This window comes from Rhipicephalus microplus, chromosome 7, assembly GCF_043290135.1.
Source record: "Rhipicephalus microplus isolate Deutch F79 chromosome 7, USDA_Rmic, whole genome shotgun sequence".
NCBI classification, from domain to species: domain Eukaryota; kingdom Metazoa; phylum Arthropoda; class Arachnida; order Ixodida; family Ixodidae; genus Rhipicephalus; species Rhipicephalus microplus.
This window is the reverse complement of record NC_134706.1, coordinates 116,906,161-116,978,249: the sequence shown is the minus strand read 5'-3', so window position 1 is coordinate 116,978,249 and position 72,089 is coordinate 116,906,161. Positions and strand designations below refer to the sequence as shown.

The window sequence follows — 72,089 nt, the reverse complement described above, 5'->3', positions numbered from 1 at the left end:
CCTGCCATAATTTTGTATAAATACGTTATACGATTCAACTTTCTTCTTGTTTGTAACAAAATAATTCAGCATATTGATGACAACTCCAGTTTGAAGCAACGCACAAACAGCCGAGAAAAAAATCACAGCATATACCGAGGTGAGTGATGACGAGTGGGGCGAAGCGTGCGGACGGACGGAATGGCGCACGGACAAATGTACACACGGACGGAAACACCCATGGACAGACGGAGGCACGGATGCCCAAAGGCATGGGCGGACTGACAAACGCTTCGTCCCACTCATCATCATTCACTCTGTGAATATGCTGTGACACCGTTTTTGTTGACATCTCAAGCAATGCAACTGGCTACCACAACGACACGGGGCATACGACCCACGGCGTATGTCCCTCATAGCTTCGCCCCTAATAAACACGTATGTTGATGAGCAGGCTGAAAAAATATTTCAAATGCAGCATTCGGCGATGCTTTGATACGGGCCATAAGAAAGGCGCCTTGCCTCGAAAAGAACACTGTTCTTTGTTTTTTCTGCCGATGTTGTGCAGCCACTTCTGCTAGCGCAAGCCACGCTTTTAACTTTGGGTATCATAAAAAGTGCCTAACCATTTTCACTGTGCTTTTCGCAGTCATAGGCGCCAAAGCACTGCATAGAACCCGCACAAAGTACAGAAAACAAAGCGTGCGCTACGTTTGTAACGCGGAGCGTCGGCGAAAAATGTCGCGAGCGCAAAAGAAAAACACAAGAAAGCGCAAAATCAACGCGCCTCTAAGGTCAATTGCGAAAGAGACCAATACGCGCAGAAAAAGTGTCAGAGACCGGGAGGACGCGCATGGGGGCGAGGAAGGAGAGAGGAGGTCGAGCGCGCGGCGGCGAGTACAGTGGATGGCAGTACTTTCTCGCATTCGCAGGATTCGCTCGCAGGATTTCAAGCTGGACGGTTGTGCCCTCGCGATCTCCAACGCCAGCGTAGCTCCCGCCGACTGGTTCACCCTCCGCGGTTTCCTGACGCCGTGCAGCTCTCGCATTGTGGCGCCCCGCCCTTGGACTGCTTCGACCGGATCCCCACTTTCCTATCTCCTTCTTTTTCAGTCGCTTGCCTGTCTATTTCTTCATCTATTTTCCTTCTATTCTTTTTATCCCTCCTTCCCCCCACCCCTATAAGGCACTGCGCCGTGTCGCCTGAAGGCAGACAGAATTAGGTGCCTTTTTCCTCTTCCTTCTAACCACTACCGCCAGTACTTTCTCAAGATCAAGGGGCTTTACCCAGCTTATTTCTTGTGCGCCGCCACCAAGGCTTCCCGCCAAGCGTCACCACCGTCGCAAACGTTTTCTAACCATGATGATGATGGTGGCAATAAATGCTCACGAGCACAACGCCACCTACCGCCTGGTAGTTGTAACTCGACATGCGGTTCCTGCGCCAGACTTGTGCTCTACGTAGTGCAAACAACTTTACAGGAGGTGTCAGCCAAGGATGTTTCAGCACCTCCACATCATGAATGCGAGATACTCTCAAGATATCGTAACAAGACTGAGCGCTAAATCAACGAAACTTTCCATATCTAAATGAAAAAAAAAAACACATGCGTCAGTGAGCCTTCACCCGCCCTTTTGGAGGTAATTTTTTTGAGTGTTTAATTTGTACATTCGACTGATTCGTTTTTGTCTTTCACTCTTATGTGCACGTGATGGTTTTTGTTCTTGTTTTTTCTTTCAGCTATATAATTCCCGGTGTAATAAATCTACACTCAGTTACTCGTCAGCACTTGCGTCGTGTGTTCATTCTTTCTCCATCCTGTTTTTTTTTTTTTTTTTGCACCGTTCCCCTCAGTATCTTGTACGAACTGACCCTTCAAAAAACTCTTCTACTCATATCATTTCGCAGTCACTCACAAATCAAAGCTTATTACAAGCGCGAAAAGAATTAACGAAAATTGGGGTGCAACGCGTGTCACCATGATCCCCAAAAAGTCTAACAATCAAGGCGTTTCTTTTCCGTCTAATAATTTTTGTTCTCGCAAGTTCAAATTTTTGGTCGTCTAATGACCAAGAAGGTAAAATCGCACAAATGGTGGTGTTATTTGTGAAATTTCTCGAGCTGTGTCATTATGTTGATGGTAGAAAATTGCCGTGTTTTCGAAAGTGCGACTACATTTTCTCGACCGACATAGCGAGGCGAGATAAGGGGCTCTATGCAGTGGATTTTGGTGCTCGCCGAGGCGCGTGTTATTACATCCGCCTAGTCAATGTACATCTGGACAAAAGTAAGATAAATTTGCTTATATATCTTATCCAGAACAACTGACAAAACGACTGACCTACCTCTTACCAAATTTATTTATTTTTTGCTCAGTTGAGACTTTTTCCATCTAGTATACACTGCAAAACTAAATTAAGTATGCACTTATTCGGGCCGGCAAGACCTATTGCCCTGATGCCACGTTTATTCCCTACGTGCTTCAAGTCGAGCGGCTTATACATACATATATTGAAGAGCTGTGATATTTACAGTATCTTCCTTATTCACGAGTAGAGGACGATCTTTGCCATGTGAACCAATTTTAGCAAATTGGTGCAACGGACACGCCGGATACCCCGGCTCTTTGAGACTATCACTTAGCAGCTGGAAATTATACTGTTCGTCCTATAGGCGTAAGTTTCTTTTCTATGCATTGAAAAGCATGACATGAAGGTTCTTCATTTAACAATATTGCAATGCGCCGACGTGACAATAAACATGTTGGTTTCAGGGGCGCAGGTAGATTTTTTTTTTTTGAGGGGGTGGGGCACCATCTTGGATCTAAGGTGGTCTAGCGCTATGATTGATTGATTGATATGCTGGGTTTAACGTCCCAAAACCGCCATATAATTATAAGAGACGCAGTAGTGGAGGGCTCCGGAAATTTTTACCACCTGGGGTTATTTAACGTGCACCCGAATCTGAGCACACGGGCCTCCAGCATTTCCGCCTCCATCGGAAATGGTTCAGTGCTATGTTAATCTCTTATGCTGTAGCATAAAGTTTTTTTATCGATGAAGGGTGGGGGGGGGGGGGGGCACTGGCCAGTACTTTATATTCCTGGCTACACCACTGTGTGGTTTCGCTGAACATGGACTACATTAGTTCTAATCTTGCTCGCAGTGAGACTTGCTAGCACGGACCGAGAAACTGCAAACTGTCTGAGTGGTTCACGTCGCAATTGAATTCTAATCCCATACTTTTTTTTCTTTCAACACGTTTAGAATGGGCCCAATACTTTTTACAGCGTGTAGCTTGTCAATTGAAATCAAATAAGCGTTTCAATACTTCAACACTGTAACACCTCCCTGAGGTTTAGTTACACGCAATTTTTTTCGTTTTGTGCTCCCGCGGCACCCACGAGCAGTGGGCGACGGGTCGGCCGATTTGCTCCACGAACTCAATCTTCCCATAGTGCTTTGCATGCCCGCGCGGGGTTCTGCGATTGCTTTAAAATGGACTATTAAGGCTGAACTAGTCTCTTGCAATGACCAGAAAACCTTTTCTGTTTGGCATGTCGCTAGTGGTGGTGCATGATGCTTCTTAACTAGCAGGCATATCGGGTGTAACATCTTCATGTATTGCGCATCAAAGCTATCACAACGAGAGATGTTGTAGGTGGTCATTCGGACAAAAAACAGATGATTTCACTGCAGCATGTTATAGAGCCAAATTCGCCAGCTAAAAGGAAAAAAATCGAGGAACACACAGAAGAAGAAAATAGGACACATGTTCATTAGAGAGGTCCTGAAGGAAGACGCATGCTCCTGACGCCGCGCCGTGTTTACGCCACAAAAAATAAACCATAGTATTTTGTGTGAAACTAACCAAATATGAAAGTACTGTGCTATAAGAATTTTAGCTCTGGCAAGATGTTGCTTTGTTCACGCAGTATTACACAAGGTACTATACAAGGTACACATGTCAACAATGTGGGTTAAGGGTTTTTTTTTTTTTCTTGTCTAGTGCAGTCTCAATATATCGATCAAGGAAGGGCTATGACTACATACAGGCGACATTAGAGTTCAATCAATAAAACGACCAAGCAAGCTTTTGTACAGGCTATTCCACAATAGCCCATATTCATACTATCAATCAGGTATTAGAGAAGTGTGTGGAATATAACCAACCTTTATACAGAGCCTTCATAGATTACGGCAGGACATTTCCCTCAGTTGAAACAACAGCAGTAATGCAGGCACTACGGAATCAGGCCATCAAAGAACTTTACATGAAAATACTGGCAGAAATCTGCAGTGGATACACAGCCACCATAGTTCTTCATAAAGAAAGCGGCAGAATCTCAATAAAGAAGGGTATAAGGCAGGGAGACAGGATCTCTCTAATGCTATTCACCGCGTGTTTACAGGAGGTCTTCAGGATCCTATACTGGGAATAGTTAGGGATAGGAGTTTATAGAGAGTATCTTAGTAACCTGTCATTCACTGATGACATGGCTTTAGGGTGATTCCACGAGAGATGGCAACGGGTCCAAAAGTTTATATTTTAGATTTCATTGAGTATTTTATATTTTTAGCACCTCTCACCAGGTAGCCCGAAAGTGAACTTCGTTTTATGATTAACGGCATAACTTACGAGAAAAAAAATATCAAACTTCACCAACACGGAGGCACCAATTTCGTCACCTGTCATTTTCGAAAATTGCAGATGCTATAAAAAGACAAATATTTTTGTTTCAAGGAAGATATTTTCTACCTGAAATGTATGTCTAATGAAAAATAAATTCTTACGGTTTCAAGTTTGCAGACCTTAAGAAAATAGCTTTTAAACATGTCTAATTTTGCGACAGTTTAAAATAAGTTACGTATTTCCCTTTTTTTTCTCCGAAAGTTATGCAAGCAGCGTTTTCAAACTTGACATGTTTTAAGAATATAGTGTGTTCATTAGGTACTTAAATTATTGCTGCCGTAGGGCCAATGTAAATTTTTATATATTGCCTCAAAGTTCTCATAGTGGCAAAGGTGTACTGCCTTGAAATTTGAATAATAAAAAAACATATCTTCGAATTCTCTTAAAATCTCTTGAATAGACAACCGAAGGCCGTCATGCAGTAATAAAGAAAAACATGTTGCATTATTTTGTTTTTAGCGACAATATTCGTGGTACAAATCAGAGTTTTTCGAGAATGCGCTGATAAGTTGAGAAATCTAAAAATCGGAACGGAAAAGCGGCCATGAGCTTCAAACGCGAGTAAACGTGACTGCATTTGGTGAAGAAAGGCTGTTTTAGCAGATAGGAGTGACTATTTTGAACACGATATTATACACTGTCTGAATTCACTCTTATACGTAGAGCACTGAGACTTCTAATATGTGGTGCCTCTCCATTACTGACACACAGGTGGAGCTGCTGTGACGGCCATGTGTTCGCAACACGTTGGGTAAGAGAATTGAATGTTGAATGAGTTCATAAACGATTCATAACAAATTTTTATCATTTGGGGCACGAAGACTGCCGCATTACACTGAAGAACACGCTTTAAGGCAAGTTGTCATCCGTCGTCTGCTCTACAGATGAATTGTAGTGCGCCGTTCTCGGAGGCAATGCTTTAGATCTTATGGTTCAAAGTAGCGACAAAGATTACGCCTCCCGTAATTTCATCGACAAAAACATTGTGAAATTCATTTCAACGTACTATACTTCAGTTTTGAATTCGCCCAGCGGATACTTGCGCATGCTGTTTTACGTCTGCTCTCATCAAAGGTGAGACACATAGGAACAGACGACAGATAGATCACTTTCGTGCTGCTGGTTTCACGCATAGTTGCATTGCCAGTCATTTGAGCCTCAAGGACCGTGGCGATGGCTGACCACTTCAGCCGGGATAGTTTTTTGTTCAGATTACCTCATGTTACATAAAAAGAAAATACTTTATCAAAGAAACTTCCGCAAGGTCGAAAACATCGGCCTGTGTGCCCTCCAGAAGCTTTTGCCGAAAGCTGCCCGCCATGCACATAACAACGACCACGTCTTCCAGAACTGCTTCAGACGCCTCAGAGATATGCTGTCTTCGTCTAATGGCTTCTCAGCTGAAACAGCTGATGAGTTTTTGCCGGAAGAAGAAAAAGGCAGAACTCAAGAGCGGTGCGTAAACACGCCTGAAGCATTGTCACATATGCGACTGGAGAAGCTGCATGCACAAAATAGCAAAGTTCATGCAGAGCCAAGACAACTTACCAGCAATTCTACAGTAACCGTGAAATGCCACCGTAACGTGTGTAACCACCACTTTCAACCATCAGATCTAAAATGCAGTGTGTGTGCCCAGTGGTTCAAGAACTTCAAGCAAGCCTATGAAGCGTGTTCTTCGTATCAAAAGCGCATGCGTTTGCTGACAATGTTGCCGAGTGATTTAGAGCGCCGAAAACTCCAAGCACTTATACCAAACTTGTGAGCTTACATGATATACAGATCCCCACGCCGCGCAAAACACGGGATATGGTTAGCACCAAATGCGGTAAAAAGGACAGGGCTGAAACCAATGGACGTCTAGACAGCTATGGCTTACTACTCCAAAGATGAGTATAGCTGCTCTCGGCAGAGTCCCAACAAAAAAGATGTAGTATCTGTTATCATTGACGGAAAAAAGGAGCTTGTTTAGAAAAGGTTTATGACCCGTTCGGTGCGAGAGGCTTACCGTCTCTTTAGATAAGCTAATCCGAACACGTCTATTGGGCTCTAAAAGTTTTATTCACTGAGGCCGAAGTGGGTTCTTCTTGCACCACACCAAGAAGTGTGCCTTTGTATATACTGTGCTAATGCCACGGAGTGTGTTTCTGCACTACAAGACGTCGCCGATGGTGCCTACACGGTGGACTTCTTGAAAGAACTATGTCTTTGCAGCTCCCCTACAAATGGTTGTTTTTCGGCCATTGTGATTATTGTGCTAAGGAGGACGCTCTGACAGCCACATGTTTGGGAATCCCTGAATATATTGAGGTAGCCTATGCAGTATGGGAAAATGGCGATCTAGTAAAAAAAAAACAGCCCAGGCAAGTGCTTTTCTGCGAGAGCTAAGTCTATGGTTCGTGAAGTGGATTACCCATGATTACATAAGATACATTCAAGAATCAGCAATACGCCAAGCGAAAGAGAACAAAGAAAAATAATCTTGCAGTTTTCACTTTGATTTCGCCGAAAATTGGACAGCAATTTTACCGAATGAGGTACAGTCGTTTCACTGGCACAAAAGACAGGTGTCTATATTCACGTGTGTCGTCACAAGGAAGCAATCAATTCGAAGTTTTGCCGTCATCAGTGATATGACACATGCCATGATGCTGCACATGCCTGTTTTGCTCCACAACTGTATGAAGGAATAACTTAAGCCTGACACGCATGTTACATATGTTTCTGATGGTGCATGAAGTCACTTCAAGAACAAGTACCAGCTATTCGAGTTATGTCAGAAAGACCATATATCAACAAAGTGGATTTTTTTCGGCCACAGGACATGGCAAGAACTCTTGTGACGGCGTTAGTGGCCTACTAAAGCATCAGGCTACGCTCTACAACCTCAGAGCGGCAAGCTCAGCTGTGATTATGCCAGCATCCCAAATGGTGGCGCAAATGAGTGCGAAGCTCAAGAATGTCAAGCTGCTGTGTGCAAATGCAGACGAGCTAGAAACATTCCGTCAGTTTAAGAAGAGCCAGTGGAAATCGTTGCCACGTGTTCCAGGCATACGTTCTTGGCATGTTTGGCTAAGCACATCTGAGGGCACTGATCGTGGTCGTGTTTTGTTAGCGTCACGTACTGCTAAATGTGATCTGCAAAAGATGCAGCCATTTTGAGCGCATCTCTTGTTTCACGCTGTCACCACCAAAATACCAGTGAGGGTACGTCAAGCGCATATGCTTTTTCTAGCGAGACCCAACACTTGCGTTGGAACATTTTCATGTTTGAGTTTATCTGCAAATATAGACAGATGTTTTGCAACTGAGTTACAGTGTCGAAGATTTCCTCCATTAGAGCTGTGTTATCAGGAGCAAAAATGCACCTTCATGGGTACGTATTCGTCACAGTGCTAAAACAGCCTTTCTTCACCAAATTCGGTCACGTTTACTCGCGTTTGAAGCTTATTGCCGCTTTTCCGTTCCGATTTCTAGATTTCTCAACTTATCAGCACATTCTCGAAAAGCTCTAATTTGTACCGCAATCATTGTCGCTAAAAACAAAATAATGCAACATGTTTTTCTATATTACTGTATGATGGCCTTCGGTTGTATATTTACGAGATTTTAAGAAAAATTGAAGATGGGGTTTTCTTATTATTTAAATTTCAGTGGAGTACACTTTTGTCAATATGAGAACTTTGAGGCAATATATAAAAATTTTCATTTGCCCTACGGCAGCTATAATTTATGTACCTGATGAGCACACTAAATCCTTAAAACACGTCAAGTTTAAAAGCGCTGCTAGCATTACTTTCGGAGAAAAAAATGGGGAATACGTAACTTATTTTAAACTGTCGCAAAACTAGACATTTTTAAAAGCTACTTTCTTACGGTCTGCAAACTTGAAACCGTATGAATTCATTCTTTAGTAGACATACATTTCAGGTAAAAAATATCTTTTTCGAAACAAAAATAATTGTCTTTTTATAGCATCTGCAATTTTCGAAAATGACAGGTGACGAAGTTGGTGCCTCCGTGTTGGTGAAGTTTGATATTTCTTTTTCTCGTAAGTTATGCCGTTAATAATAAAACGAAGTTGATTTTCGGGATACCTGGTGAGACGTGCACGAAATATAAAATACTCAATGAAATCTAAAATATCAACTTTTGGACCCCTGTCGATCTCTCGTGGAATCACCTTTTAATGAGTACCTCAAGGGACGAATGATTACAAAACTGGACACGGAAAGTAGAAAAGTGGGTCACAAAATTGATATGCACAGTTATGTGCAACAGTTTCGGCAGAAAACACCACTCTGCGATATGTGGAAAGACGCTGGAAGTTGTAAAGAAATATGTCTACTTAGGACAGGTAGTAACCGCAGAGCCAAACCAGGAGAGTGAAATTACTAGAAGAATAAGAATGGGGTGGATAACATTCGGCAAGCATTGTCAAATCATGAATGATAATCTGCCACTAACCCTCATGAGGAACGTATATAACAGCTGCATCTTGCCAGTACTTTCCTACAGAGCAGAATTCTGGATGCTTACAAAGAGGGTTTAACTTAAATTGAGGACGACGCAGCGAGTGATGGAAAGAAAAATGATAGGTGTAGCGGTAAGAGACAAGAAAGGAGCAGAGTGGATCAGGGAGCAAACCAGGGTTGAGGATATTGTAGCTAAAATTAAGAACAAGAAATGCACATGGACTGGGCACGTAGCACGTATACGCAGGACAACCGCTGTTCGTTAAGGGTAACTAACTGGATTACCAGAGATTGTAAACACACGAAGGGGAGACAGAAAGTTAGGTGGACCGGTGAGGTTTTAAAAAAATGCCAGGCCTGTGCGAAGGGCGCAGCACATTCACAGTGAAAGCTAGAAGAGAGACCTTTCAGAGCCTTTTCTCAACACTGATTTGGTAACTGCTGAAAGCACACTTGCATTAGGCCCACTATGAAATTAATAATAAAAACTTCAGGGTAACAGGCCGGCATTCTCTATGCTATTTTTCGTCATTTTTCTAAGAAGCATTGCATCCGCTAAACATTGCAAGGAATGTTGTGCCAATTCTTCATGCAGTCGCTGACGACAATGAGGAATTATGCTCGAAGTGGATATGCGCCACAGTTAATATATGAACGTAAACAAGCTTTTGTAATGGGTTCGTGCATTGGACGACCCCCTCGTTATGCTATTCGCATTGTGCGACGACAGCTTGTTCTTTCGCTGTTTTAAAACGCTTTATAAGTCGGAATAACATGATTGCTTTCCCGACATCAAGCCTGCCTAAGGCAAGTGTGGCATTAAATCCCAAGCACTGGTGTAGTTAACTTGTAGAATACTCGGCTGGCACCTAGTGCATGCGGGCTCGAGCCCCACTCTGCCATTGGTGCTAGGTTTTTTTTAAAGACGATATTAAAGACGATATTAAAGACGATAGTCTTTCTTAGGGACCTTCGACGCAAAAATTTTGGTCTGTCTGTCTGTCTGTCTATCTGTAAATTTTTCTGTTTGTTCACTCTTAACAGCACTGGGTACTTGAAACGGCCGACCCCATCCGCAGCGCCCACCAATGTTGCTCAAGGTTTAGCGTTCATACTTGTACAATTATCAATTAATAAGCAATTATTGCGTAAGTCTGGAGCACCGTGGCAACACGTATATATATTCTGCATGTGCATCTTTTGCTGGAAAATGCATACATAAGTAATTTTAAGGACCATAGCGCATATCACGCTGTGCTGACTATGCAACGCTTGCACGAAAAGGTGAGTGTTTCCAACGCTTTTCTAAGACGCGATGGTGGTGGCACCTACCCGTCGCCTTGCGTTTCTCACCTTATCACTTTTGAGACGGGCGCGCACACCCGTCTCAGAGCCAAGCGCTCCGTTTTGCAAGAAGACTGCCAGGTGGTGCTCATGTCTCACGTGTGACGTGACTTGACGCGCTCGTTCGCCTCCGCTGCACGCTCTAGGCACTCTAACGCAGCGCCTCCAAAATACCATTCACTAATTTTCTTGCGCAGAACATCAAATAATTAGTTCACTCTCTCCACGCGCAAGACTATCGTCTTTCGACGACATTTGCGGATTACATGCAGATACGGGGTCTTTTTTTTCTAATTTCGCGCGATGTAGTTACAGACACCAGCGGCGGCGGCGGCGGACAACAACGGCGCTGCGCGAGACCCGAGTTGTGATCGTATAACAGCTGTCGTTCTAAATGTTCGCATGTATAACGTGGCGACGGAAAGCACAAGTCTGGGTTGACTTGTAGATCATGGGAGGGCATATTGTTTCCTAAAATTAACTGGAGGGGACTCTGGCACTGCGATCGTTCACTGACCATGAGAATGATGTCTAGTACACACATTGGCCTAGTCTTCGTACTTGCTGGTGGCGAATCGTACTTGCGGCTTCGTTTATTAATGGTTACGGTTTTGCTTTGAAGGAAAGAACGATCCCTTTTGAACTTTGTAGAATAAGGTAGTGAAGCGTAAAAGCTGAACATTTGCTAATTTATTTTTCGTGAAAAAACAGCTCTAAGCCACACGAACACACACAGAGCCAGAAGCAGGCTAGAAGTACGAAAATTAGACAAATGTGTGTAGTACCCATCATTCCCATGCTCGCTGAATTGTCGTACGTTGCAGCTGCCATAAACACTAGCACCAGAGTTCTCTCTAGTGTATATTAGGAAACTCTATGTGGGAGGGGCCTTTCCCCTTCAGTGGGCGTAGTCATGCTGACGATGATGAATACATATATGAATAAGTAATGTTTCGTTTTTTCACGTGAACAGGCATACACCGCCATATTAACCCAGAGGAAATTGAATTGCTTACTTGCTGTGCTTACAAACTCCACTCTAGTAACATTATAGGTAAAAAAGGCGTACTCATGGTCAAAAGCCCGTGCTCCGCTAATTTGTTGCCCTCATGGTCTTTCACGCTTTCCAACGCAAATTGCATTTCGCCATAGTGTTGACTGAGCAAACGTCGCACCAAGCACGGAGATAGCGTTTTGACGCTTTCCGCCTGCTCGTCGACCGGCTGCATTGCATCCGTCGTCGCCTTCCGCTTCCTCTGCGAGATGACTTCATCGTGTGCCCCGCGTGGAACCGAAGCCCCGGAGCCCATACGCAACGCCCACGTCTTCTGCCAACGCGCCAAGGAGACCACACCCTTAGCAAACGACGTCGCCTTTATTTGCTTGTATACGCTAAAGCTAACGCAGAGGTATGACGTCATTCGCTCTTAGCTGTCTCGGCCGATAAAGCGTCCACAGCACCGTGGTGCCGGGTAAGAGTTCGTCCGGAGGTGGATCACAGATGGGAGAGATCTCCCTAGGATGCCGCTATCCACCGCCAGATGGCGACGTGGCGCTTCGAGCGACTCCTACACTCCGGGCCACCGAAGTGGTTTTGCAATGGTTCCGCTCTGGAGCACGAGCTAGCTACCGATAAGAGAGCTGAGGAGAAAACGGGACGCGGGCGATAGTCGACAGAAGGCGAATATCAAAAAGAAAGAATGGAGAGAGAGAAGCTAAGCGAGGAGTCTTGGAGGACAATGTCAAAGGGGGAGCCGTCTCGAGACTGATAATATGGAGGCCGCGGTATATCACAAGTGCCACGGAGAAACCGCGTATGCCTCCGGTTAGCGCGTCTCAGAAGTTATCGGGAGCTCATAGAAGCCAACATTCACACTCCGACACAATTTACCTTCTCTCTTCTCCTCCACCCCACACGGTGTGCGGAGATAAGCACGTCACGACAATTCGTCGCTCCAGGTATCTCCCGCAAGAACACCTCGGCGGGCCGGCCACGCTCCAGCAAGACGGGACGACGCTGCGCTGTGGTTACACCGTAGAGAACCCGGAGGCAAATAAGGTGAGTCACACGAATGCGTATTCGTTTGTAGCAGGCCACAACAATGTCATTCACAGAAACTCCGTATCAGCTACTGTTGTCGAACGATTGAGTGGGTAAACGCATGCGGTGACTCACTAGGCATTCATGACGTCGAAGTTGCTTCAAACGAATCGTGTCTTCCCGCGATGCTACAAACCGATGCATCGTTCTTGTATCCGAGATCTGCGTGGAGTCGTAGATTGATCTCCGAATAAGAACAAACAGGTCGCGACAAACTCTTGAGGAGTAAGCACCGTATGGAACTGCTTTGCGCAACCATTTTCTGTGCCACGGCAACACTGGCAGCCAGCCGCTCACGTGTTTTCGCGAATATTTTTCGAACCTGGACTCCTACGGCAAAAGTTCTGTGCTCCGTGCAATTAAACGCTTATACTGACATACGGCACCACTTCACACAGAAATAACTTCAGACGTGCCTTCGTCTGCGTAGATTAAACGTAATCAGCTGCAATTTTTAACACTTCACCCAGAAATCGGAATTAAAATGAGTGCCTACTTACAAGTCATGTAGGTATAGGAATGGACGCGCAATTCAATGCTTCAAGAAACGGTGCACTACTTCTATTAACATTTCTACTCTATATAAGCAAAAACACACCAAGGCACTGATTGATGAAGCGAAAATTTGGCATGATAAATTGCGTGATATTCCCGTTTGACAATAACCATTGGCGACCTTACTACGACAGAAAGCACTCGCGGATGAGCCTTGGGTTCAGAATTTTATGATTGCTTGAACTCGAGTACCTCGTAACGAACTCTTTGGAGTGACACGTCTCAGAAAACCAGCACAATAGCGACTTTCAAATCACTAAAATGTGTCGGCCTATCTAAACCAAGCATTGCGAGATGCCACCCGTGCGCTTTTCTGTTTGTTGTTGCTGTTGGCTCGTTAAACCGCTTTGTAATTTCGCTATATTGATCATATAGCGAAATTACAAAGGAAGTTCTTCATTGCTCACGGCTGGTTATTTTTTCATCCACTTTTCTTTCTTCTTATTTACATTCCATTGGTTCTAATAACTTCCCCTGTACATTCCTTGGCATTACTGTCTCTAATATCTCATTATTATTGTGTTAAAACACGGAAAAACGAGCCTTTATGTATACACCTATATATATATATATATATATCTATATATATATATATATATATATATATATATATATATATATATATATATATATATATATATATATATATATATATATATATATATATATATATATATATATATATATATATTGGCTACGCAGTTTCAAGAATTCGCACTTGCACGTGGTCTGGAGGCAGTAGTTCTTAGAATATTTATCGTTATACTCTTCATTTCCTACCATTCCTTGGCACTCTGTGGTGATTGTAACCTTCGCGCCGTTGAGCCTTAGTAATAATAAATAACAGTTGTAACATTCTCAAATACGTGAGAGTTGGCCTCGGGTACCTTAGTTTTCAAATTGGGGTACAGTACGAAGAACATTATTTAATGATCCGGAGAAGTGCCACCTCTTAGAAGATGCCATGGCCTGCTCCCACATGGGGATAGTTAGACCTAGCCTAACCACCGCATCACAGGCTCTCTGGCAAGCCAAAAGTTGATGCTGACATGCCGAGCTCTTGAAAACCAAGCTCTATTTCTGCTCTGTGATGTCCTTATCGGCACGTAATGAGGGGCACCGCCGAAACATGTGCTCTAAATCGCGCTCTCACCGGCAGCGAGGGCACTGCGAGCTGAAGCCACTATGGGGAATAGACAGTGCATATAAGTGAGGTTCAGATAAGAATCTGTTCGCAGAATCCTAAAGATCATCGCCTGTGGTCTCGGGAAATTTTTGTATGGTGGAGGAAATACTCTTCTTTCCATATACTCCTCTTTTCATATCACGAACGCTTGGATACACTCACGCTAACCTCCGTTAATCGCCACCTAACATTCGCAAGTTAGCGTGCCTTGCCTTTATTCACCCGCAGTTAGAATTCGCGTCATCTATTTGGTCCCCTTATCAAGACTACTTAATTACTAACTTAGAGCTTGTTCAAAACAGTGCTGCTCATTTTATTACCGGAAATTACGAACGAAAATCCAGTATCACTAAAATAAAACTCGAAATTTCGCTGCACCCTCTTCAGCTTCGCCGGTCTGTTTCCCTTTTATGCCTGCTTCATGGATACGTTCAAAACACCAGGCCTCATTCTCTCCCTTCGAAAACCCCTCTGCGCATGTCTAGGCGGCTCCATAATCTTGGCTGTTTCGAGCGCATCGTCGGCAACACAAGGGCGTTTAATTGTTCTGCGCTGCCACACGCCATCCAGCTTTGGAATGATATCCTTGGTGATATCACTTCGATCACAAATCGCAAAGCCTCTCACTACCGCCTACTCAAATATTTCATGATTACGTAGTTATTTCTCATTCATTCTCTCTAGATGTGTTATCTTATGTTTTAAATTGTTTAACCTTGTATTATATCACATTGTAGTATTGTAAACGCGGTCAAAATTTTCTTTATTTTACAATCACTGACTGTTCATGTTAATTAAGTTCGTGTTTCGTTCACACTCTTCCTTTGTTTAGTTTTTCTACTGGGGTGTTACTCTTGCCTTTTTGTCAGTCATTAACAACACAGTGCACTTTCCAGATTGTACCCTTTAGATTTTATCTTTTTTCTATATTTATCACATGTCATGTTTTACCATGTATCGACCCCCTTACACAATGCTCCAATAAGAAGCCTGTAAGGTATTGTGAATAAGTAAATAGATGTGTTATACGAATTCATTAAATGTGCATAAAGTGTCTTGGAACTCTCGAATCATGATGCAATGCGACAAGGTTTCTCCTCCCACACATAGACACTGCATAAGAGCGAGAATCGGATGAGCATTAGTTTTCACCATCCTAAGCTAAGCGTTATCGCCAGAGTCTCGAGAGCGTTTTGCGTGGTGGAGGACAATACTCTTCTTTACAGGTAGAAATGCTTTGTGAATTTATTAGATGTGAATAAAGCGTCCCAGAACACTTGAACCATGAACTGCTACAAGGTTTCTCTTTTCGCGCGGAGAGGTTTTACTCTTTTGAAGCTTTTCCGAATGAGGGTGTTAAGCTCCTTTTGCAGAAAAAGCTGTTATGAGATCACAACTCGGGTCTCACGCAGCGCCGTAGTTGTCCGCTGACGCCACCGCCGGTGTCCATAAACACATCGCGCTAAATTAGAAGAAAAACCTGGTACCAATGACCCAGTGTGGCTCGAACTCGGGTCCACTGGGTTCCAGCCCAGTATTCTACCACTGAGCCACGCCGGTGCTTGAGACTTGTTGGCAAACTTGCCTTAGGCAGGCTTGATGTTAGGAAAGCAATCGCATTAATACGACTTATAAAGTGTTTTAAAACAGTGAAAGAACAAGCAGTCGTCGCACAATGCTAATAGCGTAACGAGTGGGTCGTCCAATTACAAAAGCTTGTTTATGTTCAGCTATTAACTGTGGCGCGTATCCACTTCAGGCATAAATTCTCGTCGTGGTCAGCCACTGTATGAACAATTGGCACGAAATTCCTCTCAATAGTTTAGCGGATACCACACTTCTCAGAAGAATGGCTAGAAATAGCATAGTGAATACGGGCCTGCTACCGTAAAATTATTATTATAGCCGCAGCTGGCATCAAGCAAGTGTACTTGCAGCAGTTACACGATGAGTGTTTAGAAAATACTTAGAAAGGCCGCTCTTTTATAGCTTTCCCTGTGACTTTGCTGCGCCTTTCGCGCAGGCCTGGCGTTTTTTTCTCAAAGTTGAGCCATTTGTGCATGGCCGCTACCTTTATGATGTGTCTCATGAGGAAGGCATGGAAAATACGACGCAAGTAGTCTTTTTTCAAACCTGCTCTTCTATTATACACCCTACTAATGAGTCTCATGACCATTTCCGTTTTCCTGGTACTCCTATCTATAGCGTAAGCCTATTGGATTCATTGGATTTGGTAACCATGCCCAACATGCGTATGAACTTGACTCCAGGAATGAGGTTTCTATCAAGCGTGGTTAGCCTGATGTCGAGATCTGTGAGTGCTTTCCACCTCCTGGGCTTGGGACCTCGTCTGACGACCACTCTTGCAGCTTCGCAAATCGATCTGCTGTTTTAACACCCCAGTACGGTAAGCTTGAGAACTCAAAGATATTATTGCACATTTATTACCGAACTTAGTTGCTGCAAGAATTCAGTGACCATCAATAAAATAATAAAAATATGGCAGCATGTATGCCAGGTGGTCCAAGAACGTAAGTTTTCCGAATTACCTACTTCCTACAAAATAAAGCAAAGTAGAGTTGCCAAGCACTAATTCTGCTGTGATACCTAAAGGTAAAGCCAAATGACCTTCACATCAGCGCCGAAACTTGAGGAAATAAACATGTCCTTGATTGAGCTTCAGATGAGGCATGTATTCCGAGCTATTGGTAGTGTCAGACACGGCATCAACACGTACTCAAAAACATCTATAAAGGATTCGGACTTGTCGAAGACTAAGGTATATAGAGTAATAAAAGAGCTAGTCAGCTAACGGAGCGCGACTTGCAGATATACGGCAAGCACCACTCCCATACGCGTGCTCACACCTGATTCCGTCGGAGCCATTCCACGCGCATGGTGATATCTTTACGAGACCTCGCAATCCACGACTTCCCGGGCCGTTTGCCAGGAGACGCAATAAATATACCCATGTTTGGTCACACCAGTTGCCTCTACGATGAGCTGTTATGACTGCGTCGAGCGTGGGTGGGTGCATGAAAGTGTCAGACACTGCGAAAAATTGATCCGGACGATTTACACAGTGGTGTGCCAAATCGCCAACCACACATCTGCGTCACAACACGTTTGCGCGTGGTGTGTTATTATGCGCGTGCCCTCTTCCTACGGAGGTAGAAGGTGCGCATAGCTTACACGCATGGCCTCCGAGATAACGCCCGCTGCACAAAAACGCGACGTGAAGCCCAGTTAAAGGCATCACGTGCTGATACATTTAGGCCTGAAGTGTGTCAATGGAAAAAATAACACTACCCAAAAAGCTGAATCTGTCCACGCCGTTGGTTCGTTTCAAATACTACGCATCAGAATGTGTGTCAAATGGAGTCGGTGACGCCTAGAGATCCTCAAATGGGGAGAAGAGGATGACTATCAAGCGCATCTCGTGATGTGGGCTGGTCGCCTTCACCGAGGTCATCCGCAAGTGTTATTGAGTGACTCTTAAAATTGAATAAAGATGTCCCCTCTTCTTTACTTGTCATTGGTCTGATCTGCCACACAATTTTTCTCATACCTTGAGGTGCACTTGTCTTTTGAGAGCTTTCTTTTTATTAACCAAACGAATCTATTTTATACTCACTTCAACTGTGATTTAAGGTGGACCCGTAATTCTTTTTCTAAGCCGTATAGAAAAGAATATACGAGATAACATTGTTGCCTTTTGTGTCGAATGGCCGAATGGTCTATAATTGAGAAATGAGGCCTTACTACAAAATTTATCTGTATTACACTTGCCTTCGCACTGCAAGTCGTACCCCGTATTTTCGAAACGACAAGCTAAAATAAGGTGGCCAAAGAATGGTTGGAGTATTCATGCGTAAATGAGAAGGGTGATCAGAGTGTCAGTGCATACCTTTGAATTTATCATGTAGCGAATTGCACTATTTACACAAATTTTCATAGCTAGCACTATTTAGGCAAATCTTCATTCCATTACGGCAGTTATCAATGTGACTCACACATGCGCTTGTAGTTACCTGGGTCGCAATGTCATTTCCAATACATCAGTTGTTAGCATCAGTACTGTCTTGTCCTCGTTTCCGTAAGTTTACAATTTTTACTAGACTTCTTTAAGATATATTAAAAAAAGGCATTCGATATATACTTACAGTACAATCACGCCCACTCCAGCAATATGTACTATCAATAGCAAAGGTTTTCGGGACGCGAGCTGTTCGATAAAGCTAAATTGCCGTTTTGTTTGTGAATGTAATTTCGAAATAAATGTTTCATACTGCACTTGTCATTCCGACATATACAGTCACCAGCTTGGTTACAAGCATCGAGCACTGAAATAGCAGATATTCGCTATTGCTGTGGATACAACGTTCCCCAAAATGTTGCTGTTGATATTACAGCATAGCTTTCATTCGGTCTTTTGCTGGCGGATCGCTTGCATGTGTAGATAGTGCGCCTAGACCACGAAAAAAAAAATCAGCGGTTGGCGTCTTGCTATTGGCTGCTGTACCTTGAGGCTGTCAACTCGCATATTTCTCACCTCAGCCAAATCAAGCTCCCCAAACCAGACTGTAGCCGTGGTAGGGTCCTAAAGAATGTGTTCTGTTTTTTTTTTTTTTCATTTGTTGAAGACGTTGCTCTTTGATTTCCTCGTTCCTGTTCATAAGCGAGTTTCGAATTAAATATCGGCTTGCAGCATGTAGATCATTGGTCCATATGCTTGTAAAAATAGTTTGCGTTCTTTATCATAATAGACATGTTCCGTCCATCAGTTACACCGTTACTTGCCTGTATTTGACAAACAACAAAACATAAAAATAACTTTCTGCTACAGCACGTCTTTCCTCTTGACCGAGATTGAGAGCACTCTTTTTTTTTAATTTATGGCAGCCGTAAAGTTGCTTTTGATTGACGGCACCTGAGCTAGTTTGGCTTATAAAACATGTCATACTAAGCTAACAAAGTTTATCTGCCGCCTTCTGCCCAGCACGCGCCGGCGCTGCAGCTAGCGTACACAAGACGCATCGCTCGCCATCACGCGGGGCTGCGACAGCCCGGCGAAACATAAACACTCCGTGTGTTTGAACTGCTCGACGTCAAAGCGTGAGAAACGGCCTTGATCTCGTACAGAGGGGGTTCAGGCCGGCTGGGTGTATTCTTGGCACACCCCTCCTAACCGCGTGCTCTCGTTCCAACCGACGTAACCCCTTTTCCCAGCCCGATGTCGGTCACGCGGCTCGCAAGCTTTAAGGTGGAGCATTTGTAATACAAAATCATTCGGCTTGTTTTCATTATTCAGCTCAATGCCTTAGCTACCTCATCAAACGCGAAAAATGACCATCGGCAACGTCGTGAACTCTAGGGATGCAATACGTCACGGAACGGTGTCATGAAATGACGTCACTGTGACATCCATTCTTCTGTGTGAGTTTCCCCGTTTCAGTGCCTCAAAGCAAGACCTTTCCGATGCGCTAGACAGACGTGATAACAGCCCTTGACGGAACAAAGCACTGTGGGACACTGGTGGGGTTCGTTCTGAGCACAGAAAGTTTTGAAAGCATTGTTGCATTTCTCCCGAGCAACTAATCCTAGAGACACGCTTTAAGTAGTGTAGTATTCTCCTTTTTTTTTCTCGCACTATTGTTGGACGTCTCTTCTCCATCACCTTTTATACCCCTAACCCCTTTCTCCTCCCTGTCCTTCTTCATTTATTGCTCCTCCTCCTCCTCCTCCTCCTTCTAACCACGGGAGAGTCAGCCGGTCCTGAAACCGGTTAACTTCCTAGTCTTTCTTTAGGGGCGAAGGTCCTTAGGCTGTGGCACGTTCCCTCCTCTGTATTAGTAGTAGTAGTAGTAGTAGTAGTAGTAGTAGTAGTAGTAGTAGTAGTAGTAGTAGTAGTAGTAGTAGTAGTAGTAGTAGTAGTGCGTAGTAGTAGTAGTAGTAGTAGTAGTAGTAATAGTACCTAGCCATTAATTGCTCAATAGATGGTGTTGTGTGTATATGTATGTCCTTGAAAATAATATCTCAAGACGGCGTTAGGGGCTTTCGTATAGGTGTCTTCGTATACTCCGTGGGCAGACGGACGGACGGACGGACGGACGGATGGACAGACAGACAGACAGACAGACAGACAGACAGACAGACAGACAGACAGACAGACAGACAGACAGACAGACAGACAGACAGACGCACGGATGGACAGATGGACGGACGGATGCTTCACTCCACTCCGTGGATATGTTGTGATTTTTTTCTCGGAGCCCTCCACTATGGCGTAATTCCTCATTTGTTGTTGTAAACCTCGTCCCGTCTTTCCGCTTTTTTCTTGCTTCCAAATCACATGATTTCGGCTGACGGCGTCATCGCATCACATCTTCGCTTGGTAACAGCTGAGTCGATCCCGGAGCCGCGTGAGGTGCAGAATCCGTGCAGTGCCTCCGCTCGCGGAACTTTCTTCGCCACGCTATGTGCATAAAGTTTCGGGGCCGCAGAAATCTGTGCAATCGACTGAGAATGAAAAGAATAAGAAGTTTTATTGAGATGCAAGGGAAGTGGTTTAGGGGCTAGATGAGTGGGTTTCCATGTCCAAGGCTCCACCGGCTGGTGCTGCCCGCGGGACGTGGTCCAGAAACGCTAGTTGCACGCCTGGGTCCGAGCTAGCGCGGTGTGCCTCCCTCTGCTCCAAAGAGTTTTCTAATGCATAAGGGATCTGGTCTCGTGCTGGCACCTCTAAGAACACAACCACCACAGAGGCAGAAGAACTTGCGATTGTTTTGGCTATAGCAAAAAAGGGCACACTAGTTATCGTTAGTGACTCTAAGTCAGCCATTAAAAACTACGATATGGGCAGGATCTCTGCTACAGCCGCCAAAATTCTAAGACAAGGATCAGTACCCGCAGAGCTCATCTGACTAGTATGGTCCCCGGCCCATCAAGGTCTGAAGGGGAATGAGAAGGTGCACGCGATCGCCCGAGGGCTCACTTTCCGGTCGATCAATGCTGACCCGCCGCTTTCGCGCGAGCAACCCCTCTCCACAAGACACGAACTACGAACGTTTCAGAAAATCACCGCACACTAGAAACTCCACCGTAAGATTTATACAGAGGCAGCTAAACAGCTGAGCAAAAAGGAGGAAATTATGTGGCGAAAATTGCAAACCGGGGTGTTTCTAAACCCTCACCTGTACAGTAAATGGCACCCGGAAGTGCTCAACTCCAGATGTGCGCACTGCAACAGCACTGCTGGTTTAGTGCACATTGTATGCACCTGCCCATTCTACAATGATCCAAGTAGAAACGTAGAATCCTGGGAGGCCTTATTACACAGCCGTGATGCCGAAAAACAGCGTCAAGTCATCGGTCTCGCCCTGACCGCCGCCGAGTCCCAAGGAATTCCGGCCGATGGCTAGGGGGATGATTTGGGGCCGAGGCCGAAGCCTCCTCCCCCGTCACTCTAGACGGGTGCAATAAACGTTATTTTTCTCTCTCTCTCTCTAATGCATACTTACGTAGTAAACCATCATGTTTATTTGGCCTTTTATTGCAACTCCACGAGGTATGGCAAAAGGGTCGGTGGCGAGTCGTGATACCTCGGGCAATCACAAAAGAATATGAATCTGGCAATGCGGCATAGTGCTAACACACACGAGCGATAAGGAGACAATGCATACTCACTGTCACTTGTCTTGTCGTCTCTTTCTAGTTCGTGTGCGTTAACCTTACGTGATGTCGAGTAGAATATGGCTTTCGCCTTTTAAGGCATCTGAGGTCAATCATTGCTTAAGGGGCCCTGTGGATATCAACACAACTACACCTGTAGCGAAGCTCTATGCAATTGGGTCGTGCGTCTGCAATCTATGTAGCAGTAGTAGTAGTATTAGTAGAAGTAGTAGTAGCAGTAGTAGTAGTAGTAGTAGTAGTAGTAGTAGTAGTAGTAGTAGTAGTAGTAGTGGTGGTGGTGGTGGTGGTGGTGGTGGTGGTGGTGGTGGTGGTGGAGGTGGTGGTGGTGGTGGTGGTGGTGGTGGTGGTGGTGGTGGTGGTGGTGGTGGTGGTGGTGGTGGTTGTGGTGCGTCGTTGCAGTACGTAGCCACCTCCACAGCCGGACTAGAAGAGCGGCACGCACTCACTAATTTGAAATTATAAATTAGAAGGAAATCCACGCACGTTGATGATAAATAAAAAGATTGTTGTTTCTAATTAAATATCCTGCAGAGAAGAATATCCGTGACTTAATGGGCTATAAAATTTACCTTGAACTCTATGCTTACTAACAAAAAGAAACTGGTATCAGAAAGACGGACTTTGGGCACTATCTGGTTGCCACATTGAAATTCCTGGGTGTAACCTCCTCGGTTTCAGCAATAAGCATCCATGTTTCTCGTTCTCCAGTAGAGTACCTAGTACTCTAAATCGTTCCCCACTTTTTCTAAACACAACACATCAGTTACCTTTCTTTTTTCTAAACACAGGCTGCAGTTCCATAAACTACAGGTGGCGAAAGGTGGGAACTATACACGAAGCGCAAGCCGTAACTGCGCGCGTGCCGCTCCTTAAGTCCGGCCGTGCCACCTCTCGTTTAGTCCTTGGAATGTCTGCTGGGTGGCGGTATGATGAATATATGATGAAAAGTTGCGAGATGTCGATACTTGGAGTGTTCACTAGATGTACGGATGGATGGACAGAGAGAGAGAGACAGATGAACGGACGGATAGGTGCACGAACAGATGGACGGACGGACGCATGAATGAACAGATAGATGCCCGGATGGACGGATGGATGCACGGATGGACGCACGAACATACGGACAGATGGTCGCACAGTTGGACGCACGGACGGACGGCAGCGCAGACGGACTGACGAATGATTCGCCCCACTCTTCATCATGCACTCCGTGGATATGCTGTGATTTTTTTTTCCTTTGGCAGGTAAACATCGCTTAACTGTTGTGTGTCTAGGAGCTGAAGCATGCAGCTGAGATCTTTGGGCCTGACGCAAACGCATTTTGATCGAGGCGAACTGCAGATGTGACCGCGCACTTTAACTTTGGTATATACGTCAGGAACCGCGCATACCGTAACTGGAGCCAGAGTCCAGCATTTTCGGCCTTTCCACGTCGTCCATACTGGCATGCCTCGTAATTCCAACGCAGCACTTGAAACTACGTAATTCACGCGATTGTTCTATTAAATTTTTGACAGCTGTGATCTAGTGCGTAAGTGGTTAATAACTTTTAATGCGATGGTGTTAATGAGCTCGTCTCGCAGCAATTTCGGTGCTGATGTTGGCGTCGGTGATTGTGAGCCAAAAATCACCATCTTGTACGTGACGAAAACAATGGTAAAATGCTAATAAAAAAATTGGCAGCATATCCACGGAGTGAATGATGGAGAGTGGGGCGAAGAATTTGTCCGTTCATTCGTTCTCGCTTCTATCCTTCCATGCGTCCATCTGTGTGACCATGCATGCATCCATCCGCCCGTCCGTGCGTGCGTCTGTTCGTGCGTCCTTTCTTGCGTTTGTCCATGCAGCCACCCCTGCGCCCGTTCATGCGTCCATCCATGCATCTGTCGGTGTATCCGTTCATCCATCTATTCAACACTCCAAGTATCACCATTTCGCAACTTTTCATCATATATTCCCCATATAGAAGCACCGCCATCCAGCGGACTTTCCAAGGACTAAACGAGAGGTGGCACACGCACACTTTCTTACCGCTTGCGCTTCGGGTCTACTTCCCACCTTTAACCACCTCGAGTTGATGGCATATACTAGTTCGCTGTATTGATGGCACTGCGGTCCGACATTCGCTTAACCTTTCTAAAACCAAGGAGTTTACGCCCAGCCAGTATAACGTAGCAACCATTTCTTGTCAGATAGTGCTCAATGCACATGCCAATGGCTGCTAATTGGGAATGAGAGACAGGAGAATTCAGATTTTACTTTCTTCTGGCTTGCGCTTCGTATCTACTGTCCACCTTTAACCACCTCGAGTTCAATCATGGTATATACTAGTTCATTGTATCCATGGCACTGCGGCTCAACGCTCGCTAAACTTTTCTAAAACTAAGGAGGTTACCCAGTGAGTATAACGTAGCAACCCTTTCTTGCCAAATAGTGCTCAATGTACACGCCAACGGTTGCTAATGAGGATCGCCGCGTGCGCGTTAACTAAAAGCCAAATGTTCCTGTCTCTCATTACCCATTAGCTGCCATTGGCATGTACATCGAGCACTATTTTTTTGTTCAACAACGCACAGAAAAAATCTCACCGGCAACACTTTGGAGGTCAAAATGTTATACTTGTTACATGCTACAATGCCTACGAGCGACGAATGGGTGCCGCTATAAAGAGCTTCGCCCCTAAAAAATAGCCCAAAGTATCCTGGCCCAAATCAGTAAAGATCGCAGGCCATTTGCGAGGGAAGCAGGTGTTCTACCACACAACCAAGCGTCTGCTTGAAAGTACAGTGAAAATAGCGTTCATGTTTTACAAACGCACGTGCGCTGCACACAGACTGCGTAATACAACATGTGATATTGCAGTAATATGGTGTGGTACAAGTGTGCATCGCCATCGGGTGTGAACATATAATTGTGACAAACACTTCGCGGTTTAAAGCCGATCACCCAACACAAAAGGCATGCGCGTTACTGTGCACATTTCCTTAAGATCATGCGGTAGGTGCACAGCCAGTTCGAAAATATTTCAGAAACATATTAGTTCGAGGTTCAAAGCATGCTGCCCATTACACAGAATGCAGCGATATGTCAAAGCTTCACTGCCATAAGCCACTTTCAACTTTATCGGTTACATTGTTGCCATTGAAAATTTAAGCTTCCCGAGTAACATCAGGCGTATGTCAGAGTGCAACAAATACGGCTCGGCGAAAGCAGGTTTGGTGTTGCGGCGTACCTGGCCCCACCAGAAAATACGTGCAAAGGAATCATAAGAGAAGTCGACGTCTAAATCAGCGAGGCTCCACTCAGAGCGAGAATCGTCAATCATCACAACCCGAGCGGCTTGGAGGCTAGGCGCATCAAGAACACCACGGCAGTGCTTTTCGAGGGCATGAGGGTACCCAACTACGTGGCATGTGGCACAAGCATATTTCGCTGCACGCTTTACCGACGACACATGGAAGTCTGCTACAAGTGTGGAGAACTGGGCCACCGGGCTGACGTGTGTCCCTACCCAGGGAGCAAGTGGTGCCGCACCTGCGGCAACCAATCGCCAACGGAAGACCACCGGTGCGACCCGAAGTGTACGTTATGCGGTGGCCCCCACCCAACAGCGGCCAAGGAGTGCAGGGGAAATTTTCAAGTTCCTTATATTGTAGGAAGACGATGGAGGCAGCGGTGGCAACGCATGCAAGAATCAGGTGACTCGACTAATGTCGGCACGGTAGATGGTAGGAGCCGGTCGCTTACGCCGTCTCTGCGGGAACACAGCACCGAGAGAAGCTGCTCACGCACGCCTGCTGCACGAAAGCGCGAAACTACAAGGAATTGCTCTCAATCCAGACGGCGCTCGGTGTACAGCGTGAGGATCAAGGAGCAGCCTACCTGGGCGGATCATGTCAAAGGGAAGACAAAGAAGAAGCAGCAGAAACCGAAGGAGGCAACGTGGTTGGCATCGCCAGAACATGGTAATCGGGCGCACGTTGCAGCATTACTTGAGGAAGTTAGGGAGCTTGGAGAGGAGGTCCGCCGCCTCAAAGCCACCAGTGCCAACCTCAAGCATGTTGAATTACAGGCGAGAACCAGACAACGGAGGTAGTCGAACAGAGAGCCACCCATGAAGGTCTCACTAAGGCAAAATGTATTGCGCCTCTACCTGAAGAGGAGAGTGACTTGGAAGCATCTAAGGGCGAGGCTCAGCAAAGAAAGATCTTGGAAAAACTACTCCAGATAAGTAGAGAAAACCAAGAAAGTGTAAAGCTTTTGGAACAAAGAGTAACGGTACTAGAGAAAAAGGCAACAATTAGGGCCAAACCTAAGGTCCGAGCACAGAGCAAGGCCCCTAATCACACCGATGATGCTCCGGCCGAGGAACAAGGTATGGTAATATAGTATTTTACTTGGTCGCTTTTGTCGATAGTTGTGTTTTCTATAGTATATGTAAAGATAAGGGGGTTGGTACGATAACATCGACGAGATCATAGAGGTGCAGATAACTGTCCAGGTGGTTAGGCTATCGTCGACCTCGGCAGGCAGGAGAATCCTTGACGAGGTCGGCATGTCTCCTAGGCTTACAGAGGAACGGCGAACAACAGAGTCGGGAAACAAGGGTGACCTACATGGTGAGGCCCTTCCCGCGAAACGTACATCCACAACATAACGAGGGTAGGCGCAAAGCCCGTGCACGAGCCATCCTTAAGAGAGTTCGGGATGATATTGACTCTGCCATGTTTGTCGACGTTGCGCAGTACGGTAACAGTAGAATGTTCGCATTGTTAGTTACAGATGAGAGGGGGGTGCTTCGCTCCTCCTCCTCGGTAAAGGCGGCCACCCCGGGTGTAGCATAGCAAAGCTCGGTTGCGCTGGCCGTGTCCGACCCTGAGCGTTCCTACATTAACACCGACTCAAGAGACGCAATTAGAGCTTGCCGATCGGGCAACCTCGCTCGAGAGGCAGCCTCCATTTTGGAAAAGAGGGCTTGTCCAGGTTATCGTGTTATCACTTGGTTCCCCGCACACATGAGGAAGAACGTTCTCGAAGACTTCCCAAACATCAACGAGCTGGCCCATGATTGTGCGCGAGAACTTACGCACCGCGATGGTCTGGAGGCTACGGAGGGGCAAGAAGGCACTCAGCTGAACGATGCTCTACTCACATTCAATGAAATAACCACGCATTACCAACTTAGCAGAAGAATCTATTCTCTTCCTCACGCGAAGCTCAGCAGACCTTGAGAATGTTGGAGACGGGGTCTTTCCCGTCGCGGAAATTCCTGAGTAAAATATACGCGGACGTTGACCCTAGCTGCCCTGACAGCAAGGAAACCTTCTGCTCTATGGCTCACATGCTCTGACGATGTCCCACGCTGCCTAACAACCTTTTCTCAAGCCAAGCCGAATGGGAGGAGGCCATCAGAAGTACGGAACTCGGCAGGCAAATTCGGGCTGTTCACTAGATGGATGGACGGATGGACAGACAGTCGTACAGACAGATGGACATGCGGACAAATTGACAGACACCCAGACGACAAACAGACAGACAGACCAACAGATGGACCAAACAACGGATAGGCGGACATACAGGCAGACTGACAGACAGACGGACGAACATACAGACAGACAGATGGACATACAGATACATGGACAGACGAACAGACAGACACACAGGCGGACACACGGACAGACAGAAAAACAGACAGACAAGTGGACGGACGAACGGACGTACGTAGCCTGCGGATTATTCACGGTTTTTCGACAAAAACCTTCGATTCTTGGCCCCACTCATCATCATCCACTCCATATATATGCTGTGACTTTTTTTTCCTACAGCTGGCGAGAATATAGTCCTTCTAGTGTTAACATCTCCAGAGTTTTAGGGGCGAAGCTCTGCAAAACGGCACCCATTCGTCCCTCGCAGTTGTACGTAACATGTCTTACGTTTTGACCTGAAAGGTGGTGCCGGTAGGAGATTTCTCGTGTGCGTGGTTGAACAATCGAAAATTCGTAGCGTGCGCGTCAACTAAAAGCCGAATCCTGGTGTCTCTCATTCACCATTAGCAGCCATCAGCATGTACATTGAGCACTATCTGACAAGAAAGGGTTGTTACGTTATACTCGCTGGGCGTAACCTCCTTGGTTTTAGAAAGGTTTAGTGAGCATTGGGCCGCAGTGCCATGAATACAGTGAACTAGTATATACCATAAAGTCGAGGTGGTTAAAGGTGGAAAGTAGACCCGAAGCACAAGCCGTAAGAAAGTGTACGAGTGCCACCTCTCGTTTAGTCCTTGGAATGTCCGCTGGATGGCGGTGCTTCTATATGGGAAATATATGATGAAAACATGCGATATGGTGGTACATGTAGTATTGACTATATCAACGAACGGACACAAACAGATGCATGGACGGATGCATAAATGGCTGCACGGACGCTGGACGCATGAACGGACGCAGGGGCGGATGCATGGATGAACGCAGGGACGGACGCACGGATGGACGGGCTGATGCATGAACAGACGCACGTACGGACGGGTGGATGGACGCACGGACGGTCACACAGACGGACGCATGGACGGACGGAAGCAAGAACGAATGGACGGACGGATGCTTCGCCCCACTCTCCATCATTCACCCCGAGGATATGCTGCCATTTTTTTTTCGTATCGGTACTCCAAGCGTGTTTTTGCAGTTGTCACCGTGAGGTTCCATATAAAGTGTCAAACTATAAGATCTACGCACACGTCCCATGCTCTGTGTGTGACTGAAAGCGCGTGATTGCTATGGACGAACGTGACCGAATTTTCATGAATGGGGTACCGGACGAGCACGCGTACTTTTTACCAGTCGGCTCCGTGGTCGGGAGCCGACTGGTAAACGCCGGGAGCTGAGACGGGAGCCGACTGAGCCCCTTGATAGGGCTCAGCCGACGGTTCATAACTTGGCGCGCGTTGCGCAGTCACCGCAAATGTTTGCCATGCACGAAAGCTACACTGAATAGAGTGTAGCTTTCGTGCATGGCACTCTATAGCTACAGTCTATAGAGTGTAAGCTACACTCTATAGAGTGTAGCTTTCTTGTTAAAACATGAAAAAAATTGAGTGTTTTTAGAGAGTGTGTCTGCCACACAGCGATAATTGCCATCTTTCCTTGCGTTATCACCCCAGTTCCGGTAGTTCGCGGTCATGAACGGCGCACGCGTTATCAGTCTGACATGGTGTGACACGTGAAAGTGTCGAGCGCCGGGTTTTCAAGAAAATAAACGTGAGCAAGTCAGATGACGATTATTGTCGTTTAGCAGAACTACTACTCGAAAACTACATTTTTTCCTAGGGTGTACAGTGAGCATGATGCTCGCTTCACTCGCTGCAGTGGCCAAGTTTCCTTGCGCCGGCGTTACGTTGAGTTATACCAGGCCTCGTGCAGGCAGTGAAGGCTCTTCTTACTTCGTATAATTTTTTAATGTCCCCTGGTCGCTTGGCCAGTAGTGTACGGTCACACGCTGATTATAAGTTCCTGCGTATGGCGCCAAATAAATGTTTCTTCTCCTCATCCTTTCCAATGTGTTGCTATTGCGTTCATTGCCTCTTCATATTCACGCTATGTGAAAGCAGGTAATAATAATGGCCATCACTAGTATTTCATAATTAGAGTTGTGCCGACAAACTATAGCTGGCTGTAGCCTAAGAATAAATGCAAGCTCTGTCTACAGCAGTCACCATACCACCCATGCCACAATTTGCAAACGTGTGTGTTTAAAATAAATGTTTAACGATGCAGAGTGCTTGGCATTCTACTTCGGAAAAGCAGAAATCTGTCCCAGTACGTGTAACAGTTCACCATGAAGATAGCAGAAGATGGTGAAACCGCATAACTTGCACAGAACGCCATAACGATCAATTACAGTTAGTTGTTTACGTGACTTAAAACAGGTTTCACGGATTCCAGACATATTACCTGTTCATGCAAGTTCGTGTTTATTTCGCTGTTTTTGGGCCACAAAATTTCAATTTTTGCAAATGTCATTGAAAATGCCGGGTTCACTGCACTGCGAAACGCAACGTTTTTACAAGGAACGACAAACTTTCAATTTACAATATGCGTAGTATTTGCATTACCATCCATAACGTGCTTATGGTTATAACAATGCGCAAATCAATGACAGACATACTGCAGTACTGGGGGAGAAGCATGTATTTATGCTTATGTTGTAACCGACGATAGGATGAACGCACAGTCAAAGAACTTAGTTTACTTACGGAGCGAAAATTTGAAACTCCGCGAATCACAGTCAGCAATTCGACTAGTCGTATAAGCTAGCCACAACGAACAGCATAACTGAAGTGCCAATGCGGGTCCAAGATAAATAGAGAAGTACAGATGGAGCCTTGCTTCTTGTTTAATTCATGCGCGCTACGCACACACACACGCGCGCGCGCGCACGTGTGAGCGTGCGTTTACTATGGTTTGCCTAAACTTGAGCATTGTGAACTACGAAACGACCACTTTTGCTGACTTCCCGCCGCGGTGGTCTAGTAGCTAAGGTACTCAGCAGCTGACCCGCAGGTCGCGGGATCGAATCCCGGCTGCGGTGGCTGCACTTCCGATGGACGCGGAAATGTTGTAGGCCCGTGTGCTCGGATTTGGGTGCACGTTAAAGAACCCCAGGTGTCTAAATATCCGGAGCCCTCCCCTACGGCATCTCTCATAATCATATGGTGGTTTTGGGACGTTAAACCCCACATATCATCATCATCGTCATCACTTTTGCTGGTAATTTTTGTTTGCAAGTGGATGCGAAGTAAGGCAACAGGCAATATCGCTGTCAGCCGCCCAGTTGCCTAAAACTGACGAAAGAACATTTTAGTGACTGCAGCAAATGGGCATGTTGGAGGAACTCACGTTTCTACACAGTGCCCCTTGAATTCTCTCAGCGTGTCTGCGCTTCGAAATATCCCGTCGCAAAGCTTAATTGTGGTTTACGTGAATGCACATGAATGCGGACCTTCGAGCCAGTGAGCACTGGCTCGAAGGTCTGGCTCGAAGGTCCGCTCCAATGTGCCACGCATGTAACTTGTGGCATTAAGTCTGACGATATCTTGAAGGTATAGGCCAAAATGATAACGGCTGCCCTTTTTACTACCGGCTGGCGATTGCAAGCAATGACTGTTCGTTACGTCAGGAAAGAACGGGGGAGGAACACTGCGCTGATTGTCACCGCTTTGAGTTCGTAACTGTGCAAAACGCCATGAAAATTTTCAGTGGCCTATTTTCGAGCAAGGACATGCTAGAAGAATTCTTCCGTGTTAAACTGTTTAGAATAGCGATTGCATCAAAATTTTGGTACAAATATACCCGCTTCTCTATTACGGTAACTTATTCAATGTTAGTTGATTGGGTGGCTCACAGTTAAGAATTCTGTCTAACATTCTGTGTGCTTTGGTACATAACTTTTCGACACAAGTGGTCTCCACGTTGAATTCAATGCTAAATTTTACGAAAGCTACACCACCACTCAATTGTTGTCGATTATGTTGTGCTTGTTTTACAGTTGAGTACGAAGTACTCGAAATATTTAATCACTTATTCCAAATACACATTTTAATATTCAACACCCGGTATGATTGCTCGTTATATTATGAAATTAAAAGCAATGAACGCGTGCCTCTTGACATTCGAGCAAGAATTTTTCATACAACTGCCTTGGTTGATTGGGCAGATCTACTTATACAGAAGCACATGAATAGTCCATTTCTACTTCAATGAAAGAGGCAACCACTTAATGAAAAAGAATGGCATTGCTTTTACCTGGATCCATAGGGATTCGGTAAAGTAATAATACTGGGTCTAGTAATACGTGGTTATTGATAATATTGGTTTGTATCAGTTGGGCGCGAATAGTCAATTTTATAACCCAGTCGAATACTATACAAGTAGTTTTCGAATAATAAAGCAACGATTCTCAATGCGGCCCCACACTCGTAAGGTAACAATCTTCAAAACAGCCCCAGAATTGCGCAACACCTTATTTGAAACAAAGATTCACAAGCATTAACATAAGAATATTACCATCACTTTGAAACGACAAAAAATGTTACAATTATTTAAAGTGAGCACCAATACTACTTTCGAAATAATTTGCAACGGCAGGCTGAAAGCATTGGCTGCAGTTTAAGATAGTGGTTAGTCAAATGCTTTGAAGTTTAATTTGCGAATTTGCAAGAGTTAATATCATCATTACTTTCATAGTGAAGACTGTTGGTTGCTGACCTTGTTGCTTTATCGACACTAGAGTCGACACTATCAATATGGCATCGATAGTACCTTAAGTACACGGGCTGCATGCTAGTGGGTAATTTGGTGATGAGACCCACAACAGTTACCCCTCGCTGTTTTCGTGGCTAGTACCCCCAAGTATTTTTTTGATCGTGGCTTATTATTCGAAAAATATTCAAAACTTTCGGTATTTATAATATGCTGTATTTGATTCGTTTTTCGCACTTTTCAAATATTCGACACAGTTTCTATTATTAAAGATTCTTCAGAGTACTTTTCTTATAGGGATTGATGCGCCTATTCCAAAGTGACTCTCACGCTGCTAGTTTCTCCCTAAAATTCTGATGCATTGGCCTCTTCCAGCGAGACTGTAACACAGCGATGGATGTCAGTAACACCGTACATAAGGTGACCTTTCAGGCTTCGTTTGGGCTTTAGGAACAGGAAAAACTCTACCATTCTGAAATCATGGCTGGTAAAGCCTTGACATAACCTTACGTGAGCTATAGGCCTACTTATTGCGACTTGTGAATCGCCCATTTTGAAACTCGCCAGTCCTTTATTTAGGGAAATTCACAATGTATCTATGCATATATGCACTGTCTTCAGGGGCGAATTCAGTCACTCATTTTAAGGGAGCAGTCACTTGAACTAAAATTAAAGAGGCAGGGGGGTTGGGGCTGCCTTGTACTTGTAGTTACAATCATAGCGAAAATCCCATCACAGTATACAGTTTATTCGTACTCACAGTGGTGCCACTCATCAGTCCTAATCGGTGATAGAAGGTGAAAGACAGGCCATCAAGGGGGGGGGGGGGGGTGAACGCTTTTTTCACCCGCCTTTGGGATCCGCCACTGGCTGTGTTAGATTCATTTCGGCTAAACTGCCTTGCATCAATCCGTGTGAGACGCTACTAGACGTTGCCAAAGGCATTAAACGCTCAAGCACAGTGCGTGTCTCAACAAGGCGTGGACGGAGAACTTCATGATCAATTTGTTACATAATATTTTGAGCGTATGCGCTTGCTCGATCTTTCTTTCGGTGTGTGCCGTTTGCTTACAAGAACTTCTGATGTGTTTGCTGGTCACGGAGGCAATGCAAAACTAGCTTGCAATGCCTTCGCTACCGGAGTTAGCGCTAAGTTACGTTAGCCAAAAAGGAGGTCCTCAGATTCATTGATTGTAGAAAAAAAAAGTAGATGGCTTTCACCTTCCCGTGCTCTTAGGCGAGTGCCAAGAGACACTGGAATTTTTTTTATTCCTTGGAAAGGACACTGGCATGTTTTCATACTAAACGTAGCTGCGGTAATCATATTCGCCTTACACGCCTCCAACTTCAAAACTCTTGGTGTTCTTTTTAGCGCGTTTTCCACAAGGTTACCATGATAGGTCTGGAAGAAGGGCCATTCTTTATTTCTGTACTTCAAGATTCAGATCAATTATCTTTATTTCGCCTGGTCTTGGTAAAAAATTGTCGCAGTGATCCCTGTAAGCACACATACGCTCATGTTGCAGTAAGTTTCAAGTCCCTTTCTTTGTGCGATCTTGGTGTCTGCACTCCCCAAAGCAACGGAATTTCATTCAATTCAAAGGACACGGGCTGCTTCGCATGCATTTCCTTTCTGTCTCTCTATAAGTGTTTAGGCCCCTCCCTATGAATAGGTGAAAACCATTTTCTTCTGAAATTGCGTCCATGTTTGGTGCATGTCGCTTCCACTAATGGATCTCAGTTTTACGCTGCCTCGCTGGGCCGTGTAATGACGGCATGAAACTCAGTACGCGGCGATAACTTGCGAAAGCGACCTCGGAGATTTCCGGCTACCTGTACCATCCAGAGCACGTGTTATTAGTTCTTGTTTTGACTATCATCAAGGTCAATGCATGCACCGAGTTCTCGCGTCTTCCTTCAATCACGCCACCCAAATGATCGCTACGCTATCGGCGTGGATACCGCCGCATGTATTATTAGCGTAAGCATGTTTGTATGATTGTGAAATAAATTAAAGACAGTTAGCTGGAGAGGGAATACAGGATCGCAACGTGTAAACGTCAACAATTAAAAGAAAGTACTCGGTGCTTTCTGTGCATTTGATATTGCTACTCGACTACTCAAACAAATTAGTCACGACAGCAAATCGATAGTTAGGAAAAACGCCGCCTTTCGTTTTTGTTTCGGGCAACATGCGTTACGTTAGTATGAGATACGTTTGCACTCTTCGGGTTTGGTTGATTGATTTATATGTGGAATTTAACGTCCATAAACCACCATATGGTTATGAAAGACGCCAAAGTGGAGAACTCCGGAAGTTTCAACTACCTGGGGTTCTTCAACGTGCGCCCGGGCCTACAGCATTTTCATCCGCGCCTACAGCAGAACACGGGCCTACAGCATTTTTGCCTCCATCAAAAATGCAGCAGCCGCCCCAGCACTCTTGAGGCCTTAATCACCATCCAGATTAATGGAGCTAGGTGGTGCGAGCTATTGCTTTAGAAATACTGCTAGCGATATTGTTTTCTGTCAATTTTATTGCACACTTGTCTAGAGCAGATGAGCGGATGGCTGTCGACCTGTTGTTGGCCTGAGCTTCTACCTCACGTTACGTGCAAGCTTGAACTCTAGCACAAGAGCATCTGACCACCTTTAGTGTCATTACGGCGTTGGTCTTTGCATACCCCCTTCTAACCGTTTCCTTCCTGCATGCTTGTAAGAAGCGCAACACTTCGCTTGATACAGGCAACATAGACGGACATTTGTTGATACCCAGGCCTTTATAAAATGGGGCAGCAAGAAAGAACGAATCACCTCACTAAGAGATGAGATTGCCGTTTCAGAGACGTCCGATCGCCAATAAGCCATGATCCAGATTGCATCAACGACTGGAAAAAAGGCGTACACATAAAAGCATGCAAGCATAACACCTTTGAGGGTCACATTTCTTTACTGTTGCGTGAGATCATATTTTTAGGTCGTAGTTTCAACGCTGATGCAAAAGTTTTTCAAGCTTTCTGTTGTACTCGCTCTCAAGCGCGCATTCAATATTGATTGTTTCTTTTCATACGCCCGCACGCGTTCGAGTGGCATCGGAGACAATATTTTTAACCGAGGTCTCCTGTCTGACCATCATGTTTCCTACGATGCCTTCGGTGTGCTGACGTTTATCAGCACGTTTCTTTCGTTAAGAATAACATTTGTTGGCGTGTATACCCCAGCGGCGCCCGTGAACTCTGATGCGTTCTCCCAATCTCTTGATTCGTTCCTTTTAAACGCACAACATGTGGTACTTTTAGGAGATTTCAATTGTGTCTTAGACTCGCACGCAGACGTTCGAGGTCCGGGTCATGGCCGGTCAAACTAGAACGCCAAGGAACTCGGACGTCTAATGCAGCAATTCGCATTGAGTGACATTTATCAAAATGAGCATGGCAGCAATTATGCCTATACGCGGCGTCGAGCAGCGTCGAGCAGCGTCGAGCAGCAGAATTGATCGCGTGTATGCACCGCCGGTCTCAATAATTACGTTAACGATACCGGGGTAATGTCTATGCCACCGACTCTAGTGTACATTAGCGACCATCGCCCGGTTATGTTCTCTCTCCACCTGCCAGCAGGGACGCCAACGATTCACAGACCATGGCATCTCGATTGCCGCGTCCTCCAGGACTCTCAGTCTACGAAAAACCCATCCCGAGCGTTACGCGCATCGCTCATTGGGGCGAATATAGCTGATTGGGATCACCTCAAAGAACAGTGGTGCCATCATCCTCTGCCCGAGCACCGGAGTGCGTCGGGAAGAGGACTTCACACCCGTATGCCCAAAGATGCATCATTGTTAATCCAGAAAATACGCTTTGCCAACCGTCATACCAGCCCTTCCCCTGTAATGCAGGCACGGCAAGAGGAGGTTGTTGAACGGTATTAACGTGTTATGCGCACTTCTTCGCTCTCGGATTCAGCTTGGCGCTGTAGACGTGCACCGTGTGCGCACCCTGAGGTGCTAAGGTATGCACGCACAGCTCTGCTTCGTCCACCAGGCTCGCCTGCCCACTCGCTGAACTCTCCCGCCCCAGCTGCTGCGGGTACGCGCGACTTTCAGGCATTCACTCAACACTTTCAGTCAATGGCTATATTTGGTGCTAGTGTCAGTTACCCAGGATCAGTTTCTTTGCATCTACTGCTAAAAGACTTACCACATGATTCCAACATGTCACAGGACGTTCTGCTATCACCGCCATTCGATGACCAAATAAAGGGCACATTAGACGCAATGAAAAAAGGTTCGGCCCAGGGCCTGACGGACTCCCTGCAGAGTTTTTTGTAGAGTTCTGGCTTATCATTTGTACAATTATGTCACGCGTCATTCGCAAGTGTTTTCGAGATGTTACCTTTCCAACCCCTTTCCACAAAGGCCGTATGACACTAGTTCCCAAGAAAGACCCAATGTCCACGTGACTAGAAGATGGGCACCCTGTTACCCTGCTCGATGTAGATTACAAGCTCTTGACCAACATCTTGGTGCACCGAATCAGTCCATCTCTTGCAACATTAATCACTCGCCACCAGGTCTGTTCTGTTCTGGGCCGAGAAATACACACCTATATGTAGTTAACGCGTGACATCCTTGAGTATACCACTAGCCGATGTGCGCAAGGACTGTTGGTTTCCTTAGATCAAGAGAAAGCGTTTGATTTCATAGAACATGGCTACACACTAAATGTTTTACATAAATTCAGATTCCCAGATAGGTTCATTGACCTCATCCATGCGATGTACATTAATTCAGAAAGTACCCTTTATATCAATTCCCGTGAAAGTAACCCATTTAAATTCACGCGTGGGGTCCATCAAGGGTGTCCCCTCTCCCCAGTGTTATTTATCCTTTCATTAGAACACTTCTTGAAGGCTGTTGAACGTCACCCGCAGATTCGAGGCTTATCCCTACCCGGTAACACTTAAGTAAAGGTCACTTCATATGCAGATGACATTACTTTATATGTACATAATGAAGGGTCACTGCAGCATGCTCTTGATACTTTCCCTGATTTCGGCATTATCTCGGGTGCAATGTTAAGCTTTTATAAAAGCCAGTATTTTTTATTGGCAACACCAGTGGTCGAATCAGCATCACGTCGCCTTTACAGTGGTCTCCTAACATTGCAACACTCGCAGTTACTTTCACTGCATTTGGTGTCCAGGATAGCATCTGGTTGTACAAACTCTTGAAAGTGGTATCAAAGAGGCCAGGTACTTTGAATTCCCCCTCTTGGAACGCCGATACTTAACTTAAACGGTGTACCTAGGAAAAGTTTCGTACCTTTGCCATTTTGTTAAACCACCGCTCCACGTCTGCAGCAAAGCTGAACCGCTAGATCGAGGTGGTTTTTCACTTCCTGACGTTTCCGTCAAGGCTTCTACATTGTGCCTCCGCACTCTATTGCGAATACTAAGCAATGATGACATGCCCGCTCAGACACTGGTTCGCTACCATCTGGGGCCATCACTGCGTGTCTTCTTGCCGGATAGCCATATCAACCAAGGTCCCCAATTAACTGTATTACCGTCTTTGTATCGGGCCCTTCTGGCATTTCACCGACTTTTGAAAGCTACGTGCCCAGAGATGGAGGTGGCCGACTCTAAAGTGGTGGACACAATTGCCGCCCTTCTATGGCCCTTGGTGCCCCAGCATCGTTCATCTATAATGAATTGCGCTTGAAAACCAAGAACATCAGCAGTGTTGCCAGGACATTTCAGAGACTTTGGCGGTTGGGCTGGGGCTTGCCCCCACGCGAGATTGGTTGCAGCGGTGGCAGGTGGTTCGCCCTTCCACTTGCCCCAACTGCGTCACGGTAGAGACCAATCTACATGCGATGATTGAATGTGTGGTCTCTCGCCTTTTTTGGCGTGCGGTTCATGCTGGTATTCGGAGAAACCAGCTTTTGGAGAAACTGATGTGAGGTCGTAGTTGCCGATTGCCGCCGGCGTGCTTTGTGGCCTATACTGGGGAGAATAAGACGAGAGATCCTCGCGTTTCACTCTGAGGAGCTTTTTTTCCTTGGGGAGCATGAGTTTCTGCGGCATTGGTCGTGCCCTTTCGTCAAGGTTGAACATGAAAGGATACAACTCATTTTTCGACTGACTTAGTGCTAAGCAGTGCCCGTTGAGTTGTTATATATAATTTCATTTGTTACAAATCGTGTTTCATTGCATATATTGTATAGTTATATCACTGTACCATGTTATCGCATTGAGTTCTTGTGTACATGTATGCCAACATTGTCATGTGTATTAGGCCAAATGTCTTCACTGCAACGTAGTGATGTTGGTCGTGATACATAGATGTGCCGAAATGTACGTGCCCTGTTACTAGAATTTTATGAAGCATTTGTGTTCTGTACATACTGTAAATAATTTTTTTTCTAAACGCAATTATGTATTTTTTGGGATCCAAGGGACGTCTTTAGGCCCTCTTATAGTAGAGTACGAAGTACTCTAAATCGCTAACTACTTTTTCCTAAACAAATATGTATTCCTACGGGACGGCTTTAAGCTATCTTATGGTAGAATACCTTCTACTCTAAATCATTCAACACTTTTTTTGAACCCACAAACATGTATTTCTACAGAACGAGTTTAAGCTATCCCATAGTAGAGTACCTAGTACTCTAAATCGTTACCCACTTTCTTTAAACACGCAAACATCGCTCGAAATATGTGACGAGCAGTTGCTTTGATTTTCGTTTGATTTATTGGTACTACATGCCTACACCGGTTTTAGCAGGGCGAAACACAACATATGAAAAAAACTACATAATTGTACTAAAATATGTGTGCATGCAAGTGTTACAGAAAAAATACACTAAAGTAACGTTAAATTCAGGCTCAGTCATTGAACAACGCATTTATAAAACGTGCGAATGAGGCGAAGAATCAGGCAGCACAGTTAAAAATACACGCAATCGCTATGAAAATGAGCAGTCAAGTTTCAGTCTTCACAATGAATAAAAATGGTGATACTGAATGGCCTTGAACTATGGAGCTGCGGAGGTTGTTCCAGTTTATCGCTGTCTGCGGGAAAAAAGAATCGTTATGTGAACGAATCTTTCAAGTAGTTATCATAAATTTGATATAATATTTTCGTCACGTGGACACCAGAGAACGACGTGCAACACCTTCGTATTTATGTCGAGGGAAGCACCTTTCGTGGCACACGTTCTCCCTTTTGCCAAAAGAGTGAAATAGGGGTTTTCGCGAAGGAAGTATGGCGATCTCCATTAGCGGTGACTTGGAGTACTCTTGTCCTGATGAAGCAGTAGCTACGAAGCAAACTCGAAGCCCGAAGTTGCCGCAGTGAAGAAATTAATCAACTCTATAACTATTAACCAGATAGCATTAAAGTGCTTGTTTAGCGAAAATTCCAGTTCTGACGTTGTTTGTTGTGAGCTAAAAATCGTCTTTATCAGTAAGAGAAAATTCGGTTAGACGTTGATAGATAATCGGAACCTGCGGTCTACTCGAGAATCGAGCCCAGGCATTTTGCGTCCATGGAAAGGAGGTGTTCTACTACGGGGCTACTCCTGTGCTTGATTAGGCTTCGTAGGAAAAAAGAGCTCGTGCTCAGGACCCACATCTTCTCGTGCTCAAGACACATTAATATAAAAAAAATTACCTTTTCACACTTTTACAGCCCCCGCAAGTTTTCTATGAGTAGTGTGTGTGTGTGTGTGTGTGCGTGTGTGCGTGTGTGCGCGCGCGCGCGTGTGTGTGTGTGTGTGTGTGCGCGTGTGTGTGTGTGTGTGTGTGTGTGTGTGTGTGTGTGTGTGTGTGTGTGTGTGTGTGTGTGTGTGTGTGTGTGTGTGTGTGTGTGTGCATCCATTCTTGCGCCTTCACCCTAGCAAGCTTCATTGATAGCGCTCAAGTTTCTGTTCCAAGCAATGGATGTATGCTTAGATTTTTTTCAGGCTGTGAAGAGCTGCATTTAGCTCCATTGTTTGGCATTTCCCCTCCACACTTTTGGTAATCTCATTGCCTGTATAAAAAAAACAGCGAGCATTTGCCTCCGCGAACTTCTTTATTACTGACATGCAATGAGAGAGATGCGGCCAGTATGCTCGCCTTCATTAACAGTGTCATTATCCACGGCAGCTGCGTCAAAAGGGTTCATGCACAGTGTCGATGCAGCCTCGGCAATCTTCAGCTCAGCTGACGGTTCCCGGCGACGCTTGGTAGGCGCACGAGCTCTGTACCTTCTTGCACTGAACAAATACGCCGGGAGGCCGTAGAAATTCCCCGGCACAGCGTCCAGCAAAAGTTTCAGAGCATCGCGCCACATCTTCACGACAACTCGTCCGATTATACACTGATTCATGCGTAATATCGCGCTCTCATCGAAGTGCTTTTCGCACACACACAATTGAGGGGAGTCAAATGGGAAACCACTGGTTTCTTGTCGTGGACCCACCCTTCATTGTCTAGGGAGCCAGAACCTACACTTTTTTTTGTCACTTCGCTCCCACGAACAAAACATCATTTTCGATCTCCAGGCAGAACACGCACAACACCAAAGATACGATGAAGAACTTGCGGGGACGCTGACTCGTCGTATCTGCTTGCAGTGCACAAAGCTCTCCCGTGCTCTCCCATAGTTACGCCGAAGCTTCATGACTTGCAAAAGTATTGAAGAACTCCGGTAGTAGACATTCGTTTACGAAAGCACGTGTCTTTCGCGCATACAGAAGTTATGGATCAGTACCAACGAAGCCGATCTCGGTGCCTTCAAGACACCTTCAAACGGCCAGTGCTACGCACAGGAACGTACCTTTGATTTCGGGACGGTTGAAGGTAGTGCGCGCGGGGCCCGATTACTCCATCGCGTCGTACTCCTAAAGCCGACACTGAAGCGTCGTCTTAATTTAAAACTTTGTTTCACAGCAGAACCCATTTGCAACGTATGCAATCATGTAAAACCTTCGCGCATAAGTGCAGCTACTCTCTGCGCCATGTTTGGCGAGAAAGTGTCACGCCACCACCTTGAAGAATCGTCACCACGCGCGAGCTACTACGTGTGCTGCTCTTCCGTCTCGTTCCGCTTTCGTGGGGGCGCTTTTTTTTTTATTTTACTCCAACATTATCGGAAGTAGCAGCAGCGAGTGACGCAGGTGTTTCTGCGTGTCTGGCAGTTGCGCTGGCAGTACAGTCGTGGCACCCATCCGCAGCCGAGACTGCACAGCTTGAACGTAAAGTTTGCGCGCTTCCAACACTGGCAGAGAAGCCTGTTTGAGATGATAGAGCTATTTGGAAATAAGTCGAGGCCAGTTTCATGGTATGCTTTATAGCCAGCTCGCAGAGCTCAGAAAAGTCGCGTGAAGACAAACGTGCAGTGCAGCCGACAACCCTGTCCACATTGCTACCGACATGCTGAGGCTGTGCGCTGTTCGGTGTTAATCGCTAGAACTAATTTATTTTTTTAATCGAGTGTGATTTTTATAAAGACGTATACAATTTAGAACGTGTTCAGCATGATTAGACGTGAAATTTCGCTCGCCATACTAGACGCAAGAGCGCCTATGGGACTTTTGCGGCTTGTTTCCAAAGCTTTTCATGGCCGGCAGACCCATGCGAGATTGCACGTCTGGTAATGGTCAGGTTGACTGATCGACTTAGTGAGCAGACGTGGACATTAGCTTAGAGAACAAAATAAGCAATAAATCAATTGGAACGAGGGCAATGGTAAGAGGTATCAAAATCAACTAAAGAGAAAACAAGACATGTGCGGAAAAAAAAACAACCCGCATGAAGGCATAAATTCAATGAATAGCTACAGGTACAAGAAATGCAGACATCGCGGTAAGTTAAATAAATAACTAGACAAGATAGACACAAATTAAAGACGAAGAATTATGAGAAAAATTCTGCGCCCGCTTCTGAGCCTTGCGTTACAGCTCACACTATTACACTAAAGCTTGTTTGTAACTAAGCAGCGGCAACAAAAAGAAAGTAGTGTATATACGGACCATATCAGCTCGTGGTGCTCGTCGGGGGGCGATGTGGTGGGGATGGACTTGCCAACTTCAGTAGATTACGGGAGTGACCGGTTTCACAGCCGACTCGATTAGTTGCAGTAGAACACTCCACGCTCTCTGCCAACGCGAGACTCGTGACACCGATGAATGCGCCCTTCGCTGGTTCAACGTCGACTGTCGAAGCAGCCGAATTCGTTCGAGGCGTACGCGTCCACGCTGGAGACGCATTCCACGAACACGTTCACTTCGCTTCAAGTGTGGGAAAGTACCGGAGGCACCGTTTTCCCTACGTCATTTGCGGAAAACCTTTCTCCTGACAGCATGGTGCACTTCCATCGATGAAAGGATGCCCGAGCGAGCATTGTAGACTTTTCATGCAGTTAGTATAGCAAATTGCTGATCCTTCAGTGTCAATTCTTTTCATTGTAGTAAACGTGGATGAGGGTATCATTACTGATCAACGCGCAATAAACCATCTGCCGTGAAAACGTAACGCTCATTGCTCACTCTCAGCTATATGCTGATGCCCTGAAATCTGTTATCTGCTTCCAAGGATTATTGCTCCAATATGCCGGCTCTTGGATGATCTAGAACCCTTTCAACGTCGATGATGCAGAGACCAATGGTAGCTGTATAGCTTGGCCTAGCTCATCCTTTTTTAACTTTCTTACCTTTCTCTCACCACGTTTATGACTTGCGTCGACGCTGGCAACTTCCGATCCTCTTTTACGATCAAACTTTAGATGCACGCACTGTTACTAGCCATACGCCACGCTCTTCTTTCCAGCTGTCTTTTACAACTGACGCTAGCGTTCCTCGCCTTAGTCTCGAGAAAGAGCACTGCTCGATATATTAACCCCAACGCCGCCTACTTGCCCAGCGCGTAGAAGGCAGTCGAGATGAGTCTTCAATTGCCCCGTCATAAGGCTTATTATTACACGCTCGCCCTTTTTTTTTATTTACAGGCGTCTCCGAAACCAGTAGCTGGAAGAGTGTCGGGGCTCCAATGAAACCTCCTCTCAGAAGGCAGTTCACCATCATAGCCCGGACGGACGATGCTCATGGAGGTTACGCGGAACCATATGGGCCCCGCTACGGCCGTCGATGCAATCTTCCGACCGCAGAGGCAGCGACGGCAGCAAAATAAACAAACGCCCGACGCGAAGCCCGCAAGGCTGGCTGTAGCAGCGGCGGCGTGGCACCGTAAAAAAGGCAACCGCGAACCGCCAACGCCGCACCGCTCTGGGGTCGCACGTGGACCGGAGCTGCAACCGCCGCAGTCCTGGCGGCTACAAACGCTTCACAGGGCTCAGTCGCAGGTCACACCACGACAATGGCTGCAGTGACTGCCACAGCGGTAGACTTTCTTCTAGCCTTCGTTGTTCTTGGGTTCTCAATTGTTGGGGCGCACATAGAAACCGCCGGTGAGCCGTGGACTGCATCTATAACGCCGGAGCTGCTTCTCGCCGATCGCGTCAGGCTTGGACTCGACGGACCTAGCTGTACGGACCGGTGCAGTGCGACGGACAAGCCGAGAATGTGCAAGTGTCGCTCTCCCGAGCAGTGCTCGCAGACGGGCGACTGCTGCGCCGACCGTTTCATCGGGGAGGTTCCCAGGCCGAGGATCGCCTGCGTTCCCGCGGTTTCCGACCGGGAACTGACGGCCGTCGTCCGTTGTCCCGAAGCGTGGACACCAGCTGATGTGAGGGAAAACGACACGCGAGCGCGGTGCGAGAGTGCGAACCCGCGCCACTTCAACCTCACGTACCTGGACGATCTGCCGGTGCTGAGCCGCCTCACCTGGACACTGTACAGGAACGTGTACTGCGCCTCCTGCAACGGCGACACCAGAGACCTGCGCAGCTGGACTCTCGTCGTGCAATGCACCCCCAAAGAGCTGTCTGAGGTGAGAGTCGCAATTTAGTGCGATAAACACGTAATATGCATTGCTTATGAGTACTAATGCGCGTTGCACAATCATTACCCTGCCATCGCTTCTAAGTGAGAATTTCGACCCTTCTTATTATATATTTATTTTAAATGCTGTCGCTCCAAGATCAGGCCATAGCAGGTGGAGAGTGCAATATACACGCATATTTCTAACCATTCTTTTTTTCTAACAAATAACGAGAGCAGCAACAACGGTAATTATCATGCAGCTTGTACAGTAACTACTATGTTGAAGTTCTGCAATTTACTGGCAAGACAACGTCAGGCAAATATGGTAGTACTTATTGATTTGACGCATTGTAAACATCGATGAGTTCATTGTAACATCAAAGTACATGTTCCTTCTTAAAATGGGAAGTCACCAATGCTACATAATTTAGCGACAAATGGTATGCGATTTAGACTTGTTAAAACGTTATAGTACAAAGTTCTGTTACCCTGCTGATATTTAAAATATTTGTTCATTCGCTACTTTGCTTGAAGTAGTGGTTACTTCACACTCTAACCTAACAAATCATTAGTGACTGCGTATAAAGTCGAACCCACTTATAACGATACCAATTTAAAGGGACACTAAAGATCATAGTGATCATTCGTGCATTAGTAAAGTACAATTTCACAATCATGAAAACACTACTCTTACCACGACACGACGCTTGATAAGTGGGAAAACGCACTAGAAAAAAAAAGTTAATGGGGACGCCAGATTTATACTTCCACACTAAACACCGTGACGACATGGATTTCAAAGGTGTCTACTGGGTATTACGTAGCTTCTAATTGATAAATATGATACCCATCGATATTTGTGGGTGCCACATACCTAGCATGCAAAAGCTCATAATAATTCGTCGCGCCATTGTCAGAAAAGTACTAAATGTATACTTTGAAATTTTAGATGTCACGCACGCAAGTTTCGACGCCAAATTTAAAAGCGAAACTTCAACGTTCATTTTCTCCGCTAATAATAAACTTGTGATAGTGAAGCAAGTGGCATGAAAGTTGCACTTTGTCAATACAAACCAAGCCATTGTTTCTCTTTAGACTTACTTTAACAATATATCATTCATAACAATGAGAAACTGCTGCACCGTCGACGTTTGTATGTTTACTGCGGGGAAATAACCCGCCAACAGCAATGCGCGCATGCCGTATTATGGGTTACAGCAATGAATTAAGCCTGTTGGGGTGCCCATGCCGAATGGTAATCAAACGTGAAATCCTTGAAAATAAAAAAAAGAAAAGGAGGAATTTGATGTGGCTGATTGTGTGAGTTGGTGATACATAGGTTGGTGATACATGGAAAACATATATTTTATCTCTTTTGTTGTTTTTGTTTGCGATTTGGTCTCATTGTGTGGCTACGAAATCGTTTCATGTGTCAGTGTATATTTCACAAGCTTTCTGATAAACATTCAGTAGGTAGTAAGCGCTTGTTTTGGTCTATCCTATCGCGTCTACGTAGTGTGCTCTCATTTCAAACACAGAAATTTGAGTTGATAAACCCCAGCCCACAACCTACAACCCCTAACGCCCACAACCCAAACATACCACCCCCCTCCCTTCAAACTTGCGGTATGCTTCGTCGCATAGCGTTCTAGGATTGCGACAAAGTTGGCTTTTGAAATCTGTTCCTATGCGGGAGTGACGGTGGCTTCTGTTAAAACATGAAATTTCAGTCCAAAGATGAGACTTGCAAGACCTACAGTGCCAGAAACTTCAGATGTCGTCCTGAACTCGTTTTATTGAGAATCCTTGGTGATACGAATATTTTTGGCGTCCCGTGAGACCAAGAATATTCGTATAATCCGAAATTCGTATACCAGTACCATAGGAAACTAGCATCCGACGAAAAAAAGCTGCGACACCTTTTCATTTGTTATTTTGCACGGCCGTAGCAACGTCAAAAAGACCCCTTCATAATTTTCAGTCAAGTTTTAGATGTCGGCAATCTTACTAGCGCTCGTACTTATACTGTCCATATACATGTGTCTCATTAATGAACCATGGTGCGTGGTGACCCCCGACAGCAGTAGCTTCCTTCGAGTCTTAATGCGATAGCGATAAAAAGCTCGTGTCGCCGAAAACCCGCCGCCGGCGTCGGCTCCACTGGTTGTGAGCGAAAAATCGTCTGTGCGTCTGTGACCGAAAAAATCAAGTTACCGAGATAGCCATGGGAGGCCGCTACTTGTCCACGCGTGCGTGCACGATCCCACTGAAAAAAGCAGCGCATTCGAAGAAAAAAAAAAGTGATGAATGTCACGAGGCGCTGTAGTTTCTTTGCCCTGCCACCCCTTCCTGCTTAACCTCCAGCGCTTTCGTCGGGACGAGAGAAGAGAGAAAGCAATTGCAGCATGTGACAAAACTTTGTAACTCCACTCGCACTGGACAGATTCTTGAAATTTCCGTGGCGTTAAATTTGTGAGACAATAAGCTCTTCTAGTGAATTCATTGCATGGTTACTTGAAACAAGTGTTTCGGGGCCCCTTTAACGCATTTTTTTCGACAGGTGTCACGACGAAAACAAGCCCATTCGGCGATAATAGCGCGCGCTGGTCCAATCTACTGTGTGCGTGTTTGTGTGCGTGCGTGTGTATGTAACAAAACATATGAATAAGTATGCACTTAACGCTTGAAGGGTGCACTAGGGGCCGGATTTCGCTATCGCGTTCAACTCTTGCAGACGCATCTTAAGTGTCTCCTAGTTCTTTAGTATGGTTTTTTTGCTTGACACCGGAGCACTGAGGTGAAAGTAACAAAAAAGCGCTTTCTGGCAAGGAATCAAGGCCTCGGAATTTCAGAACCATGGTCTTGTTATGATTTTATTATTGCGGAGGTGTTGGGGATATATTTTAAGGCCATGTCCGCGCAAGTGCCGCCACAAAAGTCACGTATGTTGAATTTGAGAGGCCTTACACCTCCGCCAAGACCATCCTCGCCTTCTTTCGGTCTTCGTCCACCTTTCATAAGATGCCTGATGCACGAGGCAGGCCTATGTGTTCACAGTACAATGACTGCAGCCCGCGTTGACGCATTTGAAGAAATAATAATAAAGCATGGCATCAATGTCGAAACACGAAGGTACACGGAGGCAAGGAGGCCCACTGCTCACTTTCCTGTTGCTATTGATTTCTGTTGCGTGTAGTATAGGTTACAGTCCTTAGTCCTTCTTTATTTCTACTACTAAGCGCCGGGCCTTTGGCAGCTGTGGGGGCAGTGGTATGCTGGCGTAACGCAGACATCGCTGGCGGCAAAAAAGAAGTTTATTCCTCTTCTGAGGCTTGATGTTATTAGGTGCAGAGCATACTAATTAAAACCACGTGAATAAAAAGGAAGCCCGAGAGAAAGAAAGAGAGAAAGAAACTGGTAAAATAGGGAAAAGATAAATAAAAAAGAAATAAAAAGACAAATGTCAGAAAACACTGTTAACAACAAAGAAGAAGAGGAAGACAAGGAAACAAAAAATTGAAGTTTTTAAATTTTGGTAAAACATAACTAATCTCTTCTGAACTGTTTTGCTCAGGTTTTTACGGCAGTCTGATACACGAGCTCAAAAACATTGTACTTGTAGTCTTAATTCATTGTGTATCATTACCTTTTTTTTAAAATCACGTAACAATTTCGAATTCCCTCTCCAATTTTCAACTACTCCTTCTAGGCCAATCCCACAGAGTGTGCGCACGCCATTGTTTTTTTTTTTTTTTAGGAAACACAAATAGAGGAGGCCAGCTCTGTCCTTCTTTCAGGTGTGGCCTCGCTATTGCGAAGCTGGATAATGTTTTTGTTTGTTTGTTTGCTAATCACTTCAGTAAAATTATAGCAACACGCACGTGTGGATTATTGTGGCCTCTGTCAGAATATTACCCACCCTGAAGGCCATGCTATTCTAAACCACGGCGGCATAACGCAAGTTTCACGGACATCAAAAGCTGGCTCGCTTGATAGTACGTACATGTTATCACCGCTTTTTTAGTTACGTCTAGTGGTTCCACCTTCAAGCTATGCGGAGCTTGCTTGTTATAAAGCCGTTCTCTGCTGTGAAAATTAAGCGTAAGCAATGACTTAATATGTTAACCAGAGTTTTTTTTTTCTTGTTACACCGTTCACAAACCTGATAGCTTTCAGCAATAATGTTGCCTGGTATTCTCAGGATTACATTCGACAAACTTAGGACACTTCACGTAAGTAGTTTTTATAGCTGCTTTATTGTTGTCTAAAATTTCGGACGTCAAACTGTTGAGTTCTGTTTGTTTTGTTTTTTTGTGTGTAAATCTTGAGCACAGGCTTTTTGTTTCATTCTGACAGTGCGCTTTTGGGTTTTTCTTTCTTTGCTTTTGCAGTCAATGCGTTTACAATCTTTTCTTCCAGTGTGGTCAAAGGAGCTGCTACTCAAAAGGAGACTGAATATGTGCATTGTTATCTACAGGCCAAACAAAACTCACCTCAGAAGCTTAGCACCACACAATAATGTTTTCTTGGTCAAGTTGATGCGCTATTCTCTGCTCCATATTTCATTGCTATATTTTCCTCCTCCTGTGTTTTCGCGCCCGAAAATTGCTTCACTACATCTTTAAGAGCCGCAGAAAATTTGTGAGAGCCTGTCTTCAACCAGTTCAATGCAAGGTGGGAATACAGACTGCAGTATTACAGTGGAACGAAGGCGCACCATGCAAAACGAGTTAAACAGAATGGCACCACGTTTGGAAGCAGAATTATTTTCAATACTTGCTTATGCACTATGTCATTCTATTCTTTCTGGAACCTTATGCAGCCGAATCGTACACTGCTTAGAAGGTCCAGTGACTTCGTTGAATGACTTCCTTTTTACTTTTTCACAGGCTCTCCAAAATGGCACCGCCATCGTAACGGGATATCACTGGAGAACGCGCAAGATGACCGTTCAGTGGGAAGGTGCCACCGGAAAAAGCCCAAGCTGCACGGTGGCGATCAAGGAATTGGTCGACAAAACGGATGAATACGTTATCCGTGAACTGAAAGTAACTCCATGCACCCAGGTTCCTCTGGTCAAGACTTGCCCCAGTAGCTACAACATTGCGGAGGTAATTCAAAAGTGCCGCAGCTACACGAGTGTGCTAGAGGACCGCGTTAACTTGCGCATGTACAAAAATCTCCACTGCGCCATCTGCAACAAACGCAATCCAAACAACCTGAGCTGTAGCTTCAAGGCCCTGCTGGGACCCGCAGTCCGGGATTACTCGGGCGCCTCCTATGCCGTCGTCATGGACTTCAGCAACTGGCAGGCGTCAGTCTTGTCGGCGGCGCCTTCGAAGAACGTCTGTGGCCGCGACGAGATTCACGAACCGGTGTCGAACCGCTGCGTGCGATCCGCCTGCCCGACGGACGTCTGCGTTCGCCGCGACGATTGCCAGTGGACTCGCCTACGACGCGACCAAGTCGTTGTGCGTGACAACTCGACCCTCCTTCCGAACTCCGGCTCTGAAGAGGAGCTGAGGCCGGACCGCTGGCACATGGACGGGCCGGACTCCGTGATGGCCTGCATTTCTCTCGAACAGGGGGACCGCAACGCGGCTCTCAGGCCAGAGGGCTTCGAGAACGTTCTGTCCACCGCCTTGCTTTTATTCTCGGTGTTGTGTCTCGTGCTTCACGTGGTAGCGTACGTACTGGTCCCAAAGCTTCGAACCGGTCCTTCTCGGCTGGTGCTGTGCCTGGCGATCTCCGTACTCTTGGCGCAAGGTAGTTTCGTGGCCGGCGGAATATTCTTCGAGTCCGGCTCGGTGTTGTGCCATGCGTTCGCCGTTGTGTCCCATGGCACTCACCTCGCCGCTTTCTTCTGGATGAACGTTATGGCAATGGACGTGCAACGAACGTTTCGCAGAGGCGTGAGCGGTAGTTCCCGCGCTGCCAGCCGTTTCTGGTCGTACTCGGTGTACGCGTGGCTCGCGCCGGCGCTGCTCGTGGCGGCAGCGTCCACGGTACAGTATCTCAAGCCGGACTCCGGGTGGAGCCCTTCGTACGGCCTGCCCTACTGCTGGATAAATCGGCCGCTCAGCCTGATCGCCTTTTTCGGGGCACCCGTGCTCGTGTTGCTGCTCGCCAACACCGTATTCTTCCTCCTGACAGCACGTAGCATTCACCTCACCACTAAACAGGTTGGGTGGCGTCTTGTACTGCGTTTCTTGTGCTGCTGCTTTTAGTCTAATCTAGCACAACTTGATATGTCATGACATTTTCGCCAGAGTGCGAGAATTGAATAGGCAGGTAGTTTGAAAATATCATTTGTTATCGTGTTGAAAATATCATTCGTTAGAATTCAGATGAGTTCCTGTAAGAGTAGCACTGTGTGCGGTTACCAAGAATAGTTCGCATAATTTTGTTATGTCAATTTCACATTAGAGAAACACAACGAAATTTTACAGTCAGAGAGCATTGCCGATTTTTCATCAGTGCAGGCCAATTCAGACTTACGAACGACAAAACAGCAGTCTACTTCAGACAACATAAGAACAACAGTCGGGCACGCCGCTTTAGTATGGCTAGCCAATGAGCTTGAGGCCTTGACGTGTGTGTGAAACAATGTCCTCTGCACTCAGCGATGTAAGGTGGTCAGCAGCGGTTCAGTAACCATGAGCACTGCTAAATAAATTGGTAATCACCACTAGCGACAATTCAAGAGCTGTCAGCGACTAAATATAATAGCATACTCCACCCCTTCTAATCCCCAACGTTCAATATCAAATATAGTTTGCATACAGCAAACAATGCCAACGTTCCCTCGCCAACTCTCTTCGAAACCAATCTCACCACTTCAGACTTGTGAAAAAAGACCTGAACGGGTGACCCCAATGAATGGAGTTAGCTTAAACACTGTCTCTATAAATTTTCAATATCACTGAACACCCTCTGTTTCCAAGCTTTGTACCACAGATGGATCATTGATACATGGGGTCACACTACAATGAATTTCCAAGACCTCAGTTGCAGTGCCGGGTGACAGTGAAAAAGCTTACCTTTTATTATAGCATTATTTATTCTGTTCTCCATGTATTCTTTTCTGTCTAAATGTATAAGAAGACATCTTCACGCGAATTAAACTTTTAAGTTGGCGCCGTGTCTGTCTTGTCTTCAGCGCTTTTGCATTCGCAGTCACGCACCAGCTAACTGAACAACGCAAGTTATGCTATCTTCTTACTGCTGTTTCGCAGACCAAGGTGGCCAGAAGGTCAGCGTCCACTGCAGGAGCCAGCGGTGAGCAAGGTCGCCTGGCACTCTACGCAAAGCTGGCAGTGGTGTTTGGACTGACGTGGGTGTTTGGTTTTGCGGCTGCCTTGACCGGAGTGCAGGCACTCTGGTACCCGTTCATCGTGCTGTGCAGTCTACAGGGAGCATTCATATTTCTGGCATTCACCTTCAAGAGGAGCGTCCTTCGGATGGTGAGCGCAAACCTAAACACACCTTAGTTTATGACATAGCATCGCTATAGCAAAACGACATGCTAAAACGGAAACGAAGTGGTCGAGACACAACAAAGTAAGCGAGATACAACTATTTCCCGATTCAAAACAGCATAGTAATAATGGGTGAAGTTGAGAAATGCAGAAAAAAAGCAAGATAAAAAAGCCCACGCGAATAGGCCTGGTTTAAACACATCAGAATCACGTTTGTAGTTTTTCGTGTGTACCCTCTTTGCCCAGTGAACAGTTCACGTTGCAAGCTGTTGCTTCGTCCCGTTTCGCCCTTTTTCGTTCGCCTCAACTGTATGCTATCACCTACGCTGTGTACCCTTAGTTACCTGTCCGCTAACACGACCTTCAGAGAAACTTAAATGACCGCGCCGAAAGGGTTCAGATCGACAGTCAGCAAGCACCCGCTTCAGCGTCCACGATTTTTTCGGAACAGTGAAAACATTATGTGTATCGCTTTCATCATGCCACCCGGCAAATGAACCTCTGATTCATCTACTCATCCACTAGAAGCATTCAATACTCAGCAGTGACAAGTCCGGGCACTTTGTTTCCTACTATATATGCATACGAACAACCGTGGCAACGCTGTTCACAAATCAGGGGACAGGTCCCCAGTACCATAGCGACACGCCCTTTTCAAACTATGCATAGAAAACACAGGTTACAGCAGTTTATGCAAAGTGTCCGCCGCGGTGGTGTGGGGGTTACGGTGCTCCGCTGCTGTCACGATTGTGGCAGGATCGGCCGCGGCGGTCGCATTTCGATGGACACGAAAGGCTAGAGACTCGTGTAACATGCGATGCCAGTGCGCGTGAAAGAGCCCCAAGTAGTCGATATTTCGGGAACCCTCCATTGCAGTGCGTGTTATAATTATACCGTGCATATGACACGTAAAACTTCTGATACTAGCGTTTGTTTATGCACAAAGAACAGAAACAAAAAGATGGATTGGCTTCGTCTCAGCGCAGCTTGAGAGGTAGGCGGTTTGCTTGGCCGGCCTACTCTCGTGATCGATGGGACGGTCACACCCACCACCGGCTTTTTTTTTTTGGGGGGGGGGGGGGGGGGGGGCATGTGTAATGCCAGCGCTGACACCATGGCACAGCACACCAGCACCATGACAATCTCTTGTTCATCGCTGGAATCGAACTCATTGACGATGTAGGGAACGCTGTGCGAGAACGGATGAAAATAATTAATGTGGCGCGCTCGGTTTGCTCTGCTCACTCAGCTGGTGGCGATTAGATGATCGGCACCGGTCTCCGGAGTTCTCGCTGATAACGAGATCCGGACGTGACTCTCCGGTTTTGCGACTTCCGGTCACTCGCATGCAGCATCTGCCGTTGTGAACATCAGTCGCTTTTTGGTCGCCAGTCGCGAATGGTCACGCGACCGCTCCTAGTCGCCGGTGTGCACCAGCCTTAAGTGGGCACCACCGGAAAATAGAATGTTTCTGAGATCTTTGGAGGGCAAAAGCTGGCTTCACTATTGCTGGCAAAGCATTGCGGGAGCTTCCACTCCAGCAATTTTTTTTTATAACCTCCTTGGTGTGCACCATGAAAATCGGGTAAATCCCACCCCTCGCCACCGTTCCAAACTACACATTTCGATGAGTTAAAGGTAACACAACACTTGTGTTCTCCTCTTTGCCTTCCATTCCTCGCCTTCCGTACGCTTTTCTTCCAGCACTTTCATTCTCGCGGTGCAACCCTTATTATCGTGGAGTTAAAGGTTCGTCGCTACTGCTTAAAACATGGTTTCGCTTAGCAGTGGTGTCTTAATCCCCGAAAAATTTTACCAAGGTGCCGCATCCCAGATTATCTAGAGATGCAACTGGAGTCATTTGATAGAGCGAATGACGTCAATACGTTATGGGATAAGTTTAAAGATATCATCTTCGCAACATTTCTTTTTAACATGTTGTATTCCCCTCACCCTTTTCTCAAGCATAGGGTAGCCAGCCGGTCTAAGAACTGGCTAACCTCCCTGTCTTTCCGCTTAAGCTCTCTTTCTCCTCCTTAAAGATATCATCAATATCTCTATGCGTAAATACATCCCGATGAAAGTAAAATACGTGAAAAGGTGAAATGCTTGGGTCAATCGAGAAATCGTAGAGTTAAAGAGTAAAATAAAGCGTAGGAAGAAAAATAAGAACCAAAATCATACTGAGATCCGTAATCTATCAATTGCTCTAAAGGAAAAATTATTCATTGCAAAAGAACTTACCATTCCCACACTTTATCAAAGTTCATGAAAGAATCGCCACAGCGTTTTTCGCGTCACCTAGCTCAGTCTCGTGAGAATGTGACTTACATTTCCAGTAATGAATGCATAGTTGGAGACTCCGCTCAAATCGCTGATCAATACAATGAATTTTTCAACTCTGTTTTTGACTCTTTTATGCCTTCACCTGCAACTATACAAGGTAAAATGGACAATACTTATTCAGGCATGCAAGACCTTACGTTATCTAATGAAGGCGTACTTTCACCCTTGTTACAACTAGGTAACAAAAAATCACCTGGCCCGGATAGCATCCCTAATAAATTTCTGCGAAGATATTCGGAGTGGATCGCTAAATACTGATAATTTTCAATGCTTCCATTGAACAGCACAGATTACCATGTGACTGGCTAATGGCACGAGTCGCACCAGTACGCAAAACAGGTGATAAACATGAAGCCCAAAATTATAGACCATTATTCATTACATGTGCATGCTGCAAAGTATTTGAACATATACTACCAAAAAGCTTGTTTAGTTATCTCGAAAGCTCACGCCGGTTCAATCCTAACCAACATGGATTTAGGAGCCGCTTATCCACAATCACCCAACTTGCAGAAACAGTGCACGATTTTGCTCAAGTGAATAATGAAACAGGTCAAATCGATGGAATTTGCTTAGACTTATCTCATGCTTTCGACCACGTCTCGCACTCATATTTGCTTGGTAAACTACTTGATCTCGAAGTTCATTTAAATATAGTTAAGTGAATTCAATCATATCTAACTAATAGGACGCAATACGTGGAGATCTAAGGGAAGAAATTGAAAACTTTAAATGTAACATCCGGCGTCCCTCAAGGGTCGGTATTGGGAACTGTTTTATTTCTTTATTATAATAATGTCATTACAAATTACTTTAGCAGCAAAATCACTGTTCGCCTATTTGCTGACGATTGCCTGATATATTCTAAAATATCATGTCATGAAGGTCAGTTAGAGTTAGCTTCAGCACTACAATCGATTACTGATTGGTGCACACAATGAAAATGAAAATAAACCACGAGAAAACAGTATATGCGCACATAACTAGGAAAACAAAAAATGTGTTAGTTTATAATTACAAGCTAGATGGTAAGCTATTAACACAAGTGAGGCGCTTCAAGTATTTAGGCATTACAATATCTGATGACTTAGCTTGGAAAAAGCATATTTTTAATTTATGTATTACCGTAGAAATTTATCTTTGGACACTACGACGCAAGCTAAAATTTTCCTCTCGAGATGTTAAACTTATTTCATACACGACTTTGATACGACCCGCACTTGAATAGGGTAGCATAATATGGGATCCGTATAGAATGAACAAAATAAAAAAATGAAAAAATGCAGAGACGAGAAGTAAGATTTATTATTTTTTTATTTATTATACCTCATAGGCCCCTATTCAGGGTTTTTACATGAGGGATGGGCATTTGTTGTGAACAATGTCATTGGGGGTCAGTAAAGATATTTAGTACATAATGTCTTTGATTTCTTCGTGAAAATGGATGGGGCTGGAGATGACAACAGCGTCTGTTGGCAGATCATTCCAGTCTTTTGCTGTTTCAATAAAAAAATAATGCTGACCACCCATTGGCTGTGTAAACAGCCAATGGATGGTTGATGCGGTCAGAGTGACGATGAACTTCTTCAATGACTGTCGTAGCAATGCGTGAATGGTAAAACTTATGAAACAAGCACAGCCGCTTAACTTTAGCCTTGTTACAAGTAGAAGAAGATTAGCTTGGCTTCGAAATATGTCGAAATATTGGTACACAGAATCAGTGACCAAAATGCCCACTCAACTAAACTTGCCTGAGCTTTCATTGCGGTGAAAAGTGGCTAGACTAAAATTCAATCACTCGATAAAACATGGTTTCTTCAACTTTAACCCTCACAGATACATACAAAACAGAATGTCACATATTTCACAATCTGTCAGGTCGAGCAATCCAGATCAATTTGTGCCTATACCCGCAAAGATTGGCACCTTTAAATACTCCCTCTTCCCGAAAACAATTGAAGGGTGGAACGTGCTACCGCATAAAATAACAAATATTAACCCTTCAAAGAAATACGAAAAACTTGCACTGGCCTATTATTCTTCCAGGTAATCGTATATAAGCCTTATTAGCTTCTTTTTTTTCTTCAGTGAAATGCGGTTTGTATGGTTTGACATCAGTTACAATAACTATAGATAATGATAAAAAAAGTTCCTGATTTTGTTTTTTTATAATCTTTGAGCATGTGGGATAGTATAGGTTGAGTGTGGTGTCTGCGATTGTGTTGCTTTCTGCTCAATGTTGGTCACTACTGTGTAAAACTTGAGTACTTTTGTGCGTTGTACTTTTGGTAAGAGTTGCTTTTCGTTTGCATTGCGATTTGCATGGTCTGTATGGTGTAGTTTTGTTTAAAGCTGTCAGATACATTGTCTGTCTTGATTTCACTGTGTATTGCTTGTGTCTTTGAACAATGTGTGAAGAGTATTTAGTACTCCACCCTGTATCAGCCTTAGGCTAACAGTATAAATAAATAAGTAAATAAATAAAATAAATAAATAAATAAAAATAAATCAACAAATAAATAAATGAATAAATAAATAAAATCAAGAATGTGCAGGCTAGCCAAATAAATAACCAACTATGTTAGAGGACCCGATACACCCTTTCCTACATTTTGTACGGAACTGAAGCCGGGCACCTAGGTAAGGAGGGGAGCTGCATTCCGACGAAGTTCTCCGACGACGTTACAAAAGCTGGAACATTCTTCGCTATACATGCCCGGTTTTAAGCTTGGCCCCTCCAGTGGCTCATCAATGAAACCTCTCTAGAAACAGTGCTGCGAGTTACCTCAGTCAGGTCCTTCGGCTCCTCTTTCTTCTTCTATCTCTACTACACTTCTTCCTCTCGTAGCCCATTAGCAGCCATATTTCAGTGGGCAACGCCGGTGCACCCTGCATGCTACGCCCTTCTTCAGGCTTCACCTTGGTGAAGCTGAAACACGCTTCCTTACATGCTTCGCCCATCCCCAGTTCATTTTTTCTTAATTGCAGACTTTTGTAGCAAAGAATGAAGAGGTTAAGGCACTTTCCTTGACGCTGCGCAGCGAAGTGAATAATCTGGGTGTTATCGGGAAAAAATGTTTTGCATATTTATTTATTTATTTATTTATTTATTTATTTGTACTTCAAATGCCCAGTGATGGGTATTACATGTGGGGTGCCTATAACTAATACATGATGGTTTCTATAGGTGCTTTTAAGGATGTATGGCTGGAGTCGTGCACCACGTCGGCAGGAAGGCGATTCCAGTCCTTTGCAGTCTGAACGAAAAATGAGTTAATGTGGGTGGTAGTGCGGGCTGCCGGGGGATCAACTGCTTTAGGGCGGTCATGAAGGGATGAAGAATGATGCAAGGGTTCGATATTAGCCAGTTAACGTAAAAGGTTATATAACTTATGAAAAAGACAATCTCGCAGTTTTGCGGCGCTGCTTAAAGGTTTGAAGATGAAGACATGATTTGAGTTAAGTTACACTGGTATGATAAGAGTAGTCCGAAGAAACAAACCTAGCCGCACGATTTTGTCTATATTCCAGCGCGAATTAGAATTTGTGGGTCCCAAACTCAGGAAGCGTATTCAAGTTTTGGCCGAACAAGTGTTAAATATGCTGGCAGTTTTACCGGGGGAGGAACAAGGCACAGATTACGACGCAAATAGCCAAGCGTGCGATTAGACGAGTTTGTGATGTTAGAGATGTGAACGGACCAAGTAACGTTATTGGATAAGTTCACACCAAGGTATTTATACGACGAAGCTGTGTTTATTTCACGGTAAGCTATCGTGCATTTAGTAGAAATGAATGATTGACAACGATGAAAGATTAGAAGGGATCTTTTGCTTGCGTTTAGAGACATTAGCGATTTGTTACAACCGGATTCTGTGAGAGAAAGGTCAGACTGTAGGGTGAGGATGTCAGCGTTGTTAAGTATAGGACGATAAATTACGCAGTCATCAGCAAACAAACGAATTTGAGAAGTACAACCGTTAGGTAAGTCGTAAATGTATATTAGAAAAAGCAACGGTCCCAGAACAGTGTCTTCTGGCACGCCAGAGAACAGGAGATAAGAAATAGGAGTGTTGGTTAGCGTACGCGAACTGTTTATGGTTAGATAAGAAGTCAGAGAGCCAATGATAAACAGAAGGGCTGAGATTTATTCGGGAAAGTTTTAGAAAGAGCCGTTTATGAGGAACCTTGTCAAATGCTTTCTGAAATTCTCTGAAAAGGGAATCAATGGGTATGTTTCGGTCGAGGTGAGAGAATTTGTCATGGATGAAAAGAGTGAGTTGAGTTTCGCAAGACATGTCCTTTTAAAACCCGTGCTAGTTAGGATTGTAGAAATGACAAGACGCCACAAAATTTACCACGTGCGAATGAATTACATGCTCCATAAGTTTAGAACAGACACCAGTGAGGGAAATGGGATGATAGTTATTACATGAAGATGATAAGCCTTTTTTCGGTAGTGGAATTATCTTGCCTACCTTCAAATATTGAGGCACCTCTCCAGATGACAGTGATTGCTGAAAGATACAGCATAAGAACATACTGGTGACGTGTTTAGCATTCTTTAGCAGTTTGGACTTGATCCCGTCAATGGCAACTGAAGACGTTAGCTTAAGCTTGTCAATTAGTATAGCAATACCTTTTTCTTCGAACGTTATATCGGGCAGTAGTGGGTGATCTATAGGTAGGGACATTCGGGAAGGGGAGTGCAGGGCTCAGAAGTGAATACGCTGGAAAAAACAGCGTTGAGTTCATGCGCTATGCTGTTGTCCGGTATAGGCTCGTTATGGTCATTGACTAATGCTAATGCTTTATGTGGCTTCGAATTAATGTATTTCAAAACTGTTTCGGGTTATTGCGTAGCACGGTAGGCAGTGTTTCTGAGCGTTTAGCGCTTGTGGACAATGAATGAAACTCCTTTTTCGTTGAGTGATACTTTTTCAAGCAAATGCACAAGTGGAGCGCTTGGCTGAGTGAAATAACCTCCTCTTTTTGTTGTTTAGGCGCTTTAGTCTGCTGTTGAACCATGCGGATGAAGGGCGTTCTGTTGTAATAATGGTAGGGATGAATGTTTCCACGAGTTCAATTATCTTGTTTTTAAAAAGCAGCCAATTTATTTCTACGGTGCGCTTCGAAAACTCGGTGATATACTGGCTGAAGAAATCAGTCAACGCGGCATTGATGCTGTCGTAATCGCCTCTGTTATATAACGTTATTTTCTTTTTAATTTTTTAGCTCACAGTTAGGTGACAAGCAAGTTTAGTAAGCAATACAGAATGATCGCTTAATCCTGGAAAGTGTGTCACGTGAGATACACTATCAGGATGAGATGATAAAATGAGGTCAAGTATATTCAAACATTACCGGTGCACACGTGTTGGATTCGATAAACGTTGTGTTAGTCCTAAAGTGAGGCACGTGTTAAGAAACGTACTTTCAGGGATGTTCTTGGCTAGCATCAGGGCAGGTTTGGGGCAAGTTAAATCAGGGAAGTGGAAGTCACCAAAAAGAAGCAAAGGTGCCTGACGGAGGGATTTTATTGTTTACAAAGCTTCGTGAAAATGAACCGAAAAAGAGATATTTGCATCAGGTGGGCGATAGCATACACAAATAACGGTTTGGGGGTACAGATTAATACATAACACAAACAAAATTTCCAATGGTGAAGTGATGTTCATTATTTTGCAGGGCAGGCTGTGATGGGAAGCTATGAGAACACCAGCACCTCCTTTACTCTTTTGGTCACGTCTAAAGATGTTGAAATCTAGTAAGATTGGACTGAGCTCTGTGTCTTCGACGGTTGAATTGAGCCATGTTTCAGTTAGTTTGCAGTCAGTGCTCGCGAGCACATTATGAAGCTCGTCACGCTTCTTATGTTAGTGTAAAGAAAGGATAAAGGATGAAGGTTGGGTTTCGCAGATGCGATAGCAGGTAGCTATGAAGTAGATCTAACGCTTTGTGTTTCGTTATCATATTTGTAAGTCCTGTTGTCAATGTTGAGCTTGTCGTAGCGTAGTTGAAAGGGGTTTCGCTGGGACATTCCAAACCTGATTAACTGTTTGCGTGCTAGCCGAGTGTTAGGTGAGTAATCCTCTGAAACGCTTAGATTTGAGCCTTTAAGTTGTTTAGTATTTGAAAGAATCTGCTGCTTCATCTTAAAATGAGACAGCTTAACAATAACTGGTTCGTTTTTAGAAGCATGGTACCTGCAGATTCTGTGAGCCCGCTTAATATCTGGAAACTTATTCTGATGTTCAGCTTGCTAGTGCAGACTTCAATGACTTATTCTTCTGATTGCTGTCATGTTTCGCGCCCGCAGTCAGCAATACTAAAAAATACAAGATTTGAGTGGCGAGCCCTATCTTCCGATCCATTTAGTCTAGATGACAAGTCGGCTATGGCTTTTGTATTTATGTCTGCGACAGAAGACGTGTCATTGATTTGGCTTTTTATGGCAGTCACAGGGGAAACATTGTCTTCAACTTTGGCCAGGCGCTTTTCGTGTCATCAATTGCTTTATCGTTTTCGGAGAGTTTGGTTAGAATAGATTTCATTTCGGCTAGAAGAGAGGCCTGCTCTGACTTCATCTCCTTCAACGCTGCCATAATATCACTGGAAGCTCGCGGGGAATGGGAGCGGGTGTTGGGGCCGGGATCAGTTTCTACATCTCCGGAAAGCGCAAGAATTTGCAGAATAATACAGGTACAATCACGAGCAATATCAAGACAGAAGCCTGGCTCGGCAGCACCAACAATGCGGCATAACTAGTAGGACGTGCGTAGATAGCGTAACGATTTGTTACCTGTAAAGCGAAAAGGCGTCAAGCATCATTTAACCGCATTGTCGAGGTGCCGCCAAACCCACTGAAGAAAGCGAGGGGGTGAAGCGTTTTATGCGTCAATGATGATGTCACTGTTGATGCGGTGCCTGGTACGGGATATTCAGGTAGCAATGGTCCGTTAGCATAAACTTCCTCTGACTGACTTTTAGTCGTTTTAAAAGACGTAGAATCACACATGTGAATAAGAAAACTGAATTTTCGCGATATTTCGGGAAAAAAATGGGTAGAGAAAATGCAAAGAAAGCACTATACAATTTTGGAATATTAAAATCAATTGCTAAAATTAGGCTACTTTGTTTCAGAGTGTTATAAATGCTTTCGATGTAAAAGTAGTTCTCCTACTGTCAGTGCCAGTAAAACGATAAAAGACGCTTGCCAAGATAATTGTTTCTTCACGCCTAGCGCCGACGCGAAGTTCTATCGGAACCTCCGCGCTTACAAGCCCGGTGGTCGAGGACTGCAAATGTTTATTCTGGTGTGTCTCTTGTGATGATGAGCCCTTCGTCACTCGCTCAATAAAGAAGATAAGAAGATATCAAGACAACCCTTAAGCGCATACACTGAGTAGGTGATAAGCGAAGCCTTCGCTGATTGTTTACCGACAAGATTTAATTTTACTCCTTCCTCTCATTCACTTCTGAGGCTAGTGGAGTGCCTCTGGGCGTCATTTATTGATATGTTACTGATTAATTGATTGATCAATTGATCAATTGATTGATTGAATAATTTATTTAAGTGAGTTACATTCATAGAGATAATCACCTCCACCATCAGCTGCTTCTGTTTTGTTCCTTATCTCCTTGTTCCGGGCAGCTCTTTTATTTTCCTATATTTTTTCTCTATTTCCCTATACCATACCACTCGGTAGCATATGTCAAGTTAAGCGTACGGAAGGGCAGGAGTTCTTTTGATATTATTATTATTATTATTATTATTATTATTATTATTATTATTAATGAGGTACAATAATTAACAAGCAACGTAACCATTTCGTTCGTGCAGACGATTTTAGCTTGGGAGGTTGTCGTGCCATCTGTTAAATATTGTGTCAACGACTAAGAGCGCCACTATCATCATTAGGATAAGAGCAGTGTTCGGAATAAAAAAGAGGTCGATCGGGTGGGCTTCGCTACAGTGTAGCTTCGCCATGGGCACGGCGGCTCGTCCTCTCCTCAACACCATCTATCGGCGATGTGTGTACTCCCTGTGTGCCACACTGTACGTTATTTAGCGCAAAGTGGTAGTCCCTAGAAACACTCACACATTCTTACAAGCTTTCACTCAAGGAAAACACACCCCACAGCGTCGTGTGTGTCTGAGTAGAAGCGTGTGTGATTGTGCGAGTGTTGTGACGCATTACTCCTTTGCGCTAAATAACTTACAGTACAACGATTTACCTATTAGCCCAGACCAAGAACTTCATGGTGTCCTGAGTCAGCAAGGACACGCAGGAGCTGTCGGCGTGCCACTGGCTGCACGCTTTCATATCGGAATCGGGAGGCCATGCCTCTCCGCTCTTTCGTGGGCCCTCTGGACAGCCGTTAGCTGCATATTCAGTGCAGTGCTCGTCACGGCGTCTTCCCAGTTCTGTTCCTTAGTGTGTTGCTTGTCCCGTAACGCTGGACACTGCCAGAGCATGAGCAATAGTGCACTAAATTCCTCCCCGCAGTCTGGGCATTTTGGGTCGATATCCCGACTAATCCGGCTTAGCAAACCTCACGAGGGATGTGACCTCGTCTGAAGCATTGTAAGCGTCATCGCTCGAGCTCTGCATACTTTCGGGTGTGGAAGCGGGAAGTGCCTGCGTTCTCCTCTATAGTAGGAGACAATCTCTTGAAAGGTTAATAGGGGATCTCTGTGCCACACCTCCCCGAATTCAACGAAGCCTCACCGCTGCTGCAGCACGCGAGTTCTCACGCACGTCGGTGAGCAACCTCTCTGGGGTTCTGACGACCCTGGAGCTAGTCGTTGCCCATGTGAGCAAAAAAACACGCGATGCAATGGACGGCAGTGGAATTACTAATTGACTTGCTTTCCAAAAGTGCTGCCGCCTCTCTAGCAACCATTCCCGAGGCGAAGGCCCTGACAGCTGCTCGGGAGTCAGTGTAGATGTACGGCCGTCTATGTTCCTGCATCGCACACGCAACAGTAGCTTCCATGCCGACCGTTTTCTGTATTATCGCCCTGGCACGAGCTGCTCGCCTGCCCACATTGCGCTGTGGGGGCCTATTTCTGGGGAAGGAATCAACGACTTGGGTCCCTATTGACTTCTCATTCAGCTGAACAGGCTCAGCTTGACTGTAACATAGGCGCAAGCCCACTGCCTCCAAGACCCTGCGCAACAACAAATTTTAGCGACCGTGCGTGAGCTTCACACGAAACACACGAGTCTGATTAAATACTAATGAGAAGCTTCTATGAGGTCTAAAAGCTTCGATTAAATTTCATTGTCAAGACGAACGCCAACTCACATTTTCATAACTCACTCACTATCCTATAACGCTCATATCAGAGTTGATATATGCCTTTGACATACCCATTTGTTATACATGAGAGCTGACATTGAAAATAGGTTCTGTGTCAGCGCCTGTACTACACAACCTTCCATGCAACGTTCCTGTATGACGTGCAAAACACTACATACCATGATTTATAGACGGTCACCTCTACATGGCATTTGATACTTCGGATGAGATTGAGAAAATGCAAGTGTGGCGCCTCCTCAAAGTGGTCTTTTGATATAAAATGCGAATGCTATTTTGTTTATACTGTTCTTTGCTGTCTCTCACGCAGGTACGCGAACGGCTGTGTGGCAGCGAGTTCGATCGCCGGCGTCGTCCCCGAAGCACTTCGACCACGCTGACGGCACTGCACTCCACGTTATCCGCTTCGTCATCGGCACTCGCATCAGTCGCCACCGGAAGAGCGATGCCGGCGCAAGCAGCGAGTCCCAAGGGCGTTCAGAAGCCGCTGCTGCGCCGCACGTAGGTCGCGGGTACTTCTAGCGCAGTGTCGCGCATTGCCCATCTCCACAAAGTATCTGTGCACATGTGTGAACGTACATGGCACACAGGATACTTGGGTTGCGGAAATTATAGGTGGAGGTGAATGAGATGCTTGGAGAAGGTGACTGGCCCAACATCGTCAGCATGCCGGAACACCATCCTCGGCATGCCGCTGGACATCCATCATCGACGCTGTGGCACTAGGCCGAGCCTTCACCGCAGACTAGTGCACGTTTTCAAAACGATGGAATCTTGACAGGAAAACGTCCATCGATTTGTCGTATTGTGCGCTGCTAGTACATGGCTTCCTGGATTGCGCGTTATCAGATCACTGCACCCAAACCCCCTGGCCACCGCAATGAAGCGGTCAACACTCCTGCTGCCTTCTGTCCGGTTATGATACAATGCTTGTTTTGGCATGCTTCGATAATCGCTTTGATTGAGTATTACCTACATATGCATAAGTTTGAGAAGGGTAACACGGCAGATGGCGCTACAGGGCCATTTCGTTGATATGGTCGAAAACGTCACGGTTATCGTGACTGTAACTGAACTGTCTCTTGCGTCCTATCTATGTAACATGCGCAAGGCCATCGAAAAGGAGAAAAAAAAAGAAGGGAACGTTAGTGAACGGACTGTATGTGTTCTACGCTTTTTGTGCTTGTGTATGTACACAACATAAAAAATACCGATGTCCAAAGCTTTGGAGCAGTAACACAGAAAACTTGACCTGTTCTTTCACCGTCGAATAGATAAAGATGGTTTCAGACGTTCGCAACGACTAGGCATCCGAAGAGTATAAGATAACGCCATACGCTGGCGACACTGCTTGCACTTTTTAAAGCCTTTTTCGGTATGTGGCATTTTCAAAATAGGTTTAATGAGACAGTAATATTTTCAAGCTGGAAGCAGGGTAACCTACCATGGTCGCTGACTAGATACGCACGGCAACGCGTTGAAGTGGCCCTCTGCAAGTTCACTGAGAAAAAAAAAAGTAACTCACCATCACCTAAACGTCCTCGAAAGCAACAAGCTGCTTAACACCTATGATTTCAGCGAAGACTCGTCACCTTCAAACATCGTGTGCTTATTGAGGCAGGCATTAGGGGTTTCTTGTTGTTGTTGTTGAATAAACAAAACTAAATAAATCGTTATTTTTGTGTCTTGCTTGGTCCAAGTCTTGTCAGGAAAGAGTCCTCGAGAAAACATCTCGAGCGCCATTTGTGAAAACACCGTATGAGTGTCTAAGCAGGCCACGCATTGTCTTGTGAACTTTCATAAGCGCTCTTCGGGGAGGTCCATGCAGCTGCATGATTTTGACGCGAAAGCGTTTCTTGGCTCGGCTGGCGAAAGCTCGTCCAGCTGGTGTCAGCCTACACTGCGCCGCAGCAACCACCTACACCCACACCTTAATACTGGGGAAATCCCCTCGGCATACCTTGCAGAACTCCGTAGATGTGCATGCCAGAAAAAAAATGCTTTCACGTCTGCATCTCATAACAATATGCTTAGGGATTACATAGAACTTTTCCTAGTTAAAGATAACTCACTGCGTGCTTCATTAGCACAGTTGTTTTGTTTGTTGGCCTTGAAAACTCCTAAAACAATCATCAAATGGATTGTCAAAATTTTTGTCATATTTCACGCTACAGTCACGAATATATTTATTTTTATTTATTTATTCTAAATACTTCACAGTCCCCGCAGCGTATTGTGTAAGGGTAGCACAAAACGATTACGTACATGTCTTTACACTACCTAAATACTAACAATAAAATGAAGGCAAGTTTTGCCCATTATTATACAAGGTGAACAAGTTAACGGTGAAAAGAATGCGACGGTAATGAAGTATAGAAAACATGCTAAATAGTGACTATAGTACAAAGAGCTACGAAGAGTCAGCACAAGTTTAAAAAGGCATGGGTTTATAGAAGTTTTAAGAACCGTTCCCACCATAAAATAAGCGACGCACCTTGTATCGAGGCAGCTACGGGATAATATACTTTGGCCTACTCATCATCATCAGCCTGACTACGTCCACTGCCGGACAAAGGCCTCTCCCATGTTCCGCCAGTTAACCCGGTCCTGTGCTTGCTGCTGCCAATTTATACACGCAAACTTCTTAATCTCGTCGGCCCACCTAACCTTCTGTCTCCCCCTAACCCGCTTCCCTTCTCTGGGAATCCAGTTAGTTACCCTTAATGACCAGCGGTTGTCCTGTCTACGCGCTAAATGCCCCGCCCGTGTCCATTTCCTCTTCTTTATTTCAATTATGATATCCTTAACCCCCGTTTGTCCCCTAATCCACTCTGCTCTCTTCTTGTCTCTTAAGGTTACACCTACCATTTTTCTTTCCATTGCTCGCTGCGTCGTCCTCAATTTAAGCTGAACCCTCTTTGTAAGTCTCCAGGTTTCTCCTCCGCAGCTAAGTACCGGCAAGATACAGCTGTTATATACCTTCCTCTTGAGAGATAGTGGCAATCTACCTGTCATAATTTGAGAGTGCGTGCCGAATGTACTCCACCCCATTCTTATTCTTCTAGTTACTTCAATCTCGTGGTTAGGCTCTGCGGTTATTACCTGCCCTAATTAGACATAGTCTTTTACAACTTGAAGTGCACCATTACCTATATCGAAGCGCTGCTCCTTTCCGAGGTTGTTATACATTACTTTCGTTTTCTGCAGATTAATTTTAAGACCCACCTTTCTGCTATCCTTGTCTAACTCCGTAATCATGAGTTGCAATTCGTCCCCTGAGTTACTCAGCAATGCAATGTCATCGGCGAAGCGCAGGTTACTAAGGTATTCTTCATTAACTCTTATCCCTAACTGTCCCCATTCTAGGCTTCTGAAAACCTCCTGTAAGCATGCGGTAAATAGCATTGGTAAGATTGTGTCCCCCTGCCTTACACCCTTCTTGATTGGTATTCTGTTGCTTTCTTTATGAAGCACTATGGTAGCAGTTGCTCCCCTGTAGATCTCTTCCAGAATGTTTATATATACTTCATCTACGCCCTGTTTCCGCAGTGTCTGCATGACGGCTGAAATTTCTATTGAATCAAACGCCTTCTCGTAATCTATGAAGGCTATGTATAGTGGTTGGTTATACTCTGAGCATTTCTCTATTACCTGATTGATAGTATGAATGTGGTCAATTGTTGAGTAGCCTGTTCGAAATCTTGCTTGTTCCTTTGGTTGATTGAATTCTAATGTTTTCTTTATTCTGTTAGCAATTACCTTTGTAAATAGCTTGTATACTACAGAGAGCAACCTGATCGGCCTGTAATTCTTCAAGTCCTTGTCATCTCCTTTCTTATGTATTAAGATGATGTTAGCGTTCTTCCAAGACTCTGGTACCCTTCCCGTCAGGAGACACCTCGTAAACAGGGTGGCTAGTGTTTCTAACACAATCTGTCCTGCATCTTTCAGCATATCTGATGTTACCTGATCCTCGCCAGCAGCTTTGCCTCTTTGCATGCTCTCCAAAGCTTTTCTGACTTCTTCTATCATTACTGGTGGGGTGTCATCTGGGTTACTGCTAGTTCTTATAGTATTAAGGTCGTGTTTGTCTCGGCTACTGTACAGATCTCTGTAAAACTCCTCCGCTATTTTAACTATCCTATCCATATTGGTAGTTATTTTGCCTTCTTTGTCCCTTAGTGCATACATCCGACTTTTGCCCATCCAAAGTTTCCTCTTCACTGCTTTGACGCTTCCTCCGTTTTTCAGAGCGTGTTCAATTCTCTCCATGTTATACCTTCTTACATCGCATACTTTACGCCTATTAATCAACTTTGAAAGCTCTGCCAGTTCTATTTTGTCTGTTGTACTTGACACTTTCATGCTTTGACGCTTCTTAATTAGGTTCTTTCTTTCCTGGGAAAGCTTGCCAGTGTCCTGTCTAACTACCCTGCCTCCAACTTCCACTGCACCCTCCGTAATGATACTCGTCAGATTATCATTCATTGTATCTACGCTAAGGTTGGTTTCCTCACTAAGAGCCGAGTACCTGTTCTGCAGCGACACTCTGAATTTCTGTACTTTCCCTCTCAGTGATAGCTCATTGATTGGCTTCTTGCGTATCAGTTTCTGTCGTTCCTTCTTCAAGTCTAGGCGAATTCGAGACCGTACCATTCTATGGTCACTGCATCGTACCTTGCCAACCACTTCCACATCCTGCTCGATTCCTGGATGTGCAGTCATTACAAAGTCTATTTCGTTCTTATTTTCGACATTAGGGCTTCTCCATGTCCAGTTGCGGTTTTCTCGTTTTCGGTAGAAAGTATTCAAAATCCGCAAATTATTGCGTTCTGCGAATTCTACTAGTGGCTCTCCTCTGGCGTTTCTAGTGCCGATGCCATAATCTCCTACTGCCTGGCCTCCAGCCTGCTTCTTTCCTACCTTTACTTTGCATTAAAGTCGCCCATCACTATAGTATACTGTGTTTTTACTTTACTCATTGCCGATTCTACGTCTTCATAGAAGCTTTCAACTGAAGCGTCATCATGGCTGGATGTAGGCGCGTAAGCCTGTACTACCTTCATCTTGTATATTTTATTCAGTTTAATTACAATACCTACCACCCTTTCATTAATGCTATAGTATTCCTCTATGTTGTCAGCTATGTTTCTGTGAATTAGGAACCCCACTGCCAGTTCTCTTCTGTCTGCCAAGCCCCGATAGCAAAGGACGTGCCCATTCTGTAGCACCGTATAGGCTTCATCTGTCCTCCTAACCTCACTGAGCCCTGTTATATCCCATTTAACACCCTCTAGCTCCTCGAATAGTACAGCTAGTTTTCCCTCACTAGATAAGGTTCTAGCGTTAAACGTTGCCAAGTTCAGGTTCCAAAGGCGGCCTGTAGTCCAGAGATTCTTAGCACCCTCTGCTGCGTTCCAGATCTGACCGCCAGCATGGTCAGTTGCTTCGCAGCTGCTGGGAACTGAGGGCCGTGAGTTATTTGACGTATGCATGTGGGAGGTAGTGGCCAGATACTGCACCAGGCTGGCCAATCCTTCTCTGGTGAGGGAGTGCGTTCCCGGCGGTGGTTACCGGTGAGGCCGCACCTCAGGCCTCTTAATGCAGTTCCATCAACACGCAGATTTTTTTTTTTCCGGTTGGGAACTGCGCGGCACCGGGATTCGAACCACGGAGCTCTTGCATGCGAGGCGGATGCTCTAACCACTATGCCATGGCCGCACCCGGATTGTTATGTTCTAAATGTAGGTTTCAGCGGTGTATCAGTCAAGTTTGTGGTTGTTTTTTTTTTTGGCCTACTAGTCCCACTGTTTTAAAGACGACAGTCTTTCTTGTGGACCTTCGGCGCAAAAAATTTGATCTGTCTGTCTGTTTTTCTGTACTTTTGTCTGTTTGTCCACTCTTAACAGCATCGGGTACTTGAAGTGGTCCACCCCATTCACAGCACCCACCAATCTTGCCCAAGATTCGGCGTTCATACTTGTGCAATTGTCAACCAAAAAGCCACTATTTCGCATGTCTGGGGCACCACAACAACACCTATATATTCTGCATGTGCATCTTTTACTAGAAAAGGCATACATAGGTAATTTTAAGTACCGTAGCGCTTATCACGCTGCGCTGAACATGCAACGCTTGCACGAACAGGCGAGCGTTTCCAACGCTTTGCTAAAACGAGACGGTGGTGGCACATACATTTCGCGTTGCGTTCTACACCTTATCACCTCTGAGACGGGCGCGCACACCCGTCTCAGAGCCACGCGCTCCGTTTATCGAGAAAACTTCCATATGTCGCTCATGTCTCACGTGTGACGTGACTTGATGCGCTCGTTTGCCTCCGCTGCACGCTTGAGGCACTCTAACGCAACGCCTCCAAAATACCATTCACCGAGTTTCTTGCGCAAAACATCAAATAAATTGTTTTTTTTTACTCTCTCCACACACAACACTATTGTCTTTCGGCAACATTTGCAGATTACATGCAGATACGGGGCCATTTTTTTCTGCGCGAATCGTTAAATGTGCAGCCGTCGCTGGCGACGGCAGATAGAGAGAGCGCGTATTTTTCAAAAGGCCGAGAGATCGACTTGAGCTTCTGCGATAACAAATGCTACTCTGCGCAGAGGAAAATATAAAAGGAAGAAGGGAGCGATGAAGGTGCCCATAGAGACAGGAACAGCTGACGCGTATGTAACACTACGGTCTCTTTAAAGTTGGGTGTGAAATCCAGTACTCTGAAGAACGAGCACTCGAAGCATTAAGCTGGGCTGTCCTGGCAGCGGCCTCTGCTACTAACTCAGGTAATGCGCCGTCCGCCAGCGAAGACGAAGTGGATCGCGCTGTGGCTGAGATGGGCTCCGTCAGGTACCGTAACACTAACAGCTATTTTAGATGCGAAGCATGTCTGTGGCCTATGTCCCACGACTGGGTAGAGTGTACTAACGTGGGCGTCGGCACCCACACTACGCATGTGCGACTCTTCTCCTTCCCTTTATCTAACAGCTTTCCTTTACTCTCTCCACTTTTCTCCTACCAGCTGCTTGCACTCACTCTTCACTCTCTCTCCTCTAAGCATTCTTCCCGGTGGCATTAACACCCCCATTGCTCATGCGCATGCTCATGCGCTCCCCTTCTCTCTCCTTTCCTTCACTCCCCTTCTCTCGTCTTGCAACGCCGACGCACGGAGCACCTGCTAACCTACGCTCACTCCCACCTCTCCTCTAGGCATCCCCCCTCCCCCGGCGTTTACATCGCCATTGCGCATGCGCATCTCCTCCTCTCTCTCTCCTCTCCTACGTTCCCTCTCTCGCCTCGCAACGCCGACGCAGGCCGCGTGTGCTGGCGAGTTTTTGCATTCAAAACCCGACTGCTCGCACTGCACAACCGTTCACTGGCCACACTGTGTATGCGTGCTCGCTAACTAAGAGCGGGCTTTAGATCTCTGTATCCAATCGGAGTCTTCTGTGTCTCACTGCCAAATAGCAGTGATTGGTATGTTCTACTAGGAAACACCATTCCATCACTGCGTGCTTTGCGTCTCCCCAGGTTTCTCTCCTGCGCAACGCCGCAATGAGAGCCAACGTCAATGTCCTCGCCAGTGTAAACGTTAGCGCCTGCGGCTTCGCATCTACACGCGGTTCGCCTTACACTCTCAAACCTAAGAGAGTGCTGGGCACTCTCCTTTGCAGAGTACTATCTCGTCCCATATTTCACTCTCTTTTCCAGAGTAAATCAGCTTTTGTAGAGGCAGAGTTCAGTTTTCCCCCATAACGGGTCAAAGCACTCGCCCTCAACAGAGTAACATGATGCTGCCCGAAGCAGAGTAGCATGACCCTATCGAAAAGAGTAACAGTACACCACACGGGAAAAAAATGGGCAGATCCCACGTGACATGGCAATCGATGATATGCAAAGCACAATTGTGGAGGGTGGATATGTCACTCTAAAATCAGAACAACGTTACGAGGTGGAGGTAAATGATGCCGTACATGATTTACGTGTTATGATTATTATGTTTGGCTGTGTTGTTTCCCTTCATCTATTCACGTTACGTGATACCAAATTTAGTATATGTGGAGCTAGCAAACGGCTGCGAGCACGCTGTGAGCACGGTATGTTGTCATTTTCTTAAACGACACGCTCATCCGCATTATCATGTTTGCACCAGTCATATACTTTTGTCATCCATTGACGTCAAGTAACACCAAATTTGGTACATGTGCAGTTAGCAAAGCGGCGCGAGCGCATCATGAAGGACCCAATATACTTCAATGTAGCGTTGACGCGCGTGCACACTGGGCTCAGGGTAGCTACGTTAGCAAAACGCGAGCACTCTATAATCTGACGCCAGGCGCGACCGGCATGACCAGCGTCCGTCGGTGCGGCCCGACGGAAACCGGCACGAAATCAGACATGCTGCATTTCGCGCCAATGCGTTATCCAGACAACACTGCGTCTCTCTCTTTTCGTGACGAAGGGACACCGCGCATGCGCATGCGTCAAAGCAACGCAGCGTCAAAGCATGCGTCAAAGCGTCAACGCATGCGTCAAAGCAACGCAGGGCGGTGAGCGCCTGCGAGTAAATTGCGAGACCGGCGCCTGGCGTGGGAACGCCGGCGTGACGCTACGAAAGGAATGCTGGCGAGCACGCGCACCGCGTCACGTTGAAATGTAATGGCGCCTTGACTGCGGTATGTAGTCATATTCTCACATGACATGCTTCTCATGATTATCATG

The 72,089-nt window shown here is 45.4% G+C and overlaps 1 protein-coding gene across 1 annotated transcript; it reads left to right on the top strand.

Annotated features, from left to right (window-relative positions):
• Positions 1-11,964: 11,964 nt before the first annotated feature.
• LOC119179011 (uncharacterized) lies at positions 11,965-65,029 on the top strand. The gene is made up of 5 exons (XM_037430094.2): positions 11,965-12,550; positions 43,272-44,212; positions 49,095-50,387; positions 51,441-51,668; positions 63,664-65,029. Exons 2-5 carry the CDS (start codon positions 43,640-43,642, stop codon positions 63,856-63,858), a joined length of 2,289 nt encoding a protein of 762 aa, XP_037285991.2. The 5' UTR covers positions 11,965-12,550; positions 43,272-43,639; the 3' UTR covers positions 63,859-65,029.
• Positions 65,030-72,089: the final 7,060 nt, after the last annotated feature.

Coding starts and splice junctions, on each gene's coding strand:
- LOC119179011 (XM_037430094.2), top strand. CDS start 43,640: ATGGCTGCAGTGACTGCCACAGCGGTAGACTTTCTTCTAGCCTTCGTT. Junction 50,388..51,440: donor TTCACCTCACCACTAAACAG/GTTGGGTGGCGT, acceptor GCTGTTTCGCAG/ACCAAGGTGGCCAGAAGGTC. Junction 51,669..63,663: donor AGAGGAGCGTCCTTCGGATG/GTGAGCGCAAAC, acceptor TCTCTCACGCAG/GTACGCGAACGGCTGTGTGG.